Source organism: Ananas comosus, linkage group 8 (genome assembly GCF_001540865.1).
Source record: "Ananas comosus cultivar F153 linkage group 8, ASM154086v1, whole genome shotgun sequence".
Taxonomy (NCBI): Eukaryota; Viridiplantae; Streptophyta; class Magnoliopsida; order Poales; family Bromeliaceae; genus Ananas; species Ananas comosus.
In genome coordinates this window covers 7,685,614-7,757,702 of record NC_033628.1, presented here as the reverse complement: position 1 = coordinate 7,757,702, position 72,089 = coordinate 7,685,614, and the positions used below count along the sequence as shown (strand labels likewise).

Here is a 72,089-nt window from a genome sequence, read left to right as displayed (position 1 = left end):
TTGCACCATATAAGATTTAAGTTCATCATCTCTTTCTGAACTTCCAACATATATTAAATTATCTGCATAAAGACATACAAACAAAATTTCTGTATTTTGATTCTTCATGTACAAAGTTGGCTCATTTTCACTTCTTTTAAAACCATTTTGAAGAAAATGGGCATCAATCTTGCTATATCATGCTTGCGATGCCTGCTTGATTCCATTTGTAGCCTTTTTGAGCCTGTACATTTTATCTTCCAACCTTTAGATTTCATTCCTCTAAGATTGCTTAACATACACTTAATCATGAGAAACACCATTTAAATGCAAATTTAACATCAAATTAAGCAAAAAATTTATTTGTTTCAAGCTGCTAAGGCTAAAACCAAGGATTTAAGTGTCGTGGCACCTGGTCGTGCTGGAAACTTGCCGCACGGTACAGCACGGTGCGTGCCAAGCCGTGCCAATGCCTGCCGATCAAAAAAATTCTTGTGTGCCGACACATAATAGCATGAAATATTTATTTTCTTTAGCAACAAAATATTCTAACTATTTATTATGTCTTTTTATCACATCTTTTGAACTTTATTGAGAAAATTATTTACTAATTTAAAGAATAGAGGGTTTTGAGCTGTGCCATCGGCACGTGGTCTGTATCGTGCCCGTATCTTGTTGGCACGGTACGACACGGTGGATACGGCCCGTGCCGACGGGCACTTAAAACCTTGGCTAAAACTATTCTAACTGTACTACTGCAACAAAAGCTCTAGAAAAATTAATATCTTCCCACTTGGGTAGCCTTTCGCAATAATTCTCGCCTTCAACTTCACTAATGGATCCATTGGTCTTGAACTTGGTCTTGTAAATCCACTGTAGTTTAATCTTATATTTATTTAGTAGATCTATAAGCTCCCAAGTTTGATTTCGCTCACTGCTTGTCTCCTTATGAATGGCTTTACACTAATCTAATGACTTAGCTGTTAGCCACATCTTCTAATTTCTCGGATCCAACTGTTGAACTAAACTTGCACATTCCTATAATTTCATAAATCTCTGGAAGGGATCTCACCCTCAATGGATTTGATTTTGGAGAAGAACTTACTGATGAACTTGTTGAGATTTGAGTAGAGCTAGAACCTATCATGCCCTGTGCAGTAGTGTTGGAAAATCTTTCTGATCTTTTATTACAATATTCTTTAAAAACCAAATCGAAAATTAAAATTCAAGTTTAGAAAAATCCCGAAACAAAATTAAACAAAAATATTGGAAAGATAAGGTTTAGATAAGGCCTGTGGGTCGAGGCGTGCAGAGCACCGTCCTAGAAGCGAAATTGCCCCTCCGCGTGCGAGGCTTCCCGGCAATTACTCCTAGCGATACAACGACCACGTTCCACACCGTAGGCACGCTTTCAAGGTGGCGCAAGATGAACCCAACTAGCTTCAGATCCAGCAAAATAAAACTCAGCAAAAATGCAAAAAGTAGAAAAGGACGAAAGGCTTTAGGTATACTCGGGTTAGTTAATTAACTCATGTAATCTCGCCCCATATTTATAATCCAGGCAAGAATCTTGTTTTAACCCATCAAAATCCGAGTAGAACAAGATAAGCCTAAGATTATATAGAAAAAGATAAGGATTAGGAAAAGATAAAGATAAGGATTAAAATAAAGATAAAACCGAAAGAATAAATCATAACAAACTCAATAAAGAAATCCAATCAAATGGTTTTAATAAGTTTTAAATCATAACAAACNAGAACAAGATAAGCCTAAGATTATATAGAAAAAGATAAGGATTAGGAAAAGATAAAGATAAGGATTAAAATAAAGATAAAACCGAAAGAATAAATCATAACAAACTCAATAAAGAAATCCAATCAAATGGTTTTAATAAGTTTTAAATCATAACAAACCTAATAAAATCCAACATTCCCCCACATGATTTAAAACTTGAAATAAAGAAAACAAATAAATTGAAATTCAAAATAATTCAAAAGAATGCCGGATCTTTTACACCATGTATTCGGTAAAGGTACCTTTCGGATTTGAACCTTCACTTAGTACTTGTCTATATACATCCGAGGGCACAATGGTAGACTTCGCCTTGAACCAAGGCCGATGAATCGGATTTCCACAAACAGCACACATGGTACAGCCGTTTAGATTCTAAGCGGATGAGCGCTTTTATGGCCATGCGCTAATATCGTTTCCTGTGTGTTTTAGGGAACCGCCCTATTCCCATAATCGCGGCCTCACGACTCCACACATATAGTAGGTCCTCAAAGAGTATCTGCAAGGTCATACCCTGCCTTATAGGTCTCGGAGCCATTCAGAGCCAACGCCCTTCCTATCCGCTTGCAGATATGAGCACTGTCGCCATAGAGATGAGGATATAAAACAGTGCTCCTCATAGCTACCTATTCAACTTGTTTCTACCCATTGAACCTGCAACAGGTTGTGTAAGGTACCGGACTTCTAAAATAATGACGTTACGATTTATATTGGTTTGGAGAGCTATTGGAATGTTTCCGGTGAAGTTCGGAAGCATTCGGGCATTTTCGGTGCGCGTAGTCGCAAAAACGGGACCCGAAAGGCTATGTTGGATCATGGACTAAATTCGGCATTAGCGTGGATGAAAAGATGATGAAAATATGCTTGAAAATATGTTTGGAGAGTCTCGGTTAAATTTGAAAAGAATCGGAGGCCAAACGAGCGAAAACGAGCGAAAACGGAGAAGAAACGAAAAAGGCTGAAATTTGGCTAAGTCCTAAAAATGCTGGAATTCTGGACCTACGGGGACTGGTCCCTCAAGTCCAAGGACCGGTCACTTATACAAAAAATGGCCCCGCGGGGGCTGTGCACTAAAATGGAAGTTGAGGGGGTTATTTGCATTTGTGGCATTATGAGAGTGTATAGAATGGGGTTGGAGCTCTCCCCTCTCATTTCTCTCACCCTCACACACACTCTCCCTCTCTAAACTCTCTCTCTCACTCTAAAAAGGTGGATCTTGGAGGAGGGATTGGTGGAGAAGAAGGCAAAGGAGTAGATCTTCCTCTTCTTCTTCTTCTTCCTTGCATTTGGAGCAAGCTTTGGAGGTAAGCTTGATGTCCATTCATGGTGATTTCTTAGGGTTTGATTTATATGCTCTAAGAATGGTTTAGATGAAATCCTAGCATGCTAAATAGATGGAAAATACTTGATTCATGAATCAATTTGGAGTATTTTGCTATAATTGCATCTAGGGCTCCAATTTTGGGGTTTTTGGAAATATGAGGGTTTGATCTCAATTGACCCTCCGTAAACCTAATTGCTAGGTCCCCGAACGCGTTCGTGCACTCGGTTTGAGCATTCGTCGAGCCTACCCGAAGATATCGAAGAAACAGACTGTTTAGCTTCGTTTTCGCTTGGAGGGCCGAGGCGACGTCCAAAAATCATGAAAATATAATCGGGGGCTCATGGCAACTAACTGTAGACCTATAATTTCTAGGGCCGCGATTCGGCGCACGGTTTGTGCGCAACTGCAAGATTGGGCCGTGCCGGATACGGGTGCCGCGGGAGGCCGATTGCAAGTGACTACAAGCAATCAGAGAGCGAATCGAAGTGGGTTGTGCTTACCGAAGCGACTAGGTCGCCCTTATGTCTAAGAGAAACGTGATTTCATATTGATGCATGTAAATGCAAGATGATGCATGTAGTAATACTAAATAATGCATGTGAGCATATTGTAAAGAATGTATGTTAATGACATAATGTAAATATGCTAGTTAATACATGTATGATGACATGATGAGAAAATGCTAGATTATATGCATGTTAACACATTATGAATATGTTCTAATTGTTAAATGCAAGCTCTAGATGGTAAATGTATGATAGCATTATGAGATCATGTGAGATAGACATGAATGTTAACATGTTGTGGATCATGTTAGATAAGATGCATATTGGCATTGTGAGCATGATGATATATATATGCTTAGTGGAATAAATGTTAGGAGCATTTTGGAGCTATGAGATCATGTTAGAAAGAATATGCATGTTGGCATCATATAATGCATGCTAGATAAAATGTGAATATCTATTGAACTCGATGTGAACAATTAGGATGTCGAATAGATCGAGTGGCACTTAACCTAGTGTATTAAACATAGGTTGAACATGAATGACAATGAACCTAGTGTTATTAAACATAGGTCGAGTGGCATCTAACCTAGTGTTAAAGAACATAGGTTGAGAATGAACCTAGAGTTAATTGAATCTAGGTGTGTGGCATTAACCTAGTGTCGAGAACATAGGTTATGGATTGAGCCTAGAGTTAAAGTAAACCTAGGTTATGTGATAGAAACATTGAACCTAGAGTCAGTTGGACCTAGGGTGAAAAGGACATTGGACCTAGATAGGTCAATACTATAGAGTTTGAGACCAACCCTTGAGTTATGTGAAGTGGACTCCGGAATCCCTAGTGAAGTGGCCGCAAAAGAAGCGGTGGGAACTTATGATAAAAGAGATGGCAAATAGAATCATAACTGCAGGTATGTGTGGTTCTCCTCGCCTGGCAGTGATTCAACGTGTATGTGTGGTTCTCCTCGCCCGGGATGCCATGAGAATAAGCTGGAATTGGGTATGTGTGGTTCTCCTCGCCCATTTAGCTTATCGGATGATGCCGCCTAGATTGACTTGAACCATTGCTGGGTAAGGGCGATGTGGTCGCTGCCAGATGACTAAGTCACGACTTAAACCATTGTTGGGTGTGATGCGATGAGTTCGCCGCCAGATGGCTAAGTCATGACTTGAGTCGTTGTTGGGTTCGATGCGATGAATTTGCCGCCAGATGGTTAAGTCAGAGGTGCGGTAGGCTATGACGGCAGCCAGGCTGAGGTGCAGCCAGTGCGTGGACTATCCGCGGATGATTAACTCGAGGCCGAGTCGGGTGGTTAGCTTGATTAGGTTAATGTAAACCTTATAAGCTAGTGATAGAAGCAGGAGCTAAGGTAATAGAGATCTTAGAAGCAAATGGCACTTGAGTTGTGAACCTAAGGTAGTAGAAACCTTAGAATTGAATGACATGATCTAAAATTAGCAAAGTTGAACATAGAATCAATAGATCTACTAGTTGATTGCATATATTCATATTGCATATTGCAAGGCATGTTATCTGTTAGTTGCATAATTACATTACGATATATATATCTGTAGATGTTTTTGGACTAACATGATTGCAGTGCCTCCTTGGACCTATCGGTCGAGCTTTTTCCTTGGGTGGCCGTACACACTGGGAACCATGGAGTTGGTTCTCACCCTACGTTATTTTGGGGTGTTACAGGTTCGCACGTGAGCGGCGCGGCGGCGTGAGGCAAGGGCGTAGCTCCATAGATAGTGCCCTACCCCAGAGACCAGAGATAGCGGTAACCCGAGTCGGCATAGCCTAGGTGTAAGGTACCGAACTTCTTAAACTATGAAGTTGCGGTGGGGTGTAGTATGCTGAAATTTTAATATAAAAATAAATATAAATGAAAATAGTGTGAAATACTATTTTATTGGACTTATAGACATAAAATATAAGTCTGGAATGGCCCGTGTTGAAATCGGAGCGAAAACAGAAGATTTAGAATTCTCTGTGTGAAACGGGGCAGATAGATTAGCAGAAAACGCATAGTGTCAGAAAATTCTGAAAACTGGAGGATAAGCCAAAATTATTCTTATGAGGCTAGATTTAAAGTTTCGTATTTTTCTGACACCCGTAGAGTGAGAAATAAAATCCGAAAGCCATCTGATAAAAGATTGCAGTTCGGCACAGTTTTCGGTGACCAAATGGGGTCGAAACTGAAAGATTAAAATTTCTTTCGTTAAGTTAAGCAAAACCGAACATGACTGTCAAATTTGAGCTCAAACGGATATTCAGGGAGCTCCGGCGAAAGATATCAGATTTTGAGCTGCCTGATGTGAATANGCGGTAGGCTGTTGAGCAGCCAGTGCGCGGACTATCCGCGGATGATTGACTCGAAGCCGAGTCGGGTGGTTAGCTATGATAGGGTAGAGAAACCCTTATGAGCTAGAGATAGAGGCTTGAGCTAAGGTAATAGAAACCTTAGAAGCCAGTGGTTAGTGTTGTGATCCTAAGGTAGTAGAAACCTTAGAGTAAAGTTATGAGCTAAAGTAGCCAAGTAAAAGTAGAATTCAAATGATCTACTAGTTGCTGCATGATTTTCATATCGCATATCGTGAGGCATGGCATGTATTTCAATTGAATATATATATCTGTTGTATATTGTTGAACTAACATGTTGCAGTGCCTCCTCGGACCTATCGGTCGAGCTTTTCCCTTGGGTGGCCGTACCCACTGGGAACCATGGAGTTGGTTCTCACCCCACGTTGTTTTGGGGTTTTCAGGTCGTTCGTGTGCGGCGCGGCGGCGCGAGGCGAGGGCGTAGCTCAGTAGATAGCGCCCCACCACAGAGACCGAGGTAGCAGTACCTTGAGACAGTCTAGCTTAGGGGTCTAGAAGACAAGAAAAGAAAATATATCAAACTCTGATGTAATAATAAGATTGTAATTGGAAGTAAAAATGTAAACTGAAACTGTGATGTATAACGTGATTGTGAAATGTATGCTTGTAATAGCAAGTAGATTATGTATTTGATACTTCCTTATGCAATCTGGATTGATATCCGTTCCTTGTTGGAACATTCGTTGATTGTTTGGATTGCGACGCCTTGGACGTACTGGGGAGACTCTGTCCGCGGACAGGGGAATTCCCGGTCCGTTCGGCGGTCTGTCGGCGGCGCCGCGACCCGGTCCAAATTGGCGGTTGGTCGCGGGGCGTGACAGATAAGATGGTATCAGAGCATAAAGTAGAAAATGGGAAAAAATGGTTCAGACAGACCTAGGAGACCCTAGGATAGTAAACCATAGGAGAATAAGGCTCGTGAGAGACGAGGACTTGTGATTCGTGGCGAAAGGATTATGGATTTGGTTGTGTCGTAAACCTCTAAGACGGATTTTAGAGGCAGACTCAAGGTATGGTTTATTCTCGACCAAGTGTGCTTATGTTGGGCGCGCACAACATAAAGCCGAGTGACGAGAATAGACGTCCTTGTTCGACTTTCGCCTAATTGGCTTTTGAGCCGGTGTTAGTGGTCTCGTGTTCGACCCGGAGGGTCGAGAGCTAATCGAGTTGTCGTGTTTCAGGAAACGATGGCACCGCGTAGGCGATCTTCGTCCAGATCGGCGCGGGAGGGGACAAGTGGCGTCCCTGAGCAAATTGACGCGAGCGGAGACTCGGAGCTTCGCGATCAGTTGGCCACACTCATTGGAGTGATGCGACAACAAGCTGATGTGGTGCAACGGCAGCAGGAGGCTGCTATGCGCCAAGAAGAGCGAATGGAACGACTCCAAGAGACTGTGGATCGGCTGGTCGCAGCACCAGCTGCGGCTGGTCAGGACAGCCGAGAGTTGCGGCGGAGCTGTTTCCGTCGGGGTTGGGCGATCCGACTCCTGTTGGCCCTGAGGTTGCGGCGGAAAGGGAGCGAGCTTTAGCGGCCCTCATGACTTTTAAGAAGTTTGATCCGCCTACCTTTGATGGTGAGGATGCAGATCCATTGGTCGTTGAGATGTGGATTGATTCCATGGAAACACTCTTCGAGGATCTGTACACGCTGGAGCGAGACAAAGTGAACCTAGCCGCGCATTATCTGAAACAATCGGCGAAGGTGTGGTGGAAGGGCGTCAAGCGAGATCGACTGCCTAGTCTCCCTCCAATGACTTGGGAAGAATTTCGGGGAATGTTGTTCTCTGCTTATTTCCCCGATAGCGAGAAGCGGAAACTTCAGGAGAGGTTTCTTAAGCTGCGGCAAGGAAGTCGCACGGTCAGGCAATACGAGCGAGAATTTTCCCGTATTGTGCATTGTGTTCCAAACGTGGTGCGGGATGACAAGGACAAGGCCGACTGCTTTGTGCGTGGACTTCGGCCAGACCTGTACCAGACGGTGCTTGTGCTAAAGTTGCAGACTTTTGCTGAAGTCCTGGATCGGGCCTTGTGGATAGAACAAGGCAATGCTTTCCTGCGGGAGAAGCGTGAGGAACACTACAAGGAAAAAGGGAAAGGACGGCCAGTGAGCGGACACGATGGTCAATCAAGTTCCCAACAGACCTCAGTGAGGACGCGCTCTCGATCTAGAGCTCCGGGGACGTATCATATTCGGTCCTCGGCGAGATGTGCAATTTGTGGAGGCCCTCATTTTCCACAGCAATGTGAACAGCGAGAGGGCAAGTGCTTCAAGTGTGGGCTGCCGAGCCATGTGCGGGACGAGTGTCCACAAGGTGGTAACCGGGCCTTGACACTGGCGACGGCCCATTCCTCCTTGGGACAGCCGGCGGGTGTGCCACCTGCGGCATGGTCGGGGGAGCGGCCGTTGAGAGTGATGCAACCAGAGGGTTCGCGACGAGCGCCAAGTGGCCATGGATAAGCGACCCGAGCTGTGGTGCCTGCCGTTGCTGATGACGTTGTGGCAGGTATGAGTTAATTGAGCAAGCATATACTTTTGCATGATCTCAAGTTGATGCATAGCATGCATTTATCATATGGTCAGTTGCTACTATTTATACATTGCATAGTAGGGACCGAATAGTCGGGTAAGTAGACACCCGTACATGCTTGCGTCGTGAGAAGTGGCACCTGCTGGTGCAAGTCGAAAGCCAAGTGGTGCTAGCAAATGGCTAGTGGTGATGTTGGACAGGAAACGAGGTTCGCAATGGAAACCGAATGATGAAAGGACTCTCAAAGTGATGGGTTAGAGATTTCGAGAGTCGGGCCTTGATGTTTGGAAACACCCGAATATCCCAAAAGTATTTCGGATGTGGATTCGGTAGATCGTACAGCGAAGATGAACCGCTGTCGTGAAATTGGTCGGTTAGTGCCGAGTTTGGCCTGTTGGCCTAGTAGTACCTCGAGTTGGGGTGGATGAGTTATGCCTGTGTGGCAGGTGTGCATAGGCTAAGTTGCCTGATGCTAGGCTTCGTGTGAGACGCTGTAGAGGCTTAAAGCGCTCGAGTATAGATACTCGTAGAGTACGGTTTCGATTCAGCCTGTCGAGTGAATTGGCAGTAGCACTTCAGCAGGGCTAAGTGTGAAGCGGGCCATGGATCACTCGTGAGGGCTGGTGGCTCGCACTAGGTGCCTAGGAGCCGATAGAGTGTGTAGCTCTGTAGAGCATGTCGTGTGGGACGACGATGGCGGGTAGTGCTTGGGGACGACCCGTGCCTGGACCATCTGTGGACTGTGGAGCCTGGGCCCATTGGGCAGGCGCAGTCGGCTGTGAGAGACAGCGGCCCGATACCTATAGGTAGGGCGGAGAGTTTTGGTCAGGACGGTAGTCCGAGCTGAGACCCGAGTACGTGGAATGCCACGTGATAGATCATGAGATTGATGACGCATCGAGTGTGTGGTGACCCAACCCAAGGATTAGATGTGGATTGAGATTGGAGATGTGCCGGAATGGGTCATCTCGTGATAGAACAAGGATCCGGTTGTGATGAACCACTCGCGATTGGTCGAGTCACCAACGATATTGCTTCTAAGCAATGCAGGTGATCGAATCGGAGTGAAATTTTTCGTTTTGGTGTATAATGCAAGAGTAGTTCTTTGCATGGTGGTAATACACTTTTGGAGCTGCACGTGGCAAATGTGAGTGAATCTAGTCTCACATCTTCCGTAGTGAGCCTATGGATAGTTCCGATGAGCGAAAAGCCACTCCGAGATGCAAAAGTGCACTGTACCCCTTGTCACTCACGAAAGAGAATTAGAGTGTGAATTGGGTTGAAGTGAGTGAGTTTCGGGGACGAAACTCTTTTTAAGGAGGGGAGAATGTAAGGTACCGGACTTCTAAAACTATGAAGTTACGGTATACATTTAAATGGCTCCGGTGAGGTTGCGGCGGAATGTAACATACCGGATTTTAAATATAAAAGTGAAAATAAATAAAAATAGTATGAGATACTATTTTTATTGGATTTAAGGGTGTAAAGTATAAGTTGGAAATGACCTGTGCTGAAATCGGAGCGACAACAGAAGATTTAGAATTTTCTGTAAGAAACGGGGCAGATAAATTAGCAGAAAATGCACAGTCTCAGAAAATTATGAAAATTGGCGGGGATGCCAGAAATATTTTAATGAGGCTAGATTTAAAGTTTCATATTTTTCTGACAACCGTAGAGTGAGAAATAAAATCTGAAAGTTATCTGATAAAGATTACAATTCGGTACAGCTTTCGGTGACCAAACGGGGTCGAAACTGAAATATTAAAATTTCTTTGGACTCTTTTAAGTAAAACCGAACATGACTTCAAATTTGAGCTCAAACGGATATTCAGAGGGCTCCGGCGAAAGATATCAGATTTCGAGCTGCCTGAATGTGAATAGTGTTCTTGGATAAAACTTGGAGGTCAAGTTTCCTATATGCATATATATGTATGAAGGATTGAGCCTTTTCTCTCTTTCCCTCACACTTACAACCAAAGAGAAAGATCTCTCTCTCTAGCAATTTCTCCACCAAAGAGAATTGGAGGTGGATTTGGAGAAGAAAAAGCTTGCTTAGAGGTGAAGCCTTCCTTTTCTTCACTATTGGCTTGAAGAGAGCTTGGGTTTGAGAGGTAAGCTTTGTTAGCAATAATGGTAGATTGCTAAGTAATGATTTGTATGCCTTAGAAATGGGTTTAGTGAAACTCCTAGATGCTAAATAGATGGTTGATGCTCGAATTTTGATATTAAATGATGAATTCTTGCATAGTTGCATCTTAGGGCATCAAAAGAGGGGTTTTTGCTTGTGAGGGGTTTTGATCTAATTTGATCATGTATAAACCTAATTGCTAGGTAAACGAACGCGTTGGCGAAGTCCGTTCGGCGTTTCGTCGAGCCTACGCGAAGTTATTAAAGAAACGGACGTTTAGGTTTCGTTTCCGCCTGGAGGGCCGAGGCGACGTCGTAAAATCATGGAAATGGATTTGAGGCATCGTGGCACATAACCGAAGACCTATAATTTTCGGGGATGTGAAGCGGAGCACGGTTGAGGCGCAGTTGCAGTATCGGGCCGTGCCGGATGCGGGTACCGCGGGAGGCTGATTGCAAGTGTCGACAAGCAATCGGAACGCGAGTTAAGGTGGCTTGTGCTTACCGAAGCGACTAGGTCGCCCTTTATGTCTTAGCAATGTAATCTCACGTTGATGCATGTGCATGTAGACAAGGCTAAATGATGCATTAGTAAATATGCATAAGGTAAAGGCTAAGTAAAGGATGCAAGTTAACAATGATGCATGATGTAAAGTAAATGCATGTTAATAACAATGCATGCATAGAGTAAATGCAAGAAAAGTAAAGAATGTATGATGAGCATGATAAATAAATAATGCAAGCAAGTAATTGGAATGCATGATGATAATGATGCATAGTGTAAATGCATGTTAAATAATGATGCATAGAGCTATACTAGTAAATGTTAAGTAGAGAACATGATTAACATAAGATGCAAATGCTAAATGGAAAGCATGCTAAGTAATTAATGCTAGTTGATGTAAAGAATGCATGTACTAATTATGCATAGATGGAAATGCTAAGTAGAGAGCATAATGAGCATAGCATGTATATAATGCTAGTTAAAGTAGAGAATGCAAAGTAGCATCATGAGAGCTAAGTAAGTGACATGATAACTCTAGTGTAAATAGAGTTGATTGGACAACTAGGTTGTCAGATAGATCGAGTGGCATCTAACCTAGTGTTAAAGAACATAGGTCGATTAGTAAACCTAGAGTCGAACAATCTAGGTGTGTGGCATTTGACCTAGTGTTAGTAAACCTAGGTTGAACTAATAAACCTAGAAGTGGACATCTAGGCAAAGATGATAAGAACCTAGCAAGTGTATCTAGGTTAAGTGATGTGGACATAGAACCTAGAGTGTTGGAACCTAGGTTGATGAGTATAGTGGTATAGCCACTAGATTGAGCTAGGTCGACAGTATAGGGTTGGCTATGAACCCTCGACCTGTGGTAAGTGGATTCCGGAATCCCAGGACTTATGATGTCCCTGGTACAGGCTAGGGCGTTCGTGCGACGATTTCGCCGCCGAGCTTGGTACCGTGGGTAGATTGGGGGCGATCACATGGAGATCACCGCCCGGGGCTTGAACCATTGTGCTGGCGTTTGTGCGACGATTTCGCCGCCAGAGTGGTTAAGCCATTTGAGGATCAGACCGCCAGAGTAGACTGAATCCATGCTGGGTAAGTACGATGCGGGTGCCTCCAGGTGACTGAGTCTGACATGATCGTTGTTGGGTGTGGTGCGACCCGTTCGCCGCCAGACGGTATGTCATGTCTCGAGCTCACGCTGGGTATGTGCAACGCGATCGCCACCGATGGTCAAGTCTTGTGACTCGAGCCGTGTTCAGCGTGTGCGACGATTTCGCCGCTAGGAGGCTGAGTCAGAGAGAGTGCGGTAGGCTGTTGAGCAGCCAGTGCGCGGACTATCCGCAGATGATTGACTCGAAGCCGAGTCGGGTGGTTAGCTATGATAGGGTAGAGGAACCCTTATGAGCCAGAGATAGAGGCTTGAGCTAAGGTAATAGAAACCTTAGAAGCTAGTGGTTGGTGTTGTGATCCTAAGGTAATAGAAACCTTAGAGTAAAGTTATGAGCTAAAGTAGCCAAGTAAAAGTAGAATTCATATGATCTACTAGTTGTTGCATGGTTTTCATATCGCATATCGTGAGGCATGGCATGTATTTCAATTGAATATATATATCTGTTGTATATTGTTGAACTAACATGTTGCAGTGCCTCCTCGGACCTATCGGTCGAGCTTTTCCCTTGGGTGGCCGTACCCACTGGGAACCATGGAGTTGGTTCTCACCCCACGTTGTTTTGGGGTTTTCAGGTCGTTCGTGTGCGGCGCGGCGGCGCGAGGCGAGGGCGTAGCTCAGTAGATAGCGCCCCACCACAGAGACCGAGGTAGCAGTACCTTGAGACAGTCTAGCTTAGGGGTCTAGAAGACAAGAAAAGAAAATATATCAAACTCTGATGTAATAATAAGATTGTAATTGGAAGTAAAAATGTAAACTGAAACTGTGATGTATAACGTGATTGTGAAATGTATGCTTGTAATAGCAAGTAGATTATGTATTTGATACTTCCTTATGCAATCTGGATTGATATCCGTTCCTTGTTGGAACATTCGTTGATTGTTTGGATTGCGACGCCTTGGACGTACTGGGGAGACTCTGTCCGCGGACAGGGGAATTCCCGGTCCGTTCGGCGGTCTGTCGGCGGCGCCGCGACCCGGTCCAAATTGGCGGTTGGTCGCGGGGCGTGACACGAGTCCCCCTTTATAGACGGATTTGAGTTGTGAGTCGAGGGCGCGCCTTTGGGCCAGCCAGATGATTGGGTAATGAACTCAAGAGAATTATGCATATTGAGCATAGTAAGCATATTGAGCATGTTGAGCATGTTGGGCATAGTAGAATTGCATGTATACTTAATAGAGTTATTATAGCATGTTAGAGATTACATGGCTATGTGATTTACTCTTGTTCTCCAGGCATCGTAGAACTTTGCAATTCTTTCTATATGCATCAATTACAGTTACAGATATCTATCTATCTGCTTATGCCTGCTTAGACCTAGTGGGAAGATCGGCGGAGTCGGCGGCCGAACCCACTGGGAACTATATTTAATAGTTCTCACCCCGTGTGGTTTTGGGGTACAGGTACACACAGAGGCGAGCCAAGCGAGGACCGCGGCAAGGGCATAGCGCCCTAAGTGAGCCTAGTTAGTAGCTTTTCCTTTATGCATTAGAGTACCCTCGTGTACTAGAGAATGTTTTGGATAGTTATGAGAGGGCTACTTATATTTTGAAAAAACATGTACTTACATTTTGGAAGATGAAAATGTAATATATCAAAGATGTAAAAATAGAATGTGAAGTAATAGCTAGATGTATCTCTCTTTATGCACTTGTATGTATACTTGTGTTACTTGCTCTTGTTGTATTGCACTCTTTGTGCTTCTCTCCTTGTTGGATCGTGTATGTATTGAATTATCCCTGGGCAATTCTATGTACATGATCTTACTTTTGAGCCTTGGGCGGACAGGGGAGGTGCTGTCCGTCCGGCGTCTGTTCGACGCGCCCGAACCGGACCAAATTGGTAGCGGTCTCGGGGCGTGACACTAGGGGTATAGGAAAGGGAAAGGAACACAATGTATCAAATTTGTAATATTAATTGTAATAACTTAATTGCATTTGGAAGTTGAATGTGATGTAAAAATGAATCTAATGGGAATGCTTGTAATAGCATATGATGTGTTATGTTGTTTGATACCTTCTTTATGCAATCATTGTACGAATACTGTTCCTATTTGGAACCTCTTGTATTATACTGTTTGTTGAGCCTTGAACGTACAGGGGAGACTCTGTCCGCGGTACATAGGAAACCCTGTCCGTTCGGCGCTGTCGGCGGTCCGAACCCGGCCAAATAGGCGTGGGGCTCAGGGCGTGACAGGTTGGGTTGCCATCGCCGGTAACTTCTATTGTGGGCTAAGCTCCATCCCCTTCGACGATTCTAGGATCACTGTCCTAGATAATCTCTTCGTAAGCTGATCAGCTAGATTCTTTGTAGATTTCACAAATTCCAATCCAATCACATTTTCCTTCAAATTCTGTCGAATGAACTTATGTCTCACTTTCATGAATCTATTCATCTTGGTCTCCACGTACTCTTGAGCACATTTATCTATAGCAGATTTGCAATCACAACGTATACATATAGGTGCTAAATGTTGCTCCATAAGTGGTAAATCATAAATAAACTCTCTAATCCATTTAGCTTCTGCTACAGTTGTATCCAAGGATATGAGTTCAGATTCCATAGTACTCTAGCAATCAAAGATTGTTTAGTTGATTTCCAAGAAACAGCTGCTCCTTCTAGAAGAAAAATAAATCCAGTAGTCAACTTTATATCAGCAGTATCACTAATCCAATTAGCATCTCTATATCCTTCCAATACTGCAGGAAAATCAGTATAATGTAATCTACCAAGGCGATGTGAGACTTGTCTCACACTTTCGGCCGGTAAACAGCTCTGATACCAAATATATAACGACTCAGCCCATTAGCACTAATAACTTATTGGGCTCACATCACCAGTCCAAAATACTTAAACTCAATCTTAGGTCCAATTTTTCTCTTCTTATTTTCAAATATCTTCACTTTAGCTAGGCATCCCCACACTTTAAAATAATTCAGATTAGCCTTCCATTCTTTCCAAAGCTCATAGGAAGACACATTAGAATTCTTGTGAAAAATTCTATTCAAAATCACACATGCAGAAATCAAAACTTCCCCCCACAAGTTCTTGGGTGCATCTAAACTAATAATCATCAAAAAAAGATAAAGAAGCTTGCGCATTTCAACTAAATTATATGAATTGCTATTGCTCCACCAACTCTGCATCAGTATGATAAGACCAGCTACTCATAAAGGTGATATAACCATAACTTCATTAAATCCACCTCTCTCATTATTGCCGTGCCTCTAGAATAATGCTTGACCAATCAAGCTTTGAAAGCTCCCTAGGCATAGAAGAGTTGTAAGCAGCTTGGACAGACTCCCAATCCATAAGGTGGCTTCTCTGAAGTTTTTCCTATTATGATTCAACATTACTGTTCTTCGCATAAGCTTGTAGACACCATGCTGACAGTATAGTACAAAAGGCTTTCAAATCTGCACTTTAAGATAGCTGTACAGAAGAACTACAAACTCGGGGAGGAAAGTTTATGAATGAGTGCAAATCCAAGTGTTAAAATAGAAATTGATCACTTTTGCAAAGCATCCAACTGTTAAAGTAGAAATTCATTTGTTATAGAGGTTATATCACCAATATTGCAAGGCATCCAAGTCCCAATGGTCCTGACGAATATGATAATGGCATTCAATGTCCAGCAGACTATTTTTGTTCCCAAAGACCAGGATTTTTGTTCAAGGGCATCCGACGAAAGAGTTGAACGTCATGTTGTGAGAAATATAATGAATAATTTAGCAATAAAAGAGTTCTCATCAAAACCTTTCCAAGAAACCCAGATGCAAGGATCGGTTCCGATAACCGTCGCCATACTACGAGCTTCTCATCAACAGTGATGGATTCCTCCGACAAGACGCTGAGCTGCTCCAACGAGTAAGGATGCTCCGGATCCCTAATATCCCTCACCGAATCATAAACGTCGAGGGGATCTACAGCGTCGTCGGGGTGGGGATCCTCCGCGCGCGCGATCCGTTTCTTCGTCTCGTGCACTACGGGGTTCGCATTGATTAACCCCAGCGTCATCCTCTCTCTCTCTCTCTCTCTACCCTCTCTCTTTCTCGTTTTCTCTTTCCCTTTCTCTTTCTCTCTCTAGAGGCGAACAAGGAGCTCGCCCTAGTCAATGAACAGCTTATATAGCTTGGCTGGGAGAAGTGGAGCAGTAACCACTATGAACCGGAGGTTAATAGGTGGACATCGTTCGCTATGTCATCAAAGAACCGGTCCATATGCTTTGGGGAGTGATGATGAATGTATCAACAAACAACTTTCATATAGCAATATTAACCATACACCTATTTATTAAGTGGAATGAGATAAATCAACCCAACAAAATATACTGTTATCTTCTCCCTTGACTTTAATTAAAAACTCAATTAAGAAAAGATGCTGCTGCCTCAAATAGGCCAAGCATCATGCATCACGTGCGGCTGAGATTAACAAGCGGGTAACTCCATGCAGGACTCGATTGCAACAGCACTAAATAAAATCTGACGATCATCCTTAACGGAGTCTCGCAACTGCATGCGGCATAAGGACGGATTGTCGTTCATACCGACCTTTCATGCGACCAAAAGTCGCCGAGACGCAAACGCCTAAAATAGTTGCAATCTCGCTGCGTCTGCTACAAACAATTATAATCCATCCATGGCGAGAACTTTAAAACTAGTCTTAGGATTAATTTTAAAGGAAGAAAAGGATGATGAACAGTAACTTTATAAAATAATGTTTGCAATCCAAAGTGCCCAGATTTTGCATATAATATATTTTAATAACTATAATAAAAGAAACAGAAAGATAAAATCAATTTCGCTTCTAGATTGTTGGAAAATCTTTCTGATCCTTTATTACATTACAATATTCTTTAAAAACCAAATCGGAAATTGAAATTCAAGTTTAGAAAAATCCAGAAACAAAATTAAACAAAAATATTGGAAAGATAAGGTTTAGATAAGGACTGTGGGTCGAGGCGTGCAGAGTACTGTCCTAGAAGCAAAATTGCCCCTCCACGTGCGAGGCTTCTCGGCAATTACTCCTAGCGATACAACGACCACGTTCCACCCCGTAGGCACGCTTTCAAGGTGGCTAAGATGAACCCAACTAGCTTCAGGTCCAGCAAAATAAAACTCGGCAAAAATGCAAAAAATAGAAAAAGACGAAAGGCTTTAGGTATAATCGGGTTAATTAATTAACTTGTGTAATCTCGCCCCATATTTATAATCCAGGCGAGAATCTTGTTTTAACCCATCAAAATCCGAGTAGAACAAGATAAGCCTAAGATTATATAGAAAAAAATAAGGATTAGGAAAAGATAAAGATAAGAATTAAAATAAAGATAAAACCGAAAGAATAAATCATAACAAACCCAATAAAGAAATCTAATCAAATGGTTTTAATAAGTTTTAAATCATAACAAACCTAATAAAATCCAACAAGTAGCGCAATCGGACGCGCAACAAGCCCACCACATATATAGACAAAGTACCCTATGTGTGCTCAAGGCATCAAATGATACAACCTATCACAATTTGTATACTTAGCAAAATATACATTTAAGAAATCAACAAAGTGAGCATTTAACTAGATTTTAACTTTATAACAACAAGTTTACTTTGTTTCACAGATCCTATCAAATCCTTTTAACTACATTATAAGCTTTATGGTCCCCCCTCGTGGAACGGAATGGCGGATTTTTGCAATGAACTTTTTGAGCTTGAGAATGTCTGTCAAGGAAAATGGATTATGTGTGGTGATTTCAATTTGACCAAAAATCAGGACGAGAGGAGGGGGCGATGGTGGAGTGGAAGACTTATGACAATGTTCACCGATCTGATAAATAAGCTGGAATTAATTGACATCCCACTAGGTAATCAGAACTATACATGGTCGAACATGCAGTAGCGCCCTACCTTGGCTAAGTTGGATCGCTTTCTAGTTTCGACTAAGTGGGACCACCATTATCCGTTATCAAAGGCGGCTGCACTGCCGAGAATTGTCTCAGACTACGCCCCTATACTACTCTCTTCTACGGACAAGAAGCCCCATCGCTTCTTCAGATTCAAAGAAGTCTGGTTAACACGTGACGATTTCTATAGGCTCGTACCGGTTTGGTGGGAAGAGTTACCAACCAAAGGGAACAATGCTATCACCTTCGCCGCTAAACTAAGACATTGTCGCAAAAGAATGAAGAAGTGGTGCGCGACGCATTTCTACAGTATATCGAAGGTGAAGGAATTGTCTGAAGACATCCAGAAGCTCGATATTTTAGAGGAACAACAGACCCTTACGGATCAACAGGCTGCAAGAAGGAAACAACTCAAGCTGCAGGTGACAAAAGTTATTATGGAGGAGGAAATTTTGTGGAAGACGCGCGCGAAACAACACTGGCTAAAGGAAGGTGATGGTAACACGAAGTTCTTTCATGCTATGGCAAATGGTAGAAGACGCGAGAACGACATTGGGAGCATCGAAGATAGTGGCGAGATACTACATAGGGGTGAGGATATTCGGGAATATTTTTACTCTCATTTTAAAGGGTACGTTGTTCGCTCCGGTACAGAGCGATAGATTGTCGATAGGAGACTGGAGCGAGTTATTCTCTGACAGACCGCTCCATAACCTAAATCTCCTCAACTTGCCTTTCTCTCTAGAAGAGATACGACATTGGGAGCGAAGGCCGTGAATGATTTTCGCCCTATCAGTCTTATTAACGGTGTACAGAAAATTATTTCAAAGGTAGTTGCTAATAGACTTGAGGGCGTCCTGCATAAAGTCATTTCCCCTTCGCAATCAGCCTTTCTCAAAGGAAGGTCTATCTTAGATTCCTTTGCAACCGCAAGTGAGGTTGTAAATTGGTGTTCTAAAGCAAGAGTGGAGAGTATCGGAGTAAAAGCTGATTTTGAGAAATCATACGACAGAGTGAGTTGGGGATTCCTTCGGAAGACCTTGAGTAGGCTTGGGGCATCTCAGCAATGGATCTGTTGGATCGAGCAATGTATAGTTAATGCGAAAATTGCTATACTTATTAACGGTACCCCGACCAAATGGATTAAGACAAAAAGGGGACTGCGTCAGGAGGATCCACTTTCTCCATACCTCTTCCTTTTAGTGGCGAAAGGCCTCGCAAGGGTGATGAAAAGAGCAGTATGCAATGAATTGATGAGTGGGGTAGGGCCTAATGATGAAAACAAAGTTTCATTCTTGCAATATGCTAATGATACCATCTTCTTCTGCGAGGCCAAGAAAAGACAAGCGAGGAACTTACGTTTTGTGTGGTATATCTTCGAATGGGCCTCGGGACTTAAAATCAACAAGACCAAGTCCGAACTCTTCTATCTGGGGAGGAATTTACAACAGGGTGAAAGATTAGCGGAAATCTTAGGATGTAAATTAGGCTCATTCCCGACAAGGTATCTTGGGCTGCCGCTAACGAACAGATGATTATGCAGATCAAATTGGTGGCCAATCATCAATAGGGTCGAACGAATGATAGAAGGATGGCAAGCTAAACTCCTATCCACTGGCGACAGGCTTGTACTGGTTAACTCGGTACTTTCGAACCTGCCGCTCTATTTCTTCTCTATCTTCAGGGCGCCTAAATGGGTAATTAAACGAATCGAAGCTCTTCGGAGGGCGTTTTTTTGGAAAGGAAGAAGCGCAGTAACTGGAGGTCACTGTTTGGTCAGATGGAAGATGGTATGTAGGAGCAAAGGAGATTGAGGTTTAGGGGTGAAGGACCTAGAGACTATGAATGTGGCGTTACTGGCTAAGTGGTGGTGGAGGTTCCTAACGGATAAGACAACGATATGGAGATCTTTCTTACGAGGGGCTTACTATACGAGGAGGATCCCCCTTAGGGAAGGGGCAACATTTAGACTGTACTCACAATGATGGCAAAGCGTCCTGTCGACCTGCGATATTGTCCGGTGCGGGATTTCCTATACGGTTGGTGATGGTAGTTCTGTGAGCTTTTGGAGGGACCGCTGGTGTGCACAACTACCACTTCAATCGATGTTCCCCCATATCTTTAATGCTGTAGTCTCGAAAAACTACCGAGTGCGGGATTGTTCAGGCATTTATGGTTGGCGGTGGCAGAGGATATTGCACGGATTTATGCCAAGCTCGCCCGCAGATGACGACTCAGTCCAGGAGTTGAAGGAGCTACTATGCACTGTTACTTGTTTGAATTCCGGGGACGACGTAAAATGGAGATGGAGTCACTCAGAAGTATTCTCGGTTAAATCATTGTATAAATTCCTGCAAGACAGCGGGGTAATAGAGACGATCTTGGCGCCGCTTTGGAGGACCAAAATTTCGCTTAAAGTTAAAATTTTTGGCTGGCTCGTGGTGAGGCGGAAGGTACTAACGAAGGACAATCTCTCCAAAAGGGGATGGTCGGGAGAGCACACTTGTGTCCTCTGTTTGGACGAACACGAGAACATTGGTCATCTTTTCTTGAATTGCTACGTTACACGTGAGCTACTAAGCTGCTTACTACCGAACAAACAGAGCCTAACGGCGTGTGTGTCTGTAGGTGGTCTTTGGATCGAATGTAGTAGTAAATGGGGAGCACTAGGGAGGAAGGAATTGGCGATCTTAGTCGCTACTTGGTGGGCTATTTGGTTAGAACGGAATAGGCGTATTTTCGAGAATAGAAAGCTCACAGTGAGACAGGTGTTGGCGGATTTACGATCACTATGCAACTTGTGGATCGCCTGTAGCATCTAGTTTTTTTTTTTTTTTTCTCTCTCTCCTCTCCTTGCCTTGGAAGCCCAGTTGCTTCCCACCATTGCTAAATTCACTTCCTTCATGAATGAAGCGATAGCNCGGAATAGGCGTATTTTCGAGAATAGAAAGCTCACAGTGAGACAGGTGTTGGCGGATTTACGATCACTATGCAACTTGTGGATCGCCTGTAGCATCTAGTTTTTTTTTTTTTTTTCTCTCTCTCCTCTCCTTGCCTTGGAAGCCCAGTTGCTTCCCACCATTGCTAAATTCACTTCCTTCATGAATGAAGCGATAGCATGCTACCTTTTCTCAAAAAAAAAAAAGCTTTATACATATGTCACTCTCAGAATATGACCAACAAAAAATCAGAGCTATATCTATCTACCTCCTAAACTCGCAATGCAGTTGCTCACAGCCAGCTTGATCTGAAAAGATTTCAACGACAGGTAAGTGAGAAACTAATAAGTTTTTCAGTTGGTACAATAGGTCAAGAGAGGCAAACTATACCTAGTAGGTCCAATTAGAGGATTATCACGCCCCAACTCCTAGTGCCGCATTGTCACGCCCCGAGCCCGGCCTATTTGGTCGGTTCGGGCATGTCGAACAGACGCCGAACGGACAACACCTCGCCTATCCGCCCAAGGCTCAACAACAAGTACAGAGCAAGTATATAAATTGCATAGTGGAAACGTAAATATACTTGGCTTGTACGAGGGCAAGCAACAGCCAAAGTGAAAGTACTAGCTAAACAATATACAAGTACAATGATTAACTTTTAATCACATACATGCATACAACTTATACATTTACATTCTTTTCTTTAACATCATTTCTTCTCTTTTTCATCACATGATATCTCAAAATATAACATTTTGCAATTAAACATAAATTCTTTTACATCATTCATATTCTTTCCTTTAAACATCTATAATCATCAAGTACAAAAGATGATATACAAAAGGGTATGCAATTGAATAAAATAAAGTCCACTCGGGTGGTCCCCGTCTATGGCGCGATACTCTTACCACGATCGTCGGCCGGCTCACTCAGTCCCGGCTCTGTGAAAAAAGGGGGGTGAGAACTACAACAAAGTTCCCAGTGGGTTCGGCTGCCGACCTCGCTGACTTTCCCACTAGGCCTAAATCAGGCATAATAGAAGAATAGATAGATAGTAACTATCACGCCCCGGGACCCGGCATAGGCCCGCCCGAGACGTGCCCAAACCCGCCATATGCCTGCACATATAAGGCGTCTACAACAATAGAGATATAAAAGGAAAAGTAAGACGACTATAGATATCAGAGCAACCAGCAGTTAAATTCTAAGAACAAGTAGAGAAAAAAGAAAACTAATCCACCAAAGATAAAGCATAAAGTAGATACATCAACTGTCTCAAAATACAAAATGGGTGGTCTCTATACATGGTACAACTCTCAACCTCTCCAAAATAAAACCGATGAGAGGTAGACCACCTATCGATACGTCCCTCGCCAAAGGGCTAGCTCGAGGCAATGCCCTTTCCGCGATCCCTAGCCTCGTCCGGTGTGGAAGGCTCTGAGAAGGAAACAAGAAACAGGGGGCGTGAGAACCATAATTTATAGTTCCCAGTGGGCAATTACTGACCTCAGCACGATGCACCACTAGGCCCAAAAGAGTTAGGTAAAAGAGATAAGTAACAAGATAAACTGCTAATATGAAAGCATGCATTGTATGCTAAATTACTATGCCATAAGTAACATGATAGCAATAAGTTGTACATTTATTCTCTTATGAACATGCATGTCAAAAGCATGACTAGTCTATCCCAACATGGCAAGCAAGTGTACTAAGATGCCACAAGTAATGCTATCCAATATTCTATCCACCCAAATGTCCAATAGTATGCTAAAAGCATGTCCAAGTCATCCAACTACTAAGTCTACCTAGTAGTGATTGTCATATCCCGGTTTAATGTCATCATTGCTCGATCTTGTTTAACGACCTACACAAGTGTAGTCCATCTTGTGCCACCTAAGTGCCGGTGGTAGCTCCAACATTCCCACTCTAGGAATGAGTCTATCCCTCCCGACCCCGTAGGTTTCTCGATACCGCACGAGCGAACATAAGTCGCGTAGGCCAACTCCGGAGTGCCGGCTTGTAGGGAGCGACCCTCACAAGCATGTGCGAATAAGCACGAATGGCAAGCAAGCATAGTCATCGTCTCAAATACCTAATCATCATGTCTCTAACATAGTAACCATCACTAGTAACCCATCGGTCTAGTTCTGTGTCACAAGGTGATGTTCCAACTTTCATTAAGTCTAGTGCCTCTTTATGACACTATAACATTGCTATATCTAAGCACGTTCCAATTCCCATGCCTCTTTATGGCATTATCACAAGGTTCACATATAACCCAAGCTCAATGTCGCTTTATGACATTAACTCACTAATTTACATGATTTTCAAGTCTCAAGTCTCTTTATGGCCTAATGTATTCTCATAATTCCAAACAAGATTTATGTCCAATGCATAATACATTTGTCATATCTACTATATGAAGCATGATTCTATGTCTCAATTAGAATGCTAAACCCATGCATAAGTCCCACATGCAAGCTCTCTACTACATAGAGGTCTGAAAATGCATTGTATATAACATAATCATTTCAAGCATTCTAAAATTCATAATTAATACATCTAACATGAAAATGCATGATGTTTCATTTTACGATACATAAATCCACAAGAATGAGATTTTCTCATTCTTAGATGAGGTCAAATCCACCGAAACTTGCGCAACCCTTCGTTTGCTCCAACGGGGGTGTCCACTAGCCTCCTAGCACCCTAGAAGCATCAAAACGTGAGCTACACAAAGCTAACGAACAACCACAAGAGTAAACATTAACCATCTAAGCAAAAGGGGCCAAAATCTCACCTATAGTGTAGAAATCCCCCTACAAAGCTCAAATGGGAGCTAAATCCCTTCCAAAGCAACCTAAACCAAGGTTCTAATCCAATTAGATTGGCACAAAAAGCCTCTAATCAAAAAGCCCCAAATAAACCCTAGGTTTTCCATTCTAGAATTTCATCTCCCAAAAACCACCAAAACTAGGTCTAGAGAGGAGAAGTGAGCAACTAACCCCTTTAGAAGCTCCAAACCAAGCCCCAAGAGTGAGGATCTCCTCTCCAACAAGCCCCAAGTCCAAGCCTTCAAGCATCAACAAGGTGGGAAGAGAGGGAGAGGGAGATGTCCGAAGGCCTTCAAGCTTGCTCTCCTTCCTCTCCTCTTTCTTCTCCTTCTTCTTTCTCCTTCTTCTCTTTCTAGAGAGCGTGAGAGAGTGAGAAGTGAGGGAAAAAGAGAGGAAAAACCCCTAAAAGCCCTCTAAAGTAACAAAATCCAGAAAAGCCCCACAACTTTGCAACCTGTGCATTGCCCTGACTGGGCAGTTTTCGGGTGGAGGGACTGGTCTCTCCCCACATGGGACCGGTCCCTCAGTACTCTCCCGCAGCCACGCGTTCGGGAACCGGTCTCTCTGACCCGGGGGACTGGTTGCCTCAGGGGGACCGGTCTTTCCCACCAGGGACCGGTCCCCGAGAGTGAAACTCTCAGGACTTAGCCAAAAAAATCCAGAATTCAAACTTTTAGGTCGGAATACAGTCTACGACCCTCCATCAAGTGTGGAAAAGCTCGGAGCATAAATCAAATACTCGAACCTTGCAATTTGCAAAGGTCCAGTGTGTTACATTCACCCCTCCTAAAAAGGAGTTTCGTCCGCGAAACTCAGAAAGCAAAATACCTCAAGCCTCCATCTTAAAAAGATGGGGATAGCGCTCCTGCAGTGCGCTCTCTAACTCCCACGTGGCTTCGCGCTCCTCGTGGTTGCTCCAAAGAACGTTCATATAGGGGATCTCGCGGTTCCGCAGTCTCTTCACCTCACGAGTCAAAATCCTCAAAGGCTGCTCCTCAAAGCTTAAATCTTCCCTCAGCTCCAATGGTGTAGCATCCAAAACATGAGCTGGATCGTGGATGTCTTCCGAAGGACCGATACATGAAATACATTGTGTACACCCGATAGGTTCGGTGGTAAAGCGAATCGATAAGCAACCGGGCCTACACGCTCCAAAACCTCATAGGTCCGATGTATCGAGGGCTCAACTTACCCCGGATACCAAATCTTCTAATCCCTCTGGTCGGCGAGACTTTCAAGAAGACATGATCTCCAATCTAAAACTCCAAGTCTCGTCGACGCTTGTCAGCATAACTCTTTTGCCTACTCTGGGCTGTCAATAGTCGCTCCCGAGCAATACGAACATTGTCCTCTGCTTCCTGGAGCACATCGGGGCCTAAAGCCAATCTCTCGCCAACTTCACTCCAATGAAGTGGCGATCTACAATTTCGTCCATAAAGTGCCTCAAAGGGTGCCATCTTGAGGCTTGCCTGATAACTATTGTTATAAGCAAACTCCGCCATCGGTAGATACTGCGACCATCCTCCCTGAAAGTCGATCACATAAGCTCGAAGCATATCCTCAAGAGTCTGAATAGTGCGCTCTGACTACCCGTCACTGTGAGGGTGGAAAGCTGTACTGAAATCCAAGCGCGTGCCCAAGGCATCCTGTAAACTCCTCCAAAAATGGGATACAAAACGGGGATCTCGATCCCAAATTATAGAAGTAGGTACCCCATGCAATCGCACAATCTCATCAAGATATACCTGTGCGAGTCTCTCACCAGTCCAAGTAGTGTGAATAGGCATAAAATGAGCCGATTTCGTCAACTTATCCACAATCACCCAAATAGCATCATGCACGGCCTGTGAGCGAGGCAATCCCATCACGAAGTCCATGGTGATCTTCTCCCACTTCCACACTGGAATCGGAAAGCTCTGTAATTTTCCCGCTGGGACTCGATGCTCAGCTTTCACCTGTTGGCAAGTTAGACATCTAGCAACAAACTCGCCAACGTCCTTTTTCATTCCGGGCCACCAATATAGCAACTTCAAGTCCTTGTACATCTTGGTGCCTCCCGGATGAATCGCATAGGGTGCACGGTGTGCTTCTTGAAGAATGTCATCTTTAATACCCAAATCCGCCGGTACACACAACCGTCCGCGGAAATGCATCAACCCCACACCGTCCACAGTAAAGTCACTGGTGCAACCATCATCCATCTTAGCTTTAAGCCTTTGCAACTCCACATCGTGAGCTTGCTTTTCTTTGATTCTATCCAAAAGGGTAGGTTACACCACCAAAGCCATCAACCTCAAAGGTGTATCAGGAGTCACCACCTCCAACTCCAACCACTTCATTTGCTCGATCAAGAGCGGTTGAGTAACCACAAGTATCGCTAAGTTTTTCGTCGATTTCCGACTTAGCGCATTCGCTACCACGTTAGCCTTACCCAGGTGATAAAGAATAGTCAAATCATAATCCTTGAGTAGCTCCAAACATCTGCGCTGCCTCAAGTTCAACTCCTTCTGAGTGAATAAATACTTTAAGCTCTTGTGATCTGTATATACTTCACACCGCTCACCATAAAGATAATAGCGCCATAGCTTTAATGCAAATACTACGGCCGCCAACTCCAAGTCGTGAGTAGGGTAATTCCTTTCATATTCCTTTAACTGGCGAGAAGCATACGCAATCACTTTCCCGTCCTGCATCAAGACACAGCCCAATCCATTAAAGAAAGCATCACTATAAATCACATACCCTGCTCCAGCAATTGGCAAGGTTAGGATCGGGGCGGTCGTCAATCTCTGCTTCAGCTCTTGAAAGCTTCTTTCGCATGCATCATTCCAGATGAACTTAACGCCTTTATGCGTGAACCTCGTGAGGGGAATAGATAACTTTGCAAATCCCTCGACAAACCGTCGGTAATAGCCGGCCAAACCAATAAAGCTCTGTATCTCGGTAACACTCGTCGGCCTCAGCCAATCCTTGATCGCTTCGATTTTCCTTGGATCCACAGCTATACCCGATCCGGAAATTAAGTGACCCAAAAACGCCACCTTTCTATGACAAAACTCACACTTTTTCAATTTGGCATAGAGTTTCCTTTCCCGAAGCACTTGAAGTACTAGCCTCAATTGTTCCGCATGATCCGCCACACTTCGGGAATAGACCAAAATGTCGTCGATAAACACCACGATGAACCTGTCTAGATAAGGCTTAAACACACAGTTCATTAAATCCATAAAAGCTGCCAGGGCATTAGTAAGCCCAAATGGCATAACTGTAAACTCATAATGTCCATACCGTATTCTAAAAGCCATCTTTGATACATCCTCGGGTGCAATCTTCAGCTGGTGCTATCCCGATTGTAAGTCAATCTTGGAGTACACACTAGATCCCTGAAGCTGATTAAATAGATCATCAATCCTCCGCAACGGATACTTGTTCTTAATCGTGACTTTATTAAGTTCACGATAATCCACGCACAAGCGAAGTGATCCGTCCTTCTTCTTGACAAATAGGACCGGTGCTCCCTAGGGTGACACACTCGGTCGCACAAAACCCTTGTCCAGAAGATCTTGCAACTGTGCCTTTAGCTCTTTCAACTCAGCTGGTGCCATCCTATAGGGCGCTTTTGAGATTGGAGTAGTCCCGGGGACGAGATCTACCACAAAGTCAATCTCCCTATCAGGTGGCATTCCTGGAAGCTCCGCTGGAAACACATCTCCAAACTCCCGCACTACGGGGATATCCTCAGTCCTAGGAGTGTCGACGTCACCCCTCAACACCACAGTAGCCAAATAGGCTACGCAGCCTCTGCTAATCAACTATCTAGCTCGAGAGAAGCTAATCGTCATCGCAAACAGCGAGCTCTGGCATCCACGGTATACTATCTCCGCCTGCCCTGGCTCTCTAAAAGTCACCGTTCGATTCTTGCAATTGATAGTGGCGAAGTAGTTGGTCAACGAATCCATGCCCAAGACAACATCAAACTCTCCGAGTTTAAGCAAGGCTAGCAAATCCACGGGCATGATCCAATCACCTACCCGAACAGGGCAACTGGGGCAAAACTCCCTAATGTCCAAGGAGTGGTCGGGGACGACGACACGTCCCGGATGCAACAAAGAAACAAAGGGGATGCCATGCAACTATGCAAACAGCCGATCAATGAATGAATGCGATGCACCGGTATCAAATAAATCACGAACTCGATGCAAACAGCCTATTTGGCCGAGTCACAGCGCCGCCGACAGACCGCCGAACGGACAGAGTTTTTTCTGTACCACGGACAAAGTCTCCCCTATACGTCCAAGGCGTCGCAATCAAAACAATGTACGAAATTCCAACCAGGAACACATTTCAATCAAAGATTGCATAAGGAAGTATCAAAAACATAACCTACTTGTTATTACAAGCATTCACATTCACTAGATACATTTTACATCACAGTTACATATTACATTTAACTTTCAGATACAATCATGCTTTTATTACAAATTATTGCAATCTTATTCCTTTCATTTTCTTACATCCCTAAGTAGCCGACTCAGGATACTGCTATCTCTGGTCTCGGTGGTAGGGCGCTAACTACGGAAGCTACGCCCTCGCCTCGCGCCACTAACGTGCGAACCTGTAACACCCCAAAACAACGTGGGGTGAGAACCAACTCCATGATTCCCAGTGGGTACGGCCACCCAAGGGAAAAGCTCAACCAATAGGTCTAATGAGGCACTGCAACAGGTTAGTCCAATAACATATAACAGATATTTATACATTTACTCAATATTGAACTACATGTCATGCCTCTCAATATGCAAAATGAAACTATGCAACCAACCAAGTAGATTACTTTAATTCTACTTTTTAATCTTAGTCCTTCTTTGTCCTTGACTATTCTTTACTCATAGCTATTCTTTTCTCTTAGCTATTCTTTATTCTTTATTCATAGATACAACTTGCTCATTGGCCATTCTTTTCTAAAGTTATTCTTACCTTGGTCACACTATGCCACTCGACTCCATCTTGAGTCAATCAACGGCGGATAATCTGCGCTCTGTCCAGCTCGAGGTGAAGGAACTCACACATGCACCTCAGCCTTCCACAGCTCACCGCGCTCTATGACCTAGCTAACCGGCGGCGAAATCGTCGCACACGCCACGTCAGTGGTTCGAGTCAACCAGCGGTATAATCCACAACCCGGCACAACCGGTATAAACCACAATTCGGCTCACCCATCCGGCGGCGAAATCGTCGCACACGCCACGTCGATGGTATAGCCCCGGACGGCGAAATCATCGCACACGCCCAACACCACCTTGGGTGTTCCATAAGCTCTAGGATTCCGGAATCCATTTCACATAACTCAAGGGTTGGCTTTAATCCTATAATAATGACCTATCTAGGTCCAATGTCCTTTCCATCCTAGGTCCACTTGACTCTAGGTTCACTATCTTTATCTCACAATCTAGGTTTACTTTAACTCTAGGTTCAATCTTAACCTATGTTCTTTAACACTAGGTTAATTTCCACCCTTGCCCAACCTATGTTTATTAACACTAGGTTCAATGTGATCCTTCATGTCCGACCTAGGTTTACTGACACTAGGTTTATATCATTCATGTTCAACCTATGTTCATTCACACTAGGTTAAATGCCACTCGATCTAATGTATATAGATTGTCCATATCCATTAACATAAACCTCTATATGTTAGCTTGCATCATCTAGCATTTATATAATATGCTTATTCAAACTAGCATTCTTTACAACTTATCATTATGCATTACAACTAGCATGTTCTCTACTTTATGTTAACATGCAAATGTTATTTACCACATGCAATATGTCATCATGCACATATACCACTAGCATCACATGATATGTCCTTTACTTAGTATTCTCATTTTAGCATCCCTAAAACATGCTTATCATACATGGACTTAGCATTTTTATCATGTCATCATCTATATTCTTAGCATTAACCACATGCTTGCATTTCTTATTTCTATATCATGCTTATCATACCATATCGTTACTTAGCATTATCCACATGCATACTTATCATGTATACTTTAGCCTTAACAATGCATTCATCTAGCACTATTTACACTAAGTCATCATGCATTGTTTGGTAGCTCATTTAGCCTTCATCTCATGCATACTTATGCTATATCAATAGCTACCACTACATGCATCAATGATGAACATTTATCTTAGACATACAGGCGACCTAGTCGCTTCGGTAAACACAACCCACCTCAAGTTGCTTTCCGATTACTTGTCGACACTTGCAATCGGCGTCCCGCGGCACCCGTGTCCGGTTCGGCCTGATTTTGCTAATACTCACCAACCGTGCGTCGAATCGCGGCACCGAAAATTATAGGTCTTTGGTTATGTGCCACGGTACTCCAAATCCGTTTTCATGACTTTACGATGTCGCCTCGGCCCTCCAGGCAGAAACGAAGCATAAACGTCCGTTTTCTTAATAACTTCGCGTAGGCTCGACGAATCGCCGAACCGACTTCTCCAACGCGTTCGTTTACCTAGCAATTAGGTTTACGGAGGGTCAAATGAGATCAAAACCTACTATTTTACAAAACCCCATTCGGAACCCTAATATGCAATTAACCTCCAAATAATCCAAATTAAATGGAGCAACATGTTTAGAACACTCTAGATACTACTAGAACATCATTCATGAAGGATTTAAACAAAATCCCAAATTCTTACCAAAACGTGAACGCCGCGACGAAAGCACGCCGCTTCAACGGGCGCACGAAAGCTCGATACGTCGCCTCCAACGCGTTCGCAAGCATCTTCTCCGCCAAAGCCGCGAATTTGAGCGAGAGATATAGAGAGATGAGAGAGGAATCTAGAGAGAGAAAGGAGGGTTTCTCTCCCCCTCTCCATGCGTGCGTGTGATGGTGGACTGCTGCTCGGGCTGAGGGAGAAGAAGCAAATTGCTTCATTTATAATTACACCCCAAAACACAATAATCTCCGGGCAGTTCAAAATCTGATATCTTTCGCCGGAGCTCCCTGAAAATCCGTTTGAGCTCAAATTTGGCAGTCATACTTGGTTTTACTTAACGAGTCCAAAGAAATTTTAATATCTCAGTTTCGACCCCGTTTGGTCATCAAAAACTGTACTGAACTGTAATCTTTATCAGATAGCTGTCGGATTTTATTTTCCACCTTCCGGGTGTAAGAATGATATAAAACTTTAAATCTTGCCTCATAAAAATAATTCTGACTTATCCTCCAGTTTTCATAATTTTCTGACACTCTGCATTTTCTGCTAATTTATCTGTCCCGTTTCCAACAGAAAATTATAAATCTTCTGTTTTCATTCCGATTTCAGCACAAGTCATTTCTGACTTATGTTTTACTTTTCTAAATTTAATAAAAATAGTTTCTCACACTATTTTTATTTATTTTTATTTTTATACCAAAATCTGGTATGTTACACCAACTCCTTCTCTTAGCTCCTTGAGGAGATCTCTAGAGAGAGAAAAAGAGAAATGAGAGAGAGAGAGAGAGAGGTGCTTGCTGTTGTGAACAGGTGGGAGGGGTGTGTGGGGTCTTATATGGGTTGCCAAATTGCAAAAAGACCCTCCCAATCTTCATATTTGCAGCAGACTTAATTCTGCTGCGAAGGACATCTGGTACCAGTATAAGGTGGTCTGTCATCGGTTACACGATTTCGCAGAACCAAACCCGAGAACTGGTGTTTCGGGTTTTACACTTGGTACCGGTACAAAAGGATTTGTCACCGATTACATAGTTTCGCAGAGGCTAACCCGAGAGCTGCTGCTCTCGGTCAGCCATCCAGTACCGGTACACCCCTGGTGTTAAACCGGTAACACATGTTCCAGAATTCCAGTTTTGCATCGTTTTGATTATTTTTTCGTGCCGATCAATGCTAAAACCTTTCTAACTCTTTTGGAACTCACTTTTAATCCTTCCAACATTGTTGGAATGTTAAATTGACTTTGCCCAACTATTTCAATCGGGCACTTTAGTCAATTTGGCTAAAGTCCAGAATACTCTACCAATGTTTCGGTATATTACACGCATACTTGCAATTAATTAATCGCAAATATGCAAGGCAGAAAAACCTGTAAAGATCAAGCAATAACATCTAATCTCAAGAACAAGTTAAACACCTAACAAATTGGAAACCCTTAAATCTTCAATAAATCGATTATCTATAAACTAAAATCCACTAGTAAAGGGTCCAATATTAGAAAATAAAGTTTATATATTTTATGAATATTTGATAGAGATTTGATGAAGAGGATGATCGAGATTTGCCTAACAATTTTGGACCAAGATTATCTTGCCAATTCAGCTGGTTTTTTTAATGGATTTAATGATAGCATATAGAAGGCAATAATGGATTTAATGACCGCACATGGAAGGCAATAATATTTTGTATTATTTTTTCCTTTCTTGATTGATTCATATATGATGTATATTAAATCCTGTACATACTATCAAATTTCAAAGAAATTAGACCAATGTCTATCACTCCAATTTGAATTTTCTATTCTTTTTCACTTAATCACTTTTTACATGGTATCAGAGACTCGGCCATCCTTCCAAACATAGGCTTGCTGGCCTTTCCCTTTCTCTTTTTCATGACTATTCTTTTTCTCTTGAATTTTGTGAAGCATGTCCTCTTGCTAAACAAACTCGTTTGCCCTTTCAATCTAGTTTGAGTAGAAGTTGTTCGGTTTTCAACTTGATTCATTGTGACATTTGGGGGACGGGGGGGCAGAAATTCTACTCCATCTCATTCTGGTGCATATTATTTTTTGAGCATAGGTGATGATTATTCACGTTGTACTTGGATTTATCTCATGCGATATAAATCTGAAGTATAAAAATTTTTGTAAGCTTTTATTAATTTGGTGCATACTCAATTTGGTTGTCATGTCAAACAAATAAGGACTGATAATGGATCAGAATTTCTGTCTCAACCTATGCAACTGTTATTTCAAGAGTATGGAATAATTCATCAAAAATCATGTGTTCATACCCCTCAGCAAAATGGGGTCGTCGAGCGTAAGCATCATCATCTTTTTGAGGTTGCACAAGGCATGGCGTTTTCAAGCCAATCTTCCTATTAATTTTTGGGGAGAGTGTGTGCTCACTGCAACCTATTTAAGAAACAAGATTCCTACACCTATCCTTGATGGCAAATCACCCCACGAAGTACTCTTTGGTTCTAAGCCTAGTTATGATCATTCACGTGTCTTTGGGTGTTTTTGTTATGCACGGAATGTTGATACTCACAAACATAAGTTTGATCCCCGAGCCAAGCTGTAAGGTACCGGACTTCTAAATTATGAAGTTACGGTATACATTTAAATGGTTCCGGTGAGGTTACTGTGGAATGTAACATACCGGATTTTAAATATAAAAGTGGAAATAAATAAAAATAGTATGAGTACTATTTTATTGGATTTAGAGGAGTGAAATATACGTTGGGAATGACTTGTGCTGAAATCGGAGCGAAAACAGAAGATTCAAAATTTTCTGTAAGAAACGGGGCAGATAAATTAGCAGAAAATGTATAGTGTCAGAAAATTATGAAAACTGGAGGATACGTCAGAATTATTTTTATGAGACTAGATTTAAAGTTTCATGCCATTCTGACATCCGAAAAGTGGAAAATAAAATCCGACAGCTATCTGATAAAGATTACAGTTCTGTAGAGCTTTCGGTGACCAAACGGGGTCGAAACTGAAATATTAAAATTTCTTTGGACTCGTTAAGTAAAACTGAACATGACTGTCAAATTTGAGCTCAAACGGATATTTAGGGAGCTCCGGCGAAAGATATCAGATTTCGAACTGCCCGGAGATAAATAGTGTTTTGAGGGTGTTAATTAAAGAAGCTTTGCTTCCTCTTCCCTCTCAGCCCGAACAGCACACACGCCACACACGCACGCATGGAGAGGGAGGGAGAAACCCTCTTTTCTCTCTCTAAAGATCTCTCTCATCTCTCCAAATCTCTCTCTAAAAATTTGAGGGTTAGTGGAGAGCGAGCTTGCGAACGCGTTGGACGCGTCGATTCGAGCACTCGTGCGGCCGTTGGAGCGGCGTGTTTTCGTCGCGGCGTTCACATTGTGGTAAGCTTTTGGGATTTGGCTTAATTCTTAGCTTTAAGTGTTCTAATAGCCTCTAATGAGCATTGTTAGTATGTTGCTCCATTTAATTTGGATTATTTGGAGGTTAATTGCATATTAGGGCTCCGAATGGGGTTTTATAAAATATAAGGGTTTGATCTAATTTGACCGTCTGTAAATCTAATTGCTAGGTAAACGAACGTGTTGGCGAAGTCGGTTCGGCGATTCGTCGAGCCTACGCGAAGTTATTAAAGAAACGGATGTTTAGGCTTCGTTTCCGCCTGGAGGGCCGAGGCGATATCGTAAAATCATGAAAACGGATTTGGAGCACCGTGGTACAAAACCGAAGACCTATAATTTTCGGAGCCGCGATTCGATGCACGATTGGTGAGTATTAGCAAAATTGGGCCGAACCGGACACGGATACCGCTGGAGGCCGATTGTAAGTGTCGACAAGCAATCGGAAAGCGATTTGAGGTGTGTTGTGCTTTCCGAAGCGACTAGGTTGCCCTTTATGTCTAAGAAAAATACGAATTCACATTGATGCATATAGTTGTATTGGTAAGCTTACATGATAATATGAATGCTTGAAACATATTATGTAGTTGATATTATCTACCAATGAGATGAAATGTATAATGAATTAAATGCTAAAAGAATGCATAAGATGCTAAGTATAGACTACTTTGGATGATGATTATATGTATGTTGACATATCATGTGATGCTAGTAATATATGTGCATGATGACATGTTGTAAATTAACATATTGTGGATTATGTTAAATAAAAACATATACATGATGACATATATTGCATATGATAGAAGAATTATACATGTTGTCATATTGTGGAACATAGTAGATGAATTATGCATGTTGAACTTGGTCGATTAGAGAAATTGACATTGGAAAACAAGAACATGAAAATTATAATACTCGGTGTGCACAAATAGAGTGTCAAGTAGATCGAGTGGCATTTGGACTAGTGTAGTAGAGACACTATGACATGTTTTGAGAATAAGTGTAGTAGAGACACTTGTGACATTATTGTTGGGACTAGTGGATTCCCGAGTCATTGTTAGCCCTAGTTCGTAAGGTATCCTCACATGGACAGGATGTGGACGAGTTTCGATTGAGATGTTGGCCATAGTTCGTAGGGTATCCTCACTTGGAGAAGATAGATCTAGCTCACGGTCTATTATTTGTGGTGGTATAACCATCCATTTCCTCACATGGAGAGGATTGTCGTCGAGTACTCCGGAGTGTCGGGCGATTAGGACCACATGGAGGTCCGCAGACAGTCCCGAGTTTGGGGGCACATGGAGCTCCCTTGCCCAATACGGGATGGAAATGTGAGTTGTAGGCAAGCCCAAGGCTTTCGCCACAGATTGGGTAAATGGAAAGTCAATATGGTCATTAAACATTGCTTATCGAACATGGATCGAACTTGTTAGCATGATAGCACCATTTTACTATATGATGCATCATATGAGTTTTAGTTGCATCCCAGTTGAGTGGATTTAGGGCTGTAGGTGGCATGTGAGACATCCTTCACCTTGAGCCTGGCTTTGTGCGGTATTCCGCATGTTAATTGACTCAAGACCGAGTGGAGTGGATAGCTTATAAAAGTAGGTTAAACCCTATGAGAAGAACTGTAATTGACAGGAATCTAAGATAAGAAAAACTTAGAAGTCAATTGGTTGAACTGTGAATAACAGGAATAAAAGTAGTATCGATTGAACTACTAGTTGGTTGCATGGTTGCATAAACTGCATGAATTCATTTATGCATATTGTGAGGCACAACATGTATTTCAATACTTGAATATAATATATATATATATATATATATATATATATATATATATATATCTGTTAGATATCTGTTGGACTAACATGTTGCAGGGCCTCCTTAGACCTATTGGTCAAGCTCTTCCCTTGGTGGCGTACCCCATGGAACATGGATTGGTTCTCACCCCCCGTTGTTTGGGGTGTTACAGGTTCGCACGTGAGCGGCGCGGCGGCGCAAGGCGAGGGCGTAGCTCCATAGATAGCGCCCTACCCCAGAGACCAGAGATAGAGGTACCCTGAGTCAGCATAGCCTAGGGGTAGAGGGAAAAGAAAAAAAGAGCAAACTTGTAATAATATTGCGATCATTAATTGTATTTGGAAGAAAATGTAATGTAATAATGCTAATGTGATGTAAAAATGAATCTAATGGGAATGCTTGTAATAACATAGGATGTGTTATGTTGTTTGATACCTTCCTTATGCAATCTTGCTTGAATACTGTTCCTGGTTGGAACTTCTTGTACTTGTATTGATTGCGACGCCTATGATGTACAAGGGAGACTCTGTCGATTCAGCGGTCTGTCGGCGGCGCCGCGACCTCGGCCAAATAGGCGGGTGGTCGCGGGTCGTGACACAAGCGTTGCATTTTTGTTGGCTATCCTATGGGACAAAAAGGTTATCGTGTTTATGACATTGAAAGTGGTAAAATTTTTGTTAGTCGTGATGTGACCTTTTGTGAAAATGTTTTTTCCTCTCATTCTAATTCAGCAAATAATCAAAACGTGATTGTTAACCCCGCCACCACCATTGCCACTTATGTCAATTATGATGATCCTATATTATCACCCACAACTTCATCACCAACTGAAGATATCATGAACTCCAACACTAATATAAAACATTCACCCACAGCTGATAATCAGCCACCATCCACTACTCAAGTTGATGATGCACCTCGACAATCCTCACGTGCTACTCGACGACCTACTAGATTAGATGATTATGTTTGTACTGCTATTGGTTCCATCATTGACACATTCAACGTCCACTTCGTCAGGTAAACCTCAATCTTTATTTTCTGTTATTTCCTATGAAAATTTCTCAGCCTCTCACCGTGCCTTTCTATCTAGTATTTCCTCTTATGCAGAACCTGCCACTTATTCCCAAGCAGTTAAAGATCCTCAATAGAAAGGAGCTTGATGCACTCAAACTGAATAACACATGGACTTTGGAACTGTTGCCGCCTAGAAAGCGTCCTATTGGGTGTAAATGGGTGTTCAAAATTAAATACAATTCAGATGGCAGCATCGAGCGATATAAAGCTCGTTTGGTGGCTAAAGGTTATACACAAATGGAGGGTCTTGATTATCATGAGACTTTTGCTTCCATCGCCAAACTCATAACTGTGTGTTGTCTTCTTGCTGTTGCTGTTGCTGCTGCTCGTGGATGGGAACTATACCAACTAGATGTAAATAATGCTTTTTTGCAAGTAGACCTACAACGGCCACAAACAAGCATCTCGGAATTGGTTTGAAAAGTTTTCTAATGTTCTTCGATCAGCTGGATATAAACAATTCGTCGCCGATTACTCTCTTTTCACAAAATCTTGTGGCAAAAACTTTAGTGTGTATATGTCGATGATGTGATTGGGACAAACAATGACACATCTTCTATATTTAAGCACGCTTTTGTTAGAGATAATGCTAATGAGATTAGAATTAGATTATTTGATCTTATCCATTATTATATTCAATTATGGTTAAGATATATTCGGTTATTATTTAAATTGTGATTAAGATGAAATCGAATCAGAGTAGGATTCTATGTAATTAGTTATAAATAGATAGGCCGGGATTATTTGGTTAGTGAAGCCGGGAGTCGACATAATTAATTAGCGCTCGCCGAAGGTTGCATATGGTGATTAGTTATTTTCTTCAATAAAGTTATTTTGTTTTGCTTCCATGACAACATACCAGATTCTTTGATTTGTCTTCTTCCTCTCTTGTTTTTTCTAGTTTACTTTTTGTGGAGATCTCTATATACCATAACAAATATATAGAACGTATTTGTTGGAGGCCCACCGCCATAACAAGTGGGTATCAGAGCCTGGATTTCGAAAAGAGAAGGTGTTGATGGCGTTTAACAGCGCTAAAGGAGTTGCACAAGGATTCCCGATATTCAAGGGGGACAATTATGATTTTTGGTGCGTGAAGATGCGGACATTGCTGTGATCCCAAGATTTATAGGATTTTATCGAAAAAGGATGCAAGGAAACAACCGGAGAGAATCTGAAAAAATATGCAAATACGTTTTTCTTTATTCAACAATCAGTTGACGATTCGATATTTTTCCACATTGCCGGCGCTACTCGATCAAAGGAAGCATGGGATATATTACAGAAGGAATACCAAGGTAACGAAAAAGTACTCAGAATTAACATTAAACAACCCAACATAGAGTCAAAACTCACCTAAATGTTGGAAAAACCCTCTCAAATCCCAAATGGAAGTTAGAACACTTCTAATCAAACCTAGAGGAAAGTTCTAAACCAATCAATTAAGCTTCAAAAGCTACAAATCAAAAATCCCCAAATAAATCCTAGATTTCTCATTTCTAGGTTTCATCTCAAAAATTCCACAAAAACAATATCTAAAAAGAAGATCTAAAATACTAACCTCTCCTCAAGCTCCAAACCAAGTTAGAAACAAGCTAGGGTTGAAAATCTTTCCTCCCAAGAGCTCCAATCCTCAATCCAATGCTTCTCCAAAGTAGAAAAACCAACATAGAGCAAAGAGAAGCAAAAAGAGGAGATCAAACCAAGCTAAATCACAAGAAAAAGGGAGAAAATTCAAGGGAGAGGGTCCTCACCTGAGTTCTCCACGTTCTAGGGCTCAAAAGAGTCCTCAAGGGGCTGTGGAGGGATTATATAGAGTTTCAACATTTGCAAAAATACCCTCCAACAACGTGCAGTCTGCACTGCACTGCGTACCGATACACGGAAAAGAGTACCGGTACCAAGCAGCAGTCTGCGCAAACCCGAGCCTCGGGTTCGCAGAAAAATACACTGGGTACCGGTACAAGTCCGATGTTGTATCGGTACCAGGTCTGGTTCCGGTACGGGCCCAATGCTGTACCGATACCCTGTTCTGCAGAGTCCAACCCGAGAGCAACCTAAAATCTTCACTTTAGAGATTTTAATGCTACGTTTTAAACCTTGATTCTCGGGATGCGAGCCATAGGTCGGAACACTGTCAACGACCCTCCAGAATACTTGAAAAAACTCGGAACACAGATCAAACACTCGAACCTTGTAATTTGCTAAAGTTCAGTGTGTTACAATATAGAACGTATTTGTTGGAGGCCCACCGCCATAATAGCTTTTTCATATCAAAAATTTGGGGTGCCTAAAATATTTTTTAGGAATTGAAGTGGCTCGCTCTTCCGATGGCATTCTTCTAAGCCAACGAAAATATATTTTAGATTTACTTGTTGAAACAAGCATGATTGGTGCCAAGGGTTGTTCTTTTCTGATGGAGCAGAATTTTCATTTAACACTTGATGATAGAGATCTTTTGGATGATCCTAGCGTGTATAGGCGACTCGTTGGCCGCTTAATTTATCTCACAATAACAAGGCCTGATGTAAGGACTGAGATTTTTTTCAGTGCTACTAAACTCTCTGTTGACGATGTTTATGTGTGTAATTTAATTACATAAGCACTCGTCAAGTTTCAGGAGAAAATGAGCTAAAACGGAGAAGATACACGATTATTAGTTTTCACTTAAGTGAATAGTAACTCCGATTTTCCGGAGAGGCCATGGAGTAGAGTTGGCTTCTGGTGCGTATCGGACCCCGTTCATAGCAGTCCAATAGCTCATTTCGAAGGATTCAGCTATTCTGGACTACTGGCGCTGACGGATTTTGAGTTTGATGCACGGCTTTTGAGAAAATCCAAAAATACGCGTTTTATATGTAATTGTGCGTCATTTTGGCCTTATGGAGAGAGAATGGATTTCGTCGCGAATCCGTGACCGTTCGAGGTGAACCAAAATCATAGATCTGTTGTCTACGAGGTGCTGATCGCACTGGTGCAATCCGTTCGCAAATCTGACGGACGGATCTGCGGAGATTGCGCGTTGATCGAGGAGAGGTCTGTGATGGCAAAACGGTAATTTCGCAAAAGTTGCAATATTTTATGTACCGTTTCGCGTGGGATCGCACATGGAGGGGTGTTCGCGCGTTTTACATACGCTGTGATGGACTCAGTATTAAATACTGAGGTTTGGTGGACTTAATTGCAAAGTTGCACCATGTATATAAGCTTGTTCTAGGGTTTGCTCATTGGAAACCCTAACCCTAGCCTTGCCGCAACCCCCAGCCACCCTCACCTCGCTCCCCTGCCCTAGCCATGCGCCCAGGCCGCCGCCTACTGAACCCCGGCCGGCCAGCCACCGCCGCAGCCACCTTTCTTCCTCTCTCTCCATCTCTCTCTCCATCTCTCTCTTTTCTTCTCGGGTTAGAGCCCAGGCCGAGGCTGCAGCGGCCTCCCTGCACCATGCCGGCGTCGCCCCGACCTCATCGAAGCGTCCCCGTCGACCGCCGCCGTCGCCGAGCGCCGCCGCACCTGAGCTGGCCGCCTGCTGCTCCCTAGGTCGAGCCCAGACCTAGGCCTGCGTACGGCCTCCCCGCGGGCCGCCGCCGCCTGAGCCCGCTTCCGCTGCTGTCCCCGCACCCTCGGCGACCCTCCTCGCCGGTCGCCGCCACCCCAGCGAGCCGCCGTCGCCGCCTCGGCCAGCCGCGGCCGCCCCAGACTTGTGCGGGCCGAGGTGAGCTCGCGGCTTCTTCCTCGCGCTGCCACCGCCCGGAACCATCCGTGCCGCCTCCCTCCGGCCTCAGGAAACCTTCCGCTGCCGTCCCCGAGCGCCCCGGCCGCCGCCTTGGCCGCAGCTACCCTGGGAAACCGAGCTTTAGCTCGTGCGGGCTGGGTTGGTTCTGTCGTCGCCGCCGCCGCTCCTCGCCGCCAACTGAGGTGAGCACCTCACTCCTCACCTCCCCCGCACCCATCCCTGGCCTCCGCGCGCGCCGCCGTGCCGCCGGAAGCCGGCCGGAGCAACCTTGCTCCGGCCAAGCCCGAAATAGGGCTTATTTTAGATGTTTTGTGTTCTGAGCTTCCCGAGCCTCCCCGGTCTCTGCGGAAGGGAGCACGATGATCGTAGCAAATTGCTGATCATCGTGCTCACCTTAGATTCTGTCGGGGAGACTCCGTTCCGCTGTTTCGGCGGTGTCGACCCTATAGAGCCTGTTTGGCTGCTGTTTTTGGGTTTGCGCACGCTTATCCGGCGATCTGAGGCTGTCCTGATGCCTCCGGAGGTGAGCACGGTGATCGTGGGTCAGTGCTGATCACAGTGCCTGCCTCACTTTGGATCAACAGTGTCCGGTTAGCCCTGTTTGGCGCAATCTTCCCCGACTGCGCGCTGTTCGCTGAACCTTCGGGTTGCTCCCGCGCTTTCCACAGTGAGCCATTGTGCTCCAGATCATGAGCACGGCCTCCAGTACGTCGAGACCTGTCAGTACGTGTCTCGGCGGACCTTGGAAGTCCTCAGTTTGCGTGAACGAGCCATGTTATCGCCCGATTTACATAAAATATTGGGATTTTATGTAAAGTGAGGGGCTTTTGTGCAATTGTGCATTTTGTGGCTACTGTGGACAATGTATAGGCGTGTGTGGTGACCTCTGGACTGATTGTCCATGATCTGTTAGCTTTTGCGGAAATCGAAGAGTCGATTTCGATGCGTTTTTCGGCGAAATTCGCTGAAAGAACGCGGTTTCGGTTCGGATTGCTTCCGACGTCATTTGGTTGCTCTGTGAGTAGTCTCTTAGCCTTGTTGACTGGTCACCATCATCACATTGTGGGTTCGGTGATGACGGGTGAGCGACGGTGGGTTCCGGTGTCGAAATAGACACTTTCGGGAACCCGGATTCGTACAATTATCCGACGATATTTGTGTAGTGGTATTATCTTGTGTTTGCTACCAAAACATCCAAATTGGAATGTTTTGGGGCAGCAGGTGACTCGTAGTATGAATCGGTGCGTTTCGAGACAATTCTGTGGACCCGACAGAGTCTCGGTGCGGTTTTCGGGACACCCGATGTGATTCGGCAATCGGTCTTGGGAAACCAATTCCCGTGGTTCCTTGTTTGGGGATTTTATTTTAGTTGCTGACATTTGGGTTTCCTTCTGACCTAGTGGACCCTTCGTAGGTCCGGTTGCTCTGTCCCCGCCGTCGTGAGATCTGATCCAGACTTGTATAGGTGGGTACTTCGATCCGACGTTGGTACAGTGGTGCACGCTCGGTGACGTTTCCTTTACCCTTGTTGTTTATATCTTTTACCATATATATGTTGAGCCCTGCACCCATGCTGTTTCCTTATTACTCTACTTAGTTGTTGCCAGGTGTAGTATCATGTGTAGGAGTAGAGTAGACTTTATCTGTATATGATATTTATGATTTGGTTGGTCTGATCTTCTATGTGATCTCCATGACCTGGTTGGTCGACGTTGCATCTCCTACACTTGCGACCTGGTTGGTAGTTTCTTGTACCTCGTATTAGTGACCTGGTTGGTCGGTCCTTTGACTTCTGTTGTCCGATGACTGTTGAGGTCGGTGTACCCTGAGGGGTCGGATTGTCGGCTAGTGGCCGACGGTTGTTCATATCTATACTTGTGACATGATTGGCCTAGTTCATATCCTATACTTGTGACATGATTGGTCGAGTTCATATCCTATACTTGTGACATGATCGGTCGAGTTGCTACAGTTCTATCTTGACATACGTAGCCGATTAGTTGCTGATGGCCTATACGGTCGGTGTGCCCTGAGGGGCTGGATTGTCGGCTAGTTGCCGATGGATGATCTTTGAGCATACTACATTGATCGCCACTGCAGGTACGCATTTCACGAACACCAGCGGTCTGATCCACCGCAAGAGGGTGTTCTTTTCCGGAAAAGTGGTTGGATTGCCAACCCGTGAGCCCAGGGGCTTTATTGCGAGGGTATATGCTTCTGACCCAGGGGCTTCATTGCGAGGGTCAGGTACCCTGTGCTTCTGACCCAGGGGCTTCATTGCGAGGTCAGGTACAGGTTGAGCAGTGTGGCATGAGCCTGAGGTCTTCGGACAATAGGGCAGCGAGATTGGGTACTTTTGAGCTTTTCGTCAGTTGACGCATGCATACAGTAGTTGTAAGGTTTATTTTCAGTACATCTTATCTGTTTATTGTAGCTACTGTTTTATTTACCTGCATCTATACTTGTCAGCTCCTTACTTATCAGCATCTTTACTTACCAGCACTTATGTCTATCTAGTTTCTCCGTGTTGTTGTATAGCTCTCTTCTGATCCGGTGAGTACTCCTCCGCTTTTCGGCTTGCGGACCCACTGGAGGGGAGACATGTTTACATGTTCTCACCTCCCCACCATTTTTCAGGTATCGCGGGGCGATGATAGTGGGACGAGACGTGAGGTACGTGTGTAGCGGTCGATAGAGCTTCCGACCCAGGTTATTTCGGTATAGTTATTACCCTTATTGTTTCAGTTGTGATAGCTTAAGATAGTTATATGGTTCAGTATTTTTATTACAGTTAAAAATATGGATTTTCGTGAATGTAATAAATGAATTTCTGGATTTTGTCAAATAAAAGGTTTTCTACCCCTCGTGGTAGCGTTTTTAAAGAATAAAGGTTTCCGTGTAGGAAACAGTTTTCAAAAGGTTTTCTGTGGATTTTGCATCTTAGTATTTCAAAACCTGTTTCTGTGGTTGGAAACATTTTAACTGATAGATGTGGATTTATGTTTAAATATCGAATATATAAATGTGAACCTGTGATGTGAATGGTGTATGAATATATAATTGTTAGTTATTTGTATGTTCATTTGGTTGTGGTTATACCTGGGTTACTTCTTGTACTCGTGTGACGCCGTGCAAATACAGGGGAGACTCTGTCCGTATGAACAGTAGAATCCCTGTATTTTTGGCGAGTCTGGCATACTCTGGGTTTAGGTTTTCGAAAAAAAAAAAAAAAAAAAAAATTCAGACGCTTTTCCGCTATGTTTTTAAACTAAAAGGGACCCCGGGGCGTGACACCTGACATAACCTATTCAGTCGATATGCTTAGCCAATTTATGCAAAAGCCTCGGAGTACACACATGGCAGCAGCATATCAAGTTCTTCGCTATTTGAAGAGCTCACTTGGACATGGAATACTCTTTTCTAGCTCTACACCATTATTATTAAAAGCATATTGTGACCCAGATTGGGCAAGTTGTCCTATGACTCGGTGATCAACTACTGGCTACATCACTTTCCTTGGAACAAGTCCTATTTCATGGCGCACCAAAAAACAAAGTGTTGTCTCTCGCTCATCAACGAAGGCCAAATATCGCTCGATGGCTACTACAACTTGTGAGTTAACGTGGCTTAATTATTTACTTAATGATCTTGGTGTTTTTCATCGTCAACCAATGTTGCTTTATTGTGATAATCAAGTTGCGCTTCATATTGCTTCAAATCCAGTATTTTATGAACGGACAAAGCACATCGAGCTAGATTGTCATCTCATACGAGAGAAAATATATTCGGGGCTGATTACTACGGCACATATATCAACAACTAATCAGTTAGTGGATATTTTTACAAAGGCACTTGGTAGAGAAAGATTTCAAGATTTGGTCCACAAGCTGGGTGTTACGTCTCTTCACATGCCAGCTTGAGGGGGAGTATTAGAAAATAAAGTTTCTAATATTTTATGAATATTTGATAGAGATTTGATGGAGATTTGCCTAACAATTTTGGACCAAGATTATCTTGCCAATTCAGCTGGTTTATTTAATGGATTTAATGATAGCATATAGAAGGCAATATTGGATTTAATGACTGCATGCACATGGAAGGCAATAATATTTTGTATTATTTTTTTCCTTTCTTGATTGATTCATATATGATGTATATTAAATCTTGTACATACTATCAAATTTCAGAGAAGTTAGACCAATGTCTATCACTCCAATTTGAATTTTCTACTCTTTTCCACTTAATCACTTTTCACATCCACAAATACTCAATTATTCAAACTCACGAAAAGTTAAAACAATTCTAAACAAAACAAATATCCACTATCTTAAAAACATTAAATTTTAAAACCACTAACTAAATTTATTAAAGCACTAAAGTTAAATAAAGGTCTCTGCATCTAGCGATAACTCAATCCTATCCCCACAAGCTGAGCGGACTCAGATGTGGATATGGAAGCATTCACTAAATTAGTCGGATTATAACAATAATGACTGGGTTTCACAAAAATACCACAAATCTTATTTGCAGGATTTTGAATTGTAAACAAACATATTTTACAAATTGAACTAAGAAAAATAAAATTTTTGACAAAAGCAGTTTTATTCCAAGAAAGAAATTAAAATTTCAAAAGAAAAGTCTCTGGCAACTAACTATATACATAAGCAACTCGTTGTTACAGGTCCAAAGCGCATATCAGACACACCCTAAGACGCGATCAAAAAGTGAAGTCTACCATAGTTGTATCAAAATAGAACCAGCTGGGGGCGCATCAAAATAGCACTCGAGGGCGCATCAAAGTAGCACCCGGAGGTGCATTACACAATCAAATTAAACTAGCTTCTAATTTTGTCGACATAGCCAACACGATTAAAGCAGAAAACTAAAGTTATACAACACTGAGAGCAAAACCTTGAGAAAAGCCTTTTCTTCTATTGATTCCTAATCTGTATAAGTAGGCTTAATCCGTACTTTTCAGAAAACTATATATATATATATAGAAAGTAATTATTTTGCTGCCGTAAAGTATTTCCATATTTTTACTAAAAATAAACTAAAGAGTGTCCAATCGCTTACCTCCAAAAAGTAATAATTGATCTAACTTATCGTTTCAATCAAAAGCTAAGTATCAATTTAATGTTTCAATCAAAAGCTAAGTATCAATTTAATCACCGGAACCTAAAGTAAGAAGAAAGAAAATATTATTTTGATACGTCATCACAAGCTAGCACAAAATACTCTTACTAGGTCTCGAAGTGAAAGTTTAGTCTCTAATAAGAAGATATTCAACTTATCTAACACAAGACCCATATTCCAAAAGGCGGTAAATCCCCACAAGCTAAGTATCAATTTAAATTGAACGATTTTACTCGGTTAATTAAATTGGGTATTTTAAAAAATTCAAAATTCATAAGAATATAAGATCCATAGCTAATTCTTTGTATTTAATAGTTTCAATCACCTGTTGGCAGACGAATTTTGATTCAGTTAATAGCTAACTAAGTAATGAAATATAAAAAATTATCAAGCTTTTAACAAACTAGAACAAATTATACGATGGAGAGAGAGAGAGAGAGAGAGAGAGAGAGAGAGAGAGAGAGAGAGAGAGAGAGAGCTCACAGACAGAGAGAACGGGACCGGGTAGGCGGCGGCTCGGCCTCAGTCAGCGCAGACAGAAAGGGAGGCCGGGCAGGTGGCTCGTTCTCAGCCAGCGCTCGCCGCTCGCGCTTTGCTCCCTGCAGCTCGCCGCGCGCCGCACGCTGCTGCTGCTGCTGCTGCTTCTTTTTCTTCTGGAGAGATCGAGAGAGAGAGAGAGAGAGAGAGAGAGAAAACCCAACCAGGCACTGCACCGCATATGCGGCCGTGCTTTTTGAAATATTGCACAACAAGATGTCTAGCTCTGCACCTAGCTAGCTAGATGCTATCGTATCTCTACAAACAAGAATAGGAATAGATTCCAAGAAATAATGACATAAAATTAGTTACCAGTTGACCCATCAATTCCGTAAAAATAAATAAATAAAATAAATAAAAAAAAAAAAAAGCTAAAGAATAAAAAAAGTTGAAGTAGAAAATGCAGCAAGCAGTAAAGCAGAAGAAGGATAAAAGAAAAATAAAAATAAAATTATAAAAATAATATATTATATTTATTATAAAAAAAATAAACTAAAAAAAAAAAGAAACAACAATAATAATGTCAATAAAAGGAAGAAGAAGAAGAAAAAAAAAACAAAAACAATAACGATGGTAGAAAAAGAAGAATGAGTATGCTAATAGAACAAAAATAATATTGACTGTCTCAATTTACTTTCTATCCACTACTGCTATTTTTCATACGACTGCATAAGTTTTATATATAAACTTTTTATATAGCGTAGATTACATTTATGAGAGTTGATTCTAACTTTCTAGTATCAATCTTCGAGACATGAGTTTAATATATACGATGCACCAATAAATAGGATGCTGGCATTAATTTATTATAGCTGAGAAGGAAAAATAAAGTGGTGGAAAAAAAAATTCTTTAAACCGGATATAAAAGTAAATTCAATACACTACATTTCTAAAATCTTATTATAAAAATTTAAAATTTGTAATTTTTTCACACAATATCTTTTTATATGGTTTAGATTTCATGTATTAAATTAAATTTTAATTTAATAATAATGACTACTTAAAAATAGATTGTATATTAAACAATGAGAGAGAGAGAGAGAGAGAGGAGAACTAGGTTGGAAAAAGAAAAGGTGGAACCATGCACCCCACCCTATTAATTCCGCGTTTGCCTCAGGTGAATATGGATTATGGAGCCTCCGCGCGCGTTTGACTCCCCAAATGTGCTCTCATTAGTCATTACATGTAATTAATAGATAGATGATTGCTGAAATAACTAACTAGATGTTTAGCTCAACTTAAATTTGCATACAATATTAGGGCACCACATACTATATATGCATACAATATATAGGGCGTTGCTAAGTACTATACCCTCATCAACAAAAGTCAAATACGTATCCGTCCACCACTAGCATGCATTCATAAATTTTAGAAATTAACAACGTAGATTGACAACAACAAGGATATGTAACAAAAGAACTAGAGGATCGAAGATAACCAATTAATATATAGCAGTATGCAAGATGTGAATTGTACCTAAGAATAGAAAATTCAGGATTAATAGCAAGATTTAACACTTTCGGATTCACATGCGTTTCTCTAGTTGGTTCACCAAAACTTAATTACATGACTCATATGTTAAATTAGAAAGTACATAAAAAATTCTCTTTGTTAAATATTCTAACCAATTTTGTGGGATTCATTTTTAACCTATTATTCTAAACTTGGATGGCTGCTTCGGTTTCGATTTTTTTACTAATTAGTAAAGTGAGAATTTTATCAAATAAATTAACTTTTTATGATTTGACTAAATACAACCCCAAATGAATCAAATATTTGAAATTTGAAATTTCAATTTTACACGAGGAAATTTATAAGGAATATCACACAAATAAATAAAAAAACTTCTACCCTATTGGCTTTAATGAGTCAGCATTCTGCCCTGTAGCGAAAGGTTAGGTTGGGCCCAGTCACATTCAAAATGGCGTGAGGCTGAATTGGGCCGTATCGTGTTTGAAGTGGCATGAGACGGGTTAGGCCGAGTCACAATCGAGACCCGTGTGTGCTGTGTTTGTAAGCTTTAAGTGAATTTGTTGTATATTTCTAGCAGCTTGAGCTTTTGGAATTAATGGTTAGAGATTAATGGTTAGCGCCGACGATCCGACAAATGATATTAGAGCCAGAGGTCAGGGCTTCGATTTCCCATGTTGCGAATTTGTGCACTGGAGAGGGCATTGTTGGCTTAAATGGACCAGCATTCTGGAAAAAAAATTCAACTCCAAAACGAAGGGGTTGCAATGTCTTGTTTGATGAACAAAAAATTGGCAGTGGAATGTTGTTGGAGTAATTGATGAAGAAGTTTCTACTTATTATGTGGAATTATGTAAGTGCCTGTTCAGTAATACCGAGTTCTAAAGTGGACAATTATTGACCAAGAGGCATCCATTTATTTCAGTATTAGTTAAATTTTGATATGATAAGTTTGTTTGTACATGAAATGTTCTCAGAAAATTCTATCATCAAGAGACAGGAGGAAGTTTACTGTGTCATACTTGCACCACATTATCAATAACAAGTCAATAACATTAATTTTTTGAAAAACAAAGTATAACAAAAATATTTTTTTGTAATTATGATGAGGAGAGCTAGTTATAGCATCTAGGACAATGTGCCAAGTTTGGTAACAATTTGGTGCTGGACCCTTTGTCTAGCTGATAAGAGCAACTAAAAAATGATTAATTATTTAAGACCAAGTAACCTCTAAACTTTATGAAAAATTTATGCCTTTAACTGGTAAAAATATTTCTCATAAAATTAATTTCAATTTGACGCCTAAGTGACCTAATACGAATTAGAATTTGGTCTGCAGGTTCTGTTCGGCAATTTTACTTCATGTGAAATTTTCTTCCAAAAATAAAAATAAAAACTATAATAATGATCAGGGAATAGAAGTGTTCTAGTGGCAAAATTTGGACATAATTACACACTACAACAGAATTAGGTTATAGGAGCACATGTTTGGGATACTTTTGTGTAAGTGTCCAATTTATACCAAAACTTTAAAAAATCTACTAATGCCTAAATATAAAGTCCAATCCAACCAAAAATAAAAGGTTACTTTACTATCCACCCCATCTATGCCATTCGACCCGATTACAAACAGAAAAGAAAAAGAAAAAAAAATCGATTACCATTTCCCTTTCTTCTCTCACTCAATTGACTAAAATCCTAGACGAAGATCCCTTCCTCTCGTCCTTCTCCGCCACCGCAGCCAACGAGGTAGATTCCGGCGGCTGCTAAATGCTTAAATAAATATTGGTAAATTAGCAGCACTTTTTTAGATTATAGCAACACTCTTTAACTGTCACTATATATCTATCGACCCCACATATAGCAACACTTGTTAAAAGTGTCGGTAATTTAGCCAGCAGCACTTTTTTTGACCTGTACCGACATCTAAAAGTGTCGCTATAGATCGTTTTTGTTGTAGTGTTATACTCCTTGAATTTAATTTTTTTTTCTTCTTGTGTTACACTTGTTTTGAATTTGATGAACCGGGTTGATCGAGCCACTGTCTGAGTTTCGTCGGCGCCAACAATAGATTTGAACTCAATATGGATCGGCCTGGAAATCAACCGTACTGTAGTCTGGTCAAGCGAGTCTACTGATTCAGTTGCTTCCACCTAACTGTGACGCCCCGCTCTCCGAGAGATCACCTATCCTAGAACTACTATAGCACTAGCACGCTCAAACCTCTTAACCTCCACTTCTCAAAATATTATAGCCGGGTTAAGAGGTTTTAATCCTATAATACCTTATATTATATATAAGATTATTCCAAATCCTAGGGATAGGGGTGCTACATTCCTCCCGTCTTAAGCCATGATATCCTCTTCAGACTCAAGCACACTCACAAGCACTAGCCAATCGAAGACTTGTCTCACTAGCCTTTTCCGACATTGTAGAGAACTATGTTCCACACACATTGGTCATCAACCAGGGAGCCACGCTCTGCGCACTATGTGATCTTAGCTCAACCAAAACTCATCTCACACTTTCGGCTGGTAATTAGCTCTAATACCAACTGTGATGCCTCGCTTTCAGGAGGGTCACCTATCCTAAAAGTACTCTAGCCCTAGTACGCTTAACCCTCTTAACCTCTTGAGCCTAACCACTGCGCAAAATGATATAGCCAGATTAAAAGATTTTAGTCCTATTATACCTTATATGTATGACTATTCCAAATCGTAGGGATACCGTACTCTACCTCACTCACTCCACTCTCTTCCTCATCTTGCTTTCTCCTATATCATTCTCCTTCTCTACTATCTCCTATTTTCTTATATATCCTCCCTCCCTTACTCTCTAATCTTTCACTCTCCCTCCCTTATTTTCTTTTTCTTTCTTTTTCACCACTTCACTCTCTCCCTCTCTCATCTTTTCTTCTTCTAGCCTATCTTATGCTCCAAGTTGAAGCCAAATCGCACTCCTCTCACTACTTGTTGAGTAGTGGGTGTAAATTACTCCACCCGACACATGCAGAATGGAAGTTTTCACTCTGAGCGACTCGTTCCTCGTGTTCAAAGGTCAAAAAACTCAGGTAAGATGCCTTTCGTGCTATGCTTTCCATGTGTTTTTGATGTTTGGGCATCACAAGGTTGATCGATCATACCGTTGCAATCAACCGTTATAGGTAATTGATAGAAGACTAGCTTTAGGACCCAATGGTCAACGGATTCTAGAGCAATCAACTCTATAGATGTGGTTGACTTAGTTGGTGTTAGATGTGTGCCCGAGAAGCCAACCAGGCCGACACATGTATTTTTTTTAGTACATAAATTTGTATTTGACCTTAAGATATTATGAATAAATTTGGATTCTTATTTTCATTAATGTTGTGTTTGTGTCCATGAATCGTCCAAGGAATTAATAAGATGATAACATGTATTCTCAAAAGTTGAAAATTTGAGACATGCGTCATTGGTGGTTAATTCCTAAATGCTCCGGATCGATGAATCATCACGGGGACGATGATTGATCCGATAAGATTAGTATATAAGTCGCTTCCCTTTTTGGGTAGACGAGTCTCAAGTCAATAGTGTGATGATACTGGAGCGAATATGCAGGTGGTTGTTAGAGAGCAATGGTACCGAGCGTGACCAACGCGAGAAGTCACTTGGATGTTTATTCACTAATCATTAACTTACTCAATATTGCAGTAGTGTGACTGGTCCTTTGACCTGCGGTGCATTGGCTATTCACAATGAGGTTACTGTAGTTTGACTGTATATACACTTAGTCCCTAGCCATTCGGGTCCTTGACGGTGCATGTTGGCTGCAGTAGGTTCATTATAGGAAAAGGGTGTGCACCTATACAAAATTTATTTTCCTTGGTAGATAAGAGCGTTAGTCCTATGTAGTTTATGAGACCGAGTTTAAAAGATCTTGGCTAAGGCAGAATAAATAGCGGAAAGGGTTTTCGATATTAGAAATTCAAGTGAAATAAATTTAATATATGACAGACGATGAAGTTTAACGAGTTATTTCATGACCTCCGTCTAGTCGAGACTCTTGATAGAAGGATTGTATCTCATGGTAACTGCAACAAGAGGTTTAGTATTTTATTCTACTAGAATGTCACTACATGCTGCTAGGCGTCACTAGTGGATTGTAAGACTCATGAGAATTATCTGGATGATCAATAGTTCTCATTGGGCTGAGTTGGAATTGTTCCAATCCACTGAAAGGAGTTTTAGTGATATTGTTGATAGTGATCAAAATATATCTTACTATTATATAGAATAGAACCTATGGGGTCACACACATAAGAGGTTGTGACTGATCGGATAGCTAGATTGTGATTTTTGAATCGTCAAAGGACCTAATTATCAATATGTTGATAATTGAACTAATTATAATTATTACAAATTAGTGTTATTAAAGTATAAATGTTACAAGAGAGAACTTACTAACGGTTAGTCAATTATGAGAGGACTTATGTGCAAATATTGCATTATTAATTTGATATGATCAAATTAGGATAAAGTTCAAGTCGAATCAAATTAGGATTTGATCGATCTAACCAATTAAGGAGAGGATAAATTCAAACATAGATTTAATCTTATCCATAATGGTTATTATAATATTAAAAAGAGAATTATATTTCTTTTTATAATACACGGGAGTTTTTAGAAAATCCTAGCCATCATCTCTCTTTCTATCTCTTACTTCTCTTTGATCTTCCAGCAAAAAGACGTCCTCTGCAAAGGAGCTAGCACTCCGGTGAGGATATCGATCAAATCACCAATCTCGTGTGGATACCTATAGAGGTCGGACATGTGTGCGATTTCAAGAGAACCTAATTCCATAATCATCAAATTGCAGTAAAGATCTACCCGCGCAAGGATGAAGATTGGATCTTCCTTTTCTCCTTAAGGCTAAAATTCCTCTGTTAATACCAGCTTTTTCACTTTCCCCATCTGTCATTTAAAAACCTACACTTTGCCCCTTGTAAAATAAAAAATATTCACTTCACCCCCTACCGTTAGTGCTCCATTAGGGTTTCGTTTATAAAATATTATTATATTTTTTTTTAATATCAAAAATACCCTTAGCCTCCTCTCCTGCCTCCTCGCCCTCCTTCGCCTCGCCACCTTGCCCTCCTCCACTACCTCACCCTCGCCCAGATCTCCATCCGCACCCACAAACACCCTTTACCCTTCTCTACCTCACTTTCGCCCTAGCCCCCGCCCTTGCCCACCTCTCTATCGACGCCCACCTCGATTTCCTCCCTACTATGGCCGAAATGGAGGGGCGACGAGAGTGCAGGAGGAGAAGAGGAACAGGTGGAGAAGAAAATGGGAACGAATTGTGGCCGATCGAAGTGCGAAAAATGGAAGAGATGAGGCGGAGGATGAGCAAAACAAGAAAGGAGATGAAAATGGTGAGGGGCAAATTGATCATTTTGTCATCACATTCACATCGTACCCCCCTGTGAGTATTTTTTATTTTACAAGAGGGCAAAGTGTAGGTTTTTAAATAAAATGGGGGAAAATGAAAGCAGGTATTGACAGGGGGGTATGTAATTTAGTCCTTCTTTAATCTTAAAGAACATGAGGGTTCCTAATTGCGTAACTTTTGAGATTGCATTTTAAGAGTTTCAAAAATCAAAAAAAGTTTGATTTTCTTTTTTCGCTGCGTTTTTACCGGACGTAATTTTCTAATAGTTAGACCTTAGGTCGATCGAGAGCCAACCAGAGAATCTAGAGAGCTTCTTCCTTGACTTCTACTGACACCTCTATGCACCGTCAAGCTATGAATAGGATATTATCGTATTGAGTTAATAATTTTCCTACTTCTTGACTGTATTATCTATCCTTTTAGGATTATGATTATTATGCAAAACTTGTTGCATTCAAATATAATGTGTCGTTCATATGCAATCATCCGTGTGGAACCATATATTGCATGACGATAATCTTGAGTAATATGTGTTGTGCGGGTCATTTCCTGAGTAGCATAAGTTGGATTAGGATAGAACATTATGTTGGGTACAAACATGATGTATGTGCTAAGTTGGTATTCATGGCATTATGATTGGCATTGTGTAAGCCACTCCGATCGGGTATGCTAATAAGTTGATATGACTATTATGGTAAACAGCAGAGTGTAATCCCCTGGATAGTGGATATAGATAGATATGTGTAGATAATCTGTGCCGGTAGAGACCCGAGAATTATATGAGTACCAAGCGGAGACCTAAGGATAACATGTGTCAATCCATGACCCGAGGATTTGGTAGTCAAGTCGAGGACTCGTGATAGATATTTATATACGTATATGAGAATATGTGAGCTAGGGGAACAGAGATGGTTGTTTGGTAGAGGTCTAATCTCTAGAGTGGAGACAGGCTAGAATGTGCACGAGCCGGTATGTGTTGAGTTTAGTACGTAGGCTGAGACATGACCTTATGTTGCTTAGTATGACAAGGTTAGATCTGATCCTAACATCTATACATTTGACGGATTACTAGGATATAGGCAAGGTGCCGAGGGACTAAAGTACATAGTGTAGGGATATTGTTAAAATTGGAACGACGAAAAATAGATCAAGAAAATAATTTAATGTAGGAAACGAAAAACGAAAAGAAAAGAGCACACCGATAATTACCTGGTTCGGCCGACGGCCTACGTCCACGGGCGAAGACGGAGCAAATACTTTATTAATGTCGAAAGGCGGAGTACAAAGAATCCTAGTTGATTCACATTTCTAGCTAAGTTTATTTCTAAATGAAATAAACGAAGCGGGTAGCGTGCTACCTATCTCTCAAAAAAAAAAAATGTCGAAAGGCGGAGTACAAAGAAGATCTCTCAAAAGACCCGGAACTCTAAATAGATCGGAAACGCCGCAACAAAGCAACTCCAAAGTTTTTTCTCACTCCAATCTATACGGACCACAAAATGGCCTTAATTAGTGCACACGGCTAATTAGCGCACGGCTCCTCTCAAGACCCAACCGTACGGAATTGGCGTGGGTCTAATTTGGATTGCGGCGGCTTGGCTCTCTCCAATATGCAACACTTAATTGAGCCATACGGATCGGCATAGGAAGGCTTCTTAATTTTTGTCGCCGCGGCTTCATCCGTACAGACTATCAACATGCTCTTAATCAAATTTGCATGGCTTCTTAATTTTTGGTCGCGGCATCATTAACTTGGCCGTAGCATGTATATATAATACATGTCTCCTAACTAAATTCTAATTCTAATTCAATTAGAATTACACTCCTAATTATAGTCCATATATGCCAAATTAAATCTAAATTATATCCAATCTCAATTAGATTAGGATTTAATTCAAATTTAGATAACTACAAATCTAAACCAAATATAACAATCTCCACCTTGGTTTAATTTGTAGTTTAGCCGCCGCTATATCAAGGTCGCCACAAAACTCCAGCTTGAATTTAATTCGCCTCAATGCTTCTTAACGCTCCGTGTTCCATCTTCTCCAAACGCCCCATAGGGTCTCAAGTGCTGCCAACTGCCACCAAGTCCAAACAATGCTTGAACTTGGCAATAGTAAGAGACTTAGTAAGAATATCTGCTCGATTGTCCTCAGTACCAATTTTTTTAATAGTCACTGTGTGCTTCCCAATCACATCCCGAACAAAGTGAAACTTTATATCGATGTGCTTTGTCCTATCATGAAACATCTGATCTTTCGACAAATGAATAGCACTTTGACTGTCAGAATAAACAATCGTCAGATTCCAACAAGAAGTAAGCTCTCTAAATAAGCCTCTTAACCACATAGCTTCCTTCACACCCTCTGTCATAGCAATATATTCCGCCTCCGTCGTAGACAAGGCGACAATAGGTTTTAATGAAGCTTTCCAACTAACTGTACATCCACCAATGGTCATTAAGCCATAAAGCGATTTCTTTAACAGGCAAACATGGTCATCCTTCCCTTCAACAATGAATCCCTCCGGCTGTTTCATGTAAATTTGCTCCTCAAGTTCTCTATGTAGAAAAGTTGTCTTAACATTAAGCTGCTCAAGATATAGGTCATTCATGGCTACTAACAATAAAAGAACACGAATAGAAGTATACTTCACGACGGGTGAGAAAATATCATTAAAATCAATACCTTTTACCTGACTGTAGCCCTTAGCAACTAAACGAGTTTTATACTTTGTATCTTCCACGCTGGGGATTCCGTCCTTTTTCTTGAAGACCCACTTACAGCCAACAATTTTCTTACCTATAGGCTGTTTTACCAACTCCCATGTGCGATTCTTATGGAGAGACTCCATCTCCTCATTCATCGCCACCAACCACTCTGCAGAACTGGCACCAGAAATAGTTTGATTATATGTAAAAGGTTCACCTTCTTCTTTTGTATCTTGTGCCACTGAAATAGCGTAAGCAACCATATTTTCATAACCATATCTCTACGGTGGTTTGATCTGTCTCCTCGCTCTGCTTGTAGCAATGCTCTGCCTCTCAATTTGTGGGGTTTCAGTTACTGAGGTGTCTGCCAACTGAACTTGTTCTGACTGAGAAAAATCCTGCAACTGAACTATATCGGCCTCTACCTCCACCTGCTTGCTAGCACTCAGGGTCTCATCAGAAGAATTACGGTTAGGATATAACATAGCAGCTTTATCAAATGTAAGACAATTCAGGACACCACAATCTATATCCCTTAACCCCCGATGCATAACCAATAAAAATGCACTTTTTAGCCCTAAATTCTAACTTGCCTTTATTAACATGAATATAAGCAGGACAACCAAATATTCGCAAATTAGAATAATCAGAAGGGCTACCAGACCATACCTCCTTCGGAGTTTTGCAATCAAGTGCTGAATGTGAAGATCGATTCACCAAATAGCATGCCGTAGAGATCGTCTCTGCCCAAAAACTCTTCGCTAAGCCAGCATTAGAGAGCATACAACGAGCTCTCTCCAAAAGAGTTCTATTCATCCGTTCGGCCACCCCGTTCTGCTGTGGAGTATGCCTAATGGTCTTATGTCGAACGATCCCTTTTCTTCTTGCAAAATTCTTCAAACTCCGACGAACAGAATTCCAAACCATTGTCGGTCCTTCATCTCTTGATCTTCTTTTCAGTTTGCTTCTCAATTATGACTTTCCACTGTTTGAAATAATTAAACACCTCATCCTTATTTTTCAGAAAGAACGCCCACACTTTACGAGAATAATCGTCAATAAAAGTTAACATATATGTAGCACCACCATGAGTGGGAGTACGAGAGGGTCTCCAAAAATCAGAATGAATGTAGTCCATAGTACCTTTTGTCTGGTGAACTGCGGCCTTAAAGCTGACTCTTTTTTGTTTGCCAAAATCACAATGCTCGCAGAAATCTAACTTTTCTAAACTCTGACTACCAAGTAGACCTCTCTCACTCAACTACATCATACCATATTCACTCATATGGCCCAGTCACATATGCCATAATCTGGTGCTATCCGAATTTGACATAGAGGAAGAAGTCACCGATACTGAACCTGTCACAGTGGAACCCTGTAGAACATATAACATGTCGGACAACTTGGCCTTCATCACTACAAGATTCCCTTTAGTAACCTTCATTAATCCGTCAACTGAAGAATACTTAAAGCCTTTTGTGTCAAGTGTACCCAATGAGATAAGATTTTTTCTCATATCCGGAACATGCCGAATCTCAGATATAGTCCTCACTACTCCATCGAACATCCGTACCCAAAAAGTGCCAATTTCAATAACTGTACGCTTTGAGTGATTTCCCATTAATACATTTCCACCTTCAATAGGCTTGTATGTCGAGAACCATTCTCTATGCGTGCAGATATGGAAGGAACATGCAGAGTCCATAAGCCACTCATCCTATCTACGTGTCTTATCCGTAACCGTGAAGACGATATCATTTTTATCTGATTCTCCTGCCGCAACACTTGTTTCTGCTTCAGTATTGGTGTTTTTCTGACCTTAATTTTTATCACCATTATTCTTCCGCTACTCTTTATTTTTCAACTTGAAACAATCAGCTTTTATGTGACCATTTTTCTTCCAATAACCACAAATCAGATTCTTGTGCTTTGACTTTGATCTAGATGTACCTCTATTACCGGAACTATTTTCCCGATACCTCCTTCTAGCGACCAAACCTTGTCCTGAAACTCCACTTGTCTCGTTGCTTATCTGCATGTCAATTCTCTCTTTTGAAAGTAAAGAGGATTTAACATCATTGAGACATAGAGTATCTCGTCCAAATAAGAAGGTCTCACAAAAATTCTTATAAAAGGGCGGTAGAGAACATAATAATAAAAAGGCTTCATCCTCCTCCTCGATTTTGACATCTATCGAGCGGAGATCCATAATAATAGAATTAAATTCATCTAAATGCAACTTAATAGAGGTACCTTCCGCCATGCGCAACATGAAGAGACGTTGCTTCAAATATAACTTGTTGGTGAGAGATTTCGTCATGTAGAGAGACTCCAATTTAAGCCAAAGCCCTACAGCGGTCTTTTCATTCTAGACCTCGCGCAATACCTCATCGGATTAACATAATTGTATTGCCGTAAGAGCTTTGTCATCAATCGCCTCCTTCTGCTCAACCGTCAAAGAATCGGACGTCTTTTCTTTTCCCAACAATGCCTTCTGCAATCCTTGCTGCGTCAATACAGCACGCATCTTGACTTCCCATAATGCGAAACTATTGGTCCTGTCAAATTTCTGAATCTCGAACTTCGTCATCATCTTAATCCACAAAGAGAATAGAAAGTCTCTGATACCAGTTTGTTAAAATTGGAACGGCGAAAATTAGATCCAGAAAATAATTTAATGCAGGAAACGAAAAAAGAAAAGGAAATAGCACACCGATAATTACGTAGTTCGGCCAACGGCCTACGTCCATGAGTGAAGACGGTGCAAATACTTTATTAATGTCGAAAGGCGGAGTACAAAGAAGATCTCTCAAAAGACCCCAAACTCTAAATAGATTGGAAACGCTGCAACAAAGCAACTCCAAAGTGTCTTCTGTCTCCGATCTGTACGGACCACAAATTGGCCTTAATTAGTGCTCACGGCTCCTCTCAAGACCTTGGCTCTCTCCAATATGTAACACTTAATTGAGCCGTATGGAATAGGCATAGGAAGGCTTCTTAATTTTTGTCGCCGCGGCTTCATCCGTACGGACTATCAACATGCTCTTGATCAAATTTACATGGCTTCTTAATTTTTGGTCGCGACATCGTTAACTTGGCCGTAGCATGTATATATAATGCACGTCTCCTAACTAAACTCTAATTCTAATTCAATTAAAATTACACTCCTAATTATAATTCATATATGCCAAATTAAATCTAAATTATATCCAATCCCAATTAGATTAAGATTTAACTCCAATTTAGAAAACTACAAATTTAAACCTAATATAACAGATATTATGCTAGTGTTTGCTCCGTTAGTATCAATGAGGATGAAAAGCAGAACCCCAACTTGGAGCATAACGCTAGAGTTTGCTCAAGTAGGACCAATGAGTGTGGATATGCTATGACAAGCCACTTTAAAGTGGCATGCTCGTGCTCAGAGATGGGTGGTACAGACTTAGTGATGTTTATTAGTTGGTCAGTGGGTTAGTCAGTTCGTGTTTGAGGCACTGAAGGTGTCAAGGTATTGCATATCGAGTAAAATGTATAGCATGACTCATTGAGAGTGTGTTCATAAGCATTCTAGTACAGACATGATTGATTACATGTGCATTTGCTAGTTGTTAACTCCATCAGATCATATCCTAATCACATGAGATGTACGTGTAACATGAGATGTGCGTGTATTTGTCTTGCGGATAGAACTAGCTAGATAGCGTGCTAGAGTGGACTACGTGGTGAGGCTACACTCCTTATAGGTACCATGCACCTTAGATTTAGCTGTTTGCATCGCATTATTGCCTGTTTAATTATTGCCTGAATGGATAGATTTCTTATTGAGTTACTCTAATCTACCCCTTGTTAGATTTGGCATGTTTTTTAAGTGATTCAAAAATGGACAGCAATGGTCTTACTTGAGCAATGGTCTTAGAATAACCCATTAAGAGGGAAACTAGAATTTAAACTAGAATTTTCTTTTTTGATTGTTAACAAGAAAGAAATAAGGCTCTTACTCTTCTTATTCCCCTCCTTGTTCACCTAGGATGCTTATGAAAGTATTAACTCCAACTTTTTGATCTTTAGATCTACTTTTTAGTAGCTTGGATAATGCATAATAGGGGACCCACATTGAGCCACTATTGTTGACTTTTGAGCCACTTGGATGTAACGGCCAAAAGATTAGATCCAAATGGATCCAACGACCAAAAAGTTGGAAGCACCAACTTTTTAGTACTCCTAAAGCATTTCAGCTGGGTTTTATCTGCCAATATATTAGCAACACAAAGAAAATTATTTATGAGGAATGTTAGATATTTCGAGTTGTAAATTAATTGCTGCATATCAACAATTTAAGCTATTATAATATTTAATAAAATTCTTAGATTCCAAATATTGCTCTCAGTTTTTCTCAATATTTGTATAAATTATTTTCATGTATCTTCTTCACAAATGCTAGAAACCTAAATAATTAAATCAAGATTTAAAAAACAATTTTAGTATGGTACAAAAAAACATCTAGCACCAAAACATTTCTATCATTTTAACAAACTTGAGGACAAACTATAATTTCATTCATTAACATTCAAAAAAAAAGCATTATACATGAACTATAATATTAAAAAAAAATATTACACCAATGTAAAAATATATTTAAAATTTGTTTTGTTTTTGTGCATTGCACGAATAAGTTGCTAGTTTTACTAATGTTATTCACTTTGAATTAATTGAATATAAACTTAGAGGGTTCATTGTAAAATTTTAAAAATTTAGATAGTAAATAAAAAAAAAATTAAAATTTAGATGGCTATTTACGCCCGGCCGAGAATGCGAAATAGTTCTTTGCTGATATTCCAGTAACACCTTTGTACCGAAAAGAGATGCAAAGATCAAATGCTCAAATGCTTACTTTAGCGCACCAAGTTGTGCAACTTCAGTAGAACTTCTATGCCATGCCAGAACATGATCTTTTTACACAAAACGATGGAATTTCCATACGAAGGAAACCCACCCTGAACAGCAAATGGAACAGTTTTTTAGATGCAGATTAATTATGCATCTACAACAAACAGCTGAAAAGAATAAAATACAAGTACTCCATCCTTTCGAACAATCGAACAAAGAGAGGGAGAAAACAATCATGTCCTTCTTTATCCCCATATACAGTGAGGTTTAGCGCAGCACGCGAGATCTCAAGCCAATCCACAACCCCAAAAAAGAAAAGGAAAAAACAAATTGATGATTACAAGTGATTTTACGAGCAAGTTCTTATTACCAGTAATTGCAGGAACTCAAGCAGGTTACTTAGAAAACCACATACTAGAGGCTTTCAAGAGAGAGTTTAAACAAATAATCGCCCTTTCGATCAACCACAACGAAACCATTACTCCACCATTGATATTTCTGCGGTGGGGGGCAAAAAAGGAAATAGAATGCTCTAATGTTCGCTCTTTCCCTTTGAGAAGAATCTGCTGAAACCCCGCCCATGTTTCTCTGGCAGAGGATTTGACACGGCAGCGGCGGATGGGCTTCGTGATGACCTGTGCTTTTGGCGCTTCGAGCTGATGGGCGAGTTCGAGAAGGGGCTTGATTCGGTATCAGAAGGGCTTTTTTGTACACTGCAGCCATTCCTGGGAGATTCAGCTCCTCTCTGAGTAATATTGGGAGATGCAGCATTTTCAAATTCATATTGGTCCGACGGCTGTTGGGAGTGAGTGGCTAGACGGAAAATGCTGCTGGGGCCTGGTTCATCTTCGAAATTATCATCGTCCATTTGGTACCGATTATTGTTGTTTGGGGAGGAACTCGTAGGCTCTGCAGGGGGGCGCAAGGCTTGCAACTGCCTGCCAAGGAGGAGGATGGTCTCCTGGCACTCCGCGAGCTTCTCAGCTGCAGCTGCTATCTCTGTCTCCTGTCATCGTGGTGTTTGTAAAGTTACCAGAAATTTTTAGGGGCTCCTTTATAATCCATATGTATATATCAAGTAATTTGCAATAGCTCTGGCTTCTGAAGTTACAGATCCTTACTAGGGGGTGAACCAAGACTAATTATTCGTTTTGGGTTGAATCTACATATGTTAACATATCAGTACGCAGATAAGACCGCGAAAGAAGGACAAAAGGGGACAAAAGAAAGCCAGAAGAAATCAATACTAGCTAAAGTTCAACTCGAGGAATAGAGGCAAGCCAGCAGTGTTAGGAAATAAAGAACCAAGACTATGTGAACTGGCAAACATTGATGACAGCAAAGCCACGTGTATAAATGAAGGATACTTCGACCGGAAGCAACCATGTGCCTTTCCAACTCATGTTTACTAATAACAACATTGGCGCCTAGACCATATCTTAAGTACTCACATAGTTGACTAAAACAAACCCAAATAGACTCGAGTCTGCGAAAATTCACGCGGACTCAGTAAAATCCAGTTGTAAGCTCGGATCAAATTTAAATCACAACCTTGGCAAGTTAATCAAAATCAATCCACTATTTGTTCCGCAAGCAAAATGATTTCTTACCCATCTACACGTTTGTAAAAAACATTGTCTTACATCATCTAGCTATTACATAGAATGATCACAATTTTGCACGGTTTTAAGCAAAGAGTCGAGAGGACTAGTCAACTCTCCCTCCAAAATAGGTAGGGGAATCAGAATCGGAAAATAGTTTACTACCATAATGTATGCCAGCAAGCCCCTCATCAAGAGTTGTGTGAGTTGAAAGAAATGAGTGAAAACAAGCTTTGATAAACTAATTAAGACATTCAGGGGATAAGCATTCATCATTCCGGCAAATGGATTGTATAGAAGCTCAGGAAATAAATGAAATCAAGATCATTCCACTCGATTTTAGTGATGATTATTTTTGCTGCTATACGTCCAAATTTTATTAGATTTATCCGGATTTTAACATCTTACCTGTTTCGACTTGATATCAATATCACCATCCACAGACATCGAATTCTTCTCGATCCTAGAATAAGTGGAAAAGTAAATAAGGAATCAAGAAGAGAGATGGAAAAAAAAAAACAATTTAACAATTAGATAAATAGAAAGAAAATAAAAATCAAGCACATGAAAAGCTAGATCAACAATGAAAGTTTGTTTTAGAAGATAACTTAAAAACCAACCTTTCCATCTGCTCCTGAAGATCTTTGTATTTGGCCAAATCTTCCTGATGGCTTTGCCTTTCTTCAAGAAGTTCGCTGGTCAGAGATTCCATTTTAGTCAGCAACGAGTTCAGTTCAGCTTCTAATTCTGATGTTCGTGATTCAAGCGATTTATACGACTCGGCCATGCACTTCAGTTGTGTGTCAGCTAAGCTGTTTGATTTCTCGCTGGCAGCTAATTGAGAATTAACCTCTGCCAAATTTTGCTCCATTTCACCCAACTGAAGCTTTGTATGTTCCAACATTTCATTACATTTTGCTAATTCTACCTCCATATTTTTCTTTTCATTTTTCAATTGCTCATAATCGTCAGGTGGACAATTCGGTACAGTACTCTTTAATTCGAAGCCAGAACCACTGGGCCCTTCAAATTCGGGATCAGAAGACGAATGGGGCATAAGTGAACAAAGTTCCGAATAATTCTCTTTCATTGGTTTTTCATGCACAGCCACTTTATTTTCCAGTAATGTTACCTTGTCCACGCAATCCAAATTATTGTTTTCACCTTCATTGGCTTTATCACTCGACATGATAAAATTCAGCTCACTGGTCTCAGATAAGACTTGGGATAGGGCAATTATAATGTCATATAAACTTTTCTCGTTAGAGAGCACTTTCTCAACTGATGTAGAAAACTGTTCTATTTTTTTGCAAAGTCCATTATAGTCCGAAGGCCTACCTTGAATTTCCATGGCTTCTTTACCAAGTAGTGTAACAAATTCATGAATTTGGGAAATAGCATTTCTTAATTCTTGATCTATCCCATCCTTAGTGCCATTCTCTAAATTACCACCTTCTTTCGATGGAGTTTCTCTTTCTGTAACTTCTTCCATCTCTTCATGACATTTTGAAGGTTCATAGCTGATGCAAGATTCAGAATTCTGGGGTAGCTCATCTTGAATATCCTTTAGAATAGATCTGATGTTCTCTAATACTTTGCCAACATCATTCTTCAGGTCTTGCGAGTCAAATGTAGAAGCTATTCTCGATTGAAGCTTCAAAAGTGGAGAACCAATTTGTTTTGGATTGGTAGAAGAAGATGGACTTTCGAAAGGAAGAGGAGGAATTGATTCTTTACCATTCTCGTCACTTTTCATGGCAACCATTAAAGCAGTAGAAGCATTCTCGGTTTTCATCTTGTCATTGGAATCAGCTGATAGACAAGCTAGTCTCTCCATCTCTAAAAAGTCATCCATAAGTTCCAAATGGTTTGAATTTTCAGTTTTATTGCCCTTTCCACCATATTTTTCCTTCTTGAACTGTGAAAGCTCGGATATTAAAGCAGTGGCCCAAGATTCTGAGCAACTTCCTTCATCATCCACACCATCCTCAGACATAGAGGTCAAACTCGGCGGGTTGCTCCCGTTCTGGCTTAATGGGCCATCAAATTGGATATCCATATTTGTACCTGATGGGCATTTCTGCTGGTTCAGGCCCACTAACTGCATTTCCAAGCTCCGGAGCTTGCTTGTCGTCTTAGCGCACATGTTTCTTGACGCCTGTAACTCGCTATTACGTTTGGATAATGCCTCTTTCAGTAACTTAGTTTCCTCCTCCATTGTTAGTAAACGAGCAGTTAGAAATTCATTCTCCTTTTGGAAATGATTTAAATTCTCCAAAGAAAAGTCAGGAGGTGGAGGTGAAGTAGGATGAGGGCTCGAACTCTTGGCAGGAGATCGACGCAATCTATTATTTTCACCAAAATCTCGACCCAGATTCTCAACTTCAAGCTTCATCTGTGCTATTGCAGCAGGCCCAGGCAACTTCTTGCGTACTAAGCCACGTAACCTTTGACACTCCGCTTCCAATTTTGAAATCTTCTTAACATCCTCTAAGTGCTGCTTGTTTGCCACGTCAGCAGATCTCATACTCATGTTCTTCTCCTCGTTGCGGATCTCCAGCTCCTTCGAGATAACATGAAGCTCGTACTTAAATGAGTTTATTTCCCGTTCGCTCGATTGAATAGAGCTCTTCAACAATTCGATCTCGGCTTCTGCTTGCGATTTCTCTTCACTGATTTTCATCAGCAAGTTTGAGCGTTCGTGAAGACTTCTCGATAGTGCGGCATTTTCAGCGGAAGCCCTGAGAAGCTCCTGCTCGAAATCAACTATTTTGGCTTCAAACTCAGCCTTAACTTTTTCCCACTGTTTGGTTTTAGCAAATACTACATCGTGCAGCTTTTGCTCACTCTCTTCTTTTACGTTCCTTATCTGTTTCATGCACTCCTTTAAAGCGCCATCAAGATGAGCTGATCGTTCTTCAGCCGCTAGCTTTGATAGTGTAACAGTTTCGAGTTGATGCTTTAGCACAGTGGCTTCTGCTTCTGCTTTCTCCCAACCTACAAGAAAAAGATTGGAGTACATAAAATATGTGATTATGCTAAAGTAGAAATCTTCCAAAAATGGTTAATTATTATGGAATTCAGTCCTAGCTTGACCCTTATTTTTAGTCGCTAAAGTATGCTCCCCATAGCATTTCAGCTCTACCATTGGCCTACCATCTAAAGGGAATGTCACCTTAGCGTCATCGTTAAAAAATCAAAATGTCAGAAAAAGGCCATGTCAGCTAACTGAAATAAGGATGCTGATATGGTGCCTTCTTAGACGATAGACTGAGAGGACTTTAATTGCTACATGTTACAAACTTCAGGGACTAAATTGCTAAATTGAAACTTTGAGAACTGTAATCAAAATAAGGGGCATTTTTCAACTAAATTTCTAAGAGACCCATAGTAAAATAAGTATAAATTATGCAAAGAATCTAAAATAACTGATTAACATGAAGTAAATGGTTGTCATACCTGAGACTGCTTCTTCAGCAACTTTAGCATGCTGCTTTACATGAGTTTCTTTGGTAGTCATCTCAGATTCTGCGGCAGAGAGTTTCTCATTTAAGACGCCGACCTTTTCATTTAAGATCTTCACCTGTTCTTCCAAATCAGTGAAATAAGCATATGTTTCTGGGGAAATCTGCACGTGACTAACAGTTTTAGAATTTTCCTGCAAATAAAGGATTGATTTTTGTCAAGTATTTGTCAAGAATGATATTATCATGATCTTCTGCAATCTATAGGAGGAATAAAGAAGAATATACAACAAAGGAGAGGTAGCACAAAAGCAATTGTACACTAGTAGGAAATTACGATAACTAAGTGAGATGAGTACGTTGAAAAGTAAGTAATGTTTAATATATTTGTATTAGACCACTTGGATGGAGTAAATTGGTAGCATGGAACTCCAAAAAGTCGAAAGAAGGGATGATTAATCCTGATATTTCATCTATAGTGGTTGAATAATTTAAATTCATCCTTTTCAGGTATAAATTCTGATTGATGCAACATAGTCCTAAACAAGAAAAGCGTGAAGGCCCCGCTGACAAAGAACTAAGTTAAAATGTAATTTGCCATCTAGTTCGGGATTAAGTTTGAGGAAGATAGGATAGGGCATTCCAATTTACTTAGTAGTAACATATTCCATATAAAACTAGATCCAACTAGTAGAGTAACTAAAAATGGTGAGGAACTAAATTGAATCAAGAAATTTACAGAAAAAAAGTTTTTGGCAAGCCAATTGTTAGCAACTAGCATCCTGCACTTAAGTTGCAATTGAAGTATAATGACTAGGAATTAAACGAAACTAGACTAATGTCCAATTACATAAAAAAAGACAAAAATTGAATGGTGTCTTAATCCAATCAAACTATTATACCACAGATAATAGCTCGGTTATGCAATGTGATTGGAAATGAGTAATGTTGTGCACATTCGAGTTGGTCGACAGTCATGAACATCAAAATTCAAGTGCTTCAAACACGTGAGAGCTTCTTTTACAGTTTACATATATATATTCCAGTATCAAATAAAAATATAGAAAAAGGAAAACTCATGATAAAGAAAGGGGGAAAAAAAAGAAAAAAAGATGACAGTAAAGAAAGTAGAATGCTGCCTAAGAAAATCACAAAAAGGTAATGAAACAGAGATCATCATCAACAGATGAGACAGAGATCACAACACTGTCAATGCAGTTACTGTTGCTTTATTGGTTAAACTTGTTATTTGTGCTTACAATAGTATATGAAATTGTATTCAGTCGCAGACCATTAGGTTAAGTGGCTCTCTCTAACATTCTTTTAACATTTAGAATAAAGTCTCTACTCTATTTCAAGCCCCCAAGTCCAATTAAAACAGTTGTACTATGCTCAAGGTCCTCCATTAAGGCCTTTCATATTGTGTGAATTAAATCTACAGTTCCTACCAATACAGTTTCTACCAATTAGCAGTGCAGAATTCCTGAATTTTCTAGCAAATCCAGTTTGTGTCGATTTCACATAAAGGAGCTTTCCAAGGAAGTCTTAAACCTGCTTATCAGCATTTTAGAATATTTAAACTTTTACATGTACATTTAAAGGCGATAGTATACTTTATTTCCATTCTTTGAGGATCATAAATAGAAGATTAAATACATTAAAGAAACACATGAAAGAAGATGCAGTTATTCTAGTAGCAAATCAACATAAAAACAGTTTCATTGAGAATCGAACATCTCAAATGAAGAATAGTGAAGAAGGATCTTATTGATCCTGGAAGATTAAGACGACATGAAAATAATTTGGATTATCATGCAAAGGGCATGTAAATGTTGTGTTAATAATCATAAATAGATAGCTCACTCATAACATGCCACGGAGCATAACTTAAAACTGAATATGTAAAGTGAGAGAAGAAAGGGGAGTAAGTAAATGATAGTGAGCAACTCCTTGATCAGATAAAAAACATACATATAAATCTGATCAGATGATGAAAGCAAACAAGAATCAGGTGAATGAATGGATAAGGGTTAAAATCGCTCCTAAAAGAAAGTAAAAAAGCAAACAAGCTAAGATAGATCTAAATTCTCAATAAGTAGCAGTAAGACTAATTCCATCAATAATGGAAAACAAATAAATACAAACAGTTGAATGACAGATTCTTGTGAAAATCCAGCCCACTAGCACTAATAACTTGTTGGGCCCTAACCAATGGCCCAAAATGCTTGAACATAGTTATTAATTCTAGTGTGTCCATCACATATATAACGCTCACATTCTACCACATAATCCGATGTGGGATTATTGGGGTGCAACATGCTCCCTCTGTTTAGGCCTGACATTCTCGACAGCCCGGCCCCAATCACATACATAGCTCAAGATTCACCAGGCGGTGTAAGACTCATCTCACACTACCGGCTAGTAATCTAGCTTTGACACCAACTGTAACGATCCGACCCACCAACACTACTAACTTGTTGGGCCCAAATCACTAGCCCAAAATGCTTAACCCAGTTATTAGTCCTAATATGCCCATCACATATATAACCCTCACATTCTCCTGCATAATCCAATATGGACTACTGAGGTGTCACATTTCTGGCCTTCCAGTCGCTAATATCCAGGATAATGATCCTAAAGTAATGACAAACAAATAACAACAAGCAGTTAGATGATAGATTTTTGTCCTTTCGATCCCCAATAACATGGATAATGATCCTCAACAAAAGATGCTGACTTCCATGACAAAAATACCAAAGGATTACATGACCCAAATGCAAGGTATTATGATTTTAGCACTTAAAGACAATATCAGGGGCAGTTTTATTAGCAAACAAGACAGCAAACCTTTGCATGATCTGAAAGTGAGTATTATACAAATGGAGGATTGCACTGATGCAGTCAAATTAAAATATCCTTAGTTTAATTACCCTTAACAAGTTAAACTAGAGAGAATTTTTACAACAAGTAAATTGGCTGAAGAAAGTTGATATGATGAACGGTGTGTCCCTCTTTTTTCAAAATGAAGTTTTAACCAACAATCCTAATGATCATTGAAGCAAATATTGATGATCTCAAACTCCTGAAATGCAGTTTTTAGAACAGAAAAGGCTAAACAAGGTAAAATAGAAAGACAACAGGCAATGGAAGATAGCGAAAAAGGCACAACACACTACAATCAGGAAAAACTACATTTCAATCAAAGGTGAATGAACCTGATCTGCTTGGTTGCCATCCAAACTAGGTAAAGTTGCATTCAATGAATCTGCTGTAGATGCTTTCTCAGAAGATTTCTTCTTCCATGGCCAGCGGCGATCCATTTTAAACTTATATCTCTCACGAAATGAGCTGAAAATTTGAAATCATTTTCATCATTATCAGATTTTTTTTTAAAAAAAAAAGGTTGACTAGGAATACAAAGAAAAAATAGAAGTAATTACTGATTCTGAAAAATAGAGCAAGAGATGTTGGAAAAAGAACAGCCAATAATAGTTTGAAGTTTATCCTAAACAGAGCGAATGCAGTAGACATCATAACTAGAAAGCGATTTCCTAAAAGAACAAAATACAGTCAACTAGTAAAGGGAATTACAGTGAAAATTACTGGAGAACTTTAGCACCCAAAATAAGTTTCTTATGTTGGAGTTTGACTTCAAATTTGTTCAAGTTTAAAAAAACAGTCCATATATATCTAAAAGAGAATACTTACATCCAGCTAGGATAAATAAAATTCAACTGCAAGATAAAATTAGGTAGATAAAAATATGTATCATCAGGTAGAATACAGCCTTCAAAAAACCCCAGTAATCAATTGAAGTAAAACCCAAGACAAAGAAGGAACAAGACAGCTAAATGACATGCACAAGTAAAGCATCCCTACCTAACCAACATATACCAACACTAATAAGTATTTAGAACTATTTCATGGTAACCCACAAAAGCTATCAGTATTGAGATCCAGTCCATATCGCAATACAAGCCAAAAGAACTCAACAACAATAGCCATTAAAGAAGTACCTAAAAGAGTCGATATGGCGCAAAGTAGTTGTGGATGTAAAGAATGGTGGGGCATGGATTATTAAGACCCACAGAGAGGCAAATTAAGTGATTATAGGTTGTGATTGGAAACATCCATTAACCACTCCAATATGGAGAGTGTACCACATGAAGGAAGAAATTCTTACATTCATAAGATGCATCAAACATGTACTAGAGAGGTAAAAAAAGAACTCCAATGGTGAAAAGATGCATCTGAAGATTTGCAACCTAAATTCATAAATTAAATATTTAACTGGAATAAGATGAAAAATAAGATGTTATTATGAATGAGCCAAATAAATTATTCATATTTGTTACGAGTGGCACCTGCAACCAATTTTATACCCGTTTTGCTTCCACTCTAAATAACAATTATGACGGATGAAATAAAAAACGAAAAAAATAAAAATAAAAGATCCGAATAAGCCAAACCTCACTTGATTTTTTTTTTTTTTTTGAAAAAAAAGGGGCATGCAATAAAAACAAAAGCTAAAATCGGCAAGTCAACAAACAGATTGAGTGCATTGATCGCAATCGCTTGAAAGCCAAATTACATAAGAAAACCGACTCCAACAACACTTAATTGTGGGAGAAAAGCTTTAAAAAAAAGAAAAAAAGAAAAAAAAAATCCAAGTATTCAAAGGAAACACAGCATAGACTCTGTGAATTGGAGAAGGTCCAACTAACAATATAACCGCAGAATCGAAGCAAAATACGAGATAAAAACTAGAGAAAACGATTAAAAACTAAGGCGAGAACAAAATTTAGCAACATTTCACTTAATCGATCCAAAACCCAATCGCAAGATTCCAACTTGACGATGCCCTGGAAAGAAAAACCCATAAAAATCCCCTTTTTTTAGCTACAAACAGCTTGAAATGACAGAGAGAAAGAGAGGCGTAAGGACTCATCCATGGCGGTAGCTTACTATATCAAATGCGGAATCAAAACCGGGGATTTGAGCGGCGGATCTCGCTGCTGGGGTTTGTGGATTTCACCCACGAGAGTGGATCCTCTTATTCCACTACTTAGTTCGAACACACCACTGTAGAGAGAGAGAGAGAGAGAGAGAGAGAGAGAAAGAGAGAGAGGAGGGGTGGGAGGGGTAGTTATTGCTCTCCTCTGCGCAAGCTACGGCCTACTTCTCTCTTCCTATTACTGCCTCGGTTGTACCCTGCGCTGTCCACTTCGGGAAGAGAGAAGAGGAGGAGAGAGAAAGAGAGAGAGAGCAATGGAGGAGAGAGAAAGTGGAGTGAGAGAGGAGAGAGAGAGAGAGAGAGAGGGGGGTGGGGAAAGATATAGATTCATTTCCCACGCAATATANGGGGAGGGGGTGGGAAGAGAAAAGCAAAAATACACCAGCGTTAGGTGGAGGCACATAAAAGCTTCGGGTGTAGCAAAGGATCCAAAGATGCCCCCCCCCTACCCCACTTATTATTATACTTTTATTATTTTATTTAAGTGTAGTTTGTTTTTTTAATTTAATTTTTATTAAAGGTGAAATTGAGTTTTGTTATTATGTTTTGTTTTTTTTGGTTGAGTGAGTATACAAGTTAGTAGTTAGTATAAAAGGGTGCATGCCAGTTTGAGAAGGCCTTCCTTAATTCTTCATGGCTTTAACTTTTAGTTTTAAAATTTATAATTATTTAATTTCATTTTAGATTATTGAAAATTAAATTAAAATTTTATGACAATTAACTACTTCATCAGTTCTCACTGGTTTATAATCTATATATAAAAAAAAATGAAAAATTACTAAAACTTATAACTTAATTTGGCTTAATTTTAAGTTACATAATAGAAAAAGAAAAAATCTACAAAGAACCCCTGAACTTTAGCTGGTTTGTAAACAAACGTTTAAATTTTTAATTTTGACAGTTAGACTCCTTAACTTTATCAAATAGTTAAATAGATCCATCTCTTTAATCAAAATTATCGGTCACATAATTTTTTTTTTTTTTTTTATTACCATATGTATTGTATATAGTTTTTATAAAGCTTCTAAACACAAAACAAGAAATAAATATTTTTTTTTTATAATTCTAACGTGTAAAAAAATATTAAAGAAT

The 72,089-nt window shown here is 40.9% G+C and overlaps 1 protein-coding gene and 1 long non-coding RNA gene across 2 annotated transcripts; both read right to left on the bottom strand.

The window, feature by feature from the left end:
* Positions 22,353-46,668, bottom strand: LOC109714311. The gene is made up of 2 exons (XR_002217304.1): positions 46,362-46,668; positions 22,353-22,592 (listed from the first exon to the last, which is right to left on the bottom strand). It is a non-coding gene; the product is annotated as an uncharacterized LOC109714311 (long non-coding RNA).
* LOC109713906 (filament-like plant protein 4) lies at positions 60,946-71,300 on the bottom strand. The gene is made up of 6 exons (XM_020238189.1): positions 70,949-71,300; positions 69,199-69,331; positions 65,979-66,177; positions 63,140-65,516; positions 62,928-62,982; positions 60,946-61,924 (listed from the first exon to the last, which is right to left on the bottom strand). Exons 2-6 carry the CDS (start codon positions 69,301-69,303, stop codon positions 61,451-61,453), a joined length of 3,210 nt encoding a protein of 1,069 aa, XP_020093778.1. The 5' UTR covers positions 69,304-69,331; positions 70,949-71,300; the 3' UTR covers positions 60,946-61,450.

What these genes read in the sequence shown, in the direction of transcription:
- LOC109713906 (XM_020238189.1), bottom strand. Translation starts at nt 69,303, where the DNA reads ATGGATCGCCGCTGGCCATGGAAGAAGAAATCTTCTGAGAAAGCATCT. An exon ending in ATGGCAACCAAGCAGATCAG is followed by an intron (nt 66,178 to 69,198) that starts GTTCATTCACCT and finishes CTTTATTTGCAG; the next exon opens with GAAAATTCTAAAACTGTTAG. An exon ending in TGCTGAAGAAGCAGTCTCAG is followed by an intron (nt 65,517 to 65,978) that starts GTATGACAACCA and finishes TTTTTCTTGTAG; the next exon opens with GTTGGGAGAAAGCAGAAGCA.